The 66114-nt window shown below is 55.6% G+C and overlaps 6 protein-coding genes across 10 annotated transcripts; 2 read left to right on the top strand and 4 right to left on the bottom strand.

Annotated features, from left to right (window-relative positions):
* The first annotated feature begins 2117 nt into the window (after positions 1-2117).
* SRC (SRC proto-oncogene, non-receptor tyrosine kinase) lies at positions 2118-18506 on the top strand. 2 transcript variants are annotated; one of them, XM_017822831.1, is made up of 13 exons: positions 2118-2192; positions 5772-6021; positions 6262-6361; positions 6825-6842; positions 10147-10245; positions 11291-11394; positions 12729-12878; positions 13140-13295; positions 13453-13632; positions 13713-13789; positions 14170-14323; positions 14484-14615; positions 15041-18506. In XM_017822831.1, the coding sequence occupies exons 2-13, from the start codon at positions 5781-5783 to the stop codon at positions 15247-15249; spliced, it is 1620 nt and encodes a 539-aa protein (XP_017678320.1). In that variant the 5' UTR covers positions 2118-2192; positions 5772-5780; the 3' UTR covers positions 15250-18506. The 2 variants fall into 2 exon arrangements, with proteins under 2 accessions (XP_017678320.1, XP_017678321.1); XM_017822832.1 differs by lacking the exon at positions 6825-6842.
* Positions 18507-21394: 2888 nt separating this feature from the next.
* On the bottom strand, positions 21395-29496 carry BLCAP (bladder cancer associated protein). Its single transcript, XM_017822792.1, has 2 exons — positions 29404-29496; positions 21395-23028 (listed from the first exon to the last, which is right to left on the bottom strand). The coding sequence occupies exon 2, from the start codon at positions 22943-22945 to the stop codon at positions 22682-22684; it is 264 nt and encodes an 87-aa protein (XP_017678281.1). The 5' UTR covers positions 22946-23028; positions 29404-29496; the 3' UTR covers positions 21395-22681.
* A 3064-nt stretch (positions 29497-32560) lies between these two features.
* On the bottom strand, positions 32561-37563 carry PIGT (phosphatidylinositol glycan anchor biosynthesis class T). Its single transcript, XM_017822834.1, has 12 exons — positions 37377-37563; positions 36797-36974; positions 36160-36287; positions 35599-35699; positions 35389-35475; positions 35049-35136; positions 34865-34962; positions 34409-34574; positions 34120-34320; positions 33421-33586; positions 33220-33303; positions 32561-33105 (listed from the first exon to the last, which is right to left on the bottom strand). Exons 1-12 carry the CDS (start codon positions 37561-37563, stop codon positions 32853-32855), a joined length of 1737 nt encoding a protein of 578 aa, XP_017678323.1. The 3' UTR covers positions 32561-32852.
* A 1975-nt stretch (positions 37564-39538) lies between these two features.
* Positions 39539-46928, bottom strand: DBNDD2 (dysbindin domain containing 2). Of its 3 annotated transcripts, none has more exons than XM_017822701.1 (4): positions 46900-46928; positions 41521-41676; positions 40908-41051; positions 39539-40146 (listed from the first exon to the last, which is right to left on the bottom strand). In XM_017822701.1, the coding sequence occupies exons 2-4, from the start codon at positions 41669-41671 to the stop codon at positions 39938-39940; spliced, it is 504 nt and encodes a 167-aa protein (XP_017678190.1). In that variant the 5' UTR covers positions 41672-41676; positions 46900-46928; the 3' UTR covers positions 39539-39937. The 3 variants fall into 3 exon arrangements, with proteins under 3 accessions (XP_017678190.1, XP_017678188.1, XP_017678189.1); XM_017822699.1 differs by lacking the exon at positions 46900-46928 and adding an exon at positions 46297-46498; XM_017822700.1 differs by lacking the exon at positions 46900-46928 and adding an exon at positions 44377-44521.
* A 3876-nt stretch (positions 46929-50804) lies between these two features.
* On the top strand, positions 50805-56030 carry LOC108501040 (neuritin-like). Its single transcript, XM_017822562.1, has 3 exons — positions 50805-50847; positions 51221-51368; positions 54925-56030. Exons 1-3 carry the CDS (start codon positions 50805-50807, stop codon positions 55148-55150), a joined length of 417 nt encoding a protein of 138 aa, XP_017678051.1. The 3' UTR covers positions 55151-56030.
* A 2964-nt stretch (positions 56031-58994) lies between these two features.
* Positions 58995-61563, bottom strand: SYS1 (Sys1 golgi trafficking protein). Of its 2 annotated transcripts, XM_017822704.1 has the most exons (3): positions 61367-61563; positions 60630-60697; positions 58995-60050 (listed from the first exon to the last, which is right to left on the bottom strand). In XM_017822704.1, exons 1-3 carry the CDS (start codon positions 61526-61528, stop codon positions 59810-59812), a joined length of 471 nt encoding a protein of 156 aa, XP_017678193.1. In that variant the 5' UTR covers positions 61529-61563; the 3' UTR covers positions 58995-59809. The 2 variants fall into 2 exon arrangements, with proteins under 2 accessions (XP_017678193.1, XP_017678192.1); XM_017822703.1 differs by lacking the exon at positions 60630-60697 and having other exon boundaries at positions 61367-61537.
* Between the last annotated feature and the right edge of the window lie 4551 nt (positions 61564-66114).

Below are 66114 nucleotides of genomic sequence, written 5' to 3' on the forward strand. Positions count from 1 at the left end.
CGATCCAGGCGCGGCGGAAAACAGCGGGACTCGCCGGGAGGGCAGACGGTTCCCCTCGCTGTTGCCTTTGCCAGAGCATCTCTGCTGCAGGGAGGTAGGGCAGAGGATGGAGCCTTTCCTGCCACCCAACTTGCCAGTTGATTTTCGGGGGGTCTGACCCTGGAGCGCGGAGGTGTGGGAATGCTGGGCAGTCCAGGCGGCGTTCCCAGCGCCGGCGGGGGAGGATGGGGACGCCACTGTCTCGCGTGCCGTGATCTGATCCGAGCTGAGTTGTGCAGCCAAGTGTGCCTCATTTTTAATTGCTTTTGGAGAGGGGAGGGCGGGGTTGGCCTCTCCTTGCTGCAGCCTCTGCCCCAGGCAGGGTGCATGGCTGGGCTCAGCCCTGGCATTCTCCCCTCCAGCTGGGGAGGGATGGGGGGCCGGGAAGACCCTTAATGCAGAGCCAGCAGCACACAGAGATAGGTGGGGATGGCAGCACTGGCCAGTTGCCTGAGCCTGGCCATGGCTATGTCAGTGATATGCTGGTGAGGATGGCAGCACCTCTGCCAAGTGAGCAGCAGGACTGTGCTGGGCTGTGCCAGATGTGCCAGGCAGTGCCAGGCTGCTGCCACAGCAGCCACTTTCAGCCACCAAACACCCAAGCCTGGCACTGTGAAGTTGCAAGTGCATCCATCCACATGGGGACCTGTCCCTTCCCTGTTGCAGGACCTGGCACCTCAGCACCCAGTGTATGGCTGGCTCCAAGCTCAGGCCTATTTGGGTTTCCCTCATGGCTTTTTTGGCCCTATTTGGTCCGGTCATGATCATGGCCTCGCAGTGTGTGCCTGGGAGCCCATGTCACAGCATGCCTGGGTGGTGGGGACACGAGCACCACGTGTGTGCTGGCACAGCCTTATTTGTATGTGCTGCAGCCTGGAGTTGGGGCTGCGGCTTTCCCCTTCCATCCCGCTGTGCAATCATTGCCAGCGAGTATTCGTCAAGTACAAATTACAAACCATTCAACGTCTTGAAGAGCTGTCAGTCAGCTCCTGCTCATTATCCTAATCAAATGCACTAAAAATAGTGACAAAACTTATTAACAGCGGGAAGGGGAGGCCATCAAAACAAACCTGCGGTGGGGCATGGCCCCTGCATGGCAGCCACCGGGATGTTCCCCTTGGATGAGGTGTGAAACCTGGGCTCCAGCTGGGAGAGGAGCCTGTTGGGGTGGTGCTCAGGGCTGTGAAGCTGTGGGGGCTAAATCCCCTCCATCCAGGAGCAGGAGCCCCTCAGGAGCAGCTCAAGGCTCTGCTCAGCACTGGGTGAGCAGGGCTGGTTGGAGAGAGATTTTGCTTTTGGTAGGAGAGAGCGGAGCAGAGGCAGTTCCTGCAGGATCTGGGGAATGGGAAGGGGTGGCAGAGCCAGGTGAGGTGCAGCCCTGACTCTGCAGGGCCGTGTCCTGGTCTGCTTTCCACTTGAAACTCTGCCCCAAGCCACTGCTGCTAAGTGTCGCACCATTGCATGATTTTGTGACAGAAAACTGTCCTTTTAGAAAAATTTAGCTAAAATGTCCTTTTTTGGCTGAGTCAGAGCTTCAGCAGCACATGTTGCCTCCCAGACCTTGTGCATGGTTCGTACTGTAGCATCTGTCTGTGCTTTTGGGAGTGGAGAAGGTGACTCATCCCAGGGGACAAGGTCCCCAGTTGGTAGCCGACCCTCCCTGCCGCAGGTCCTGGCTGTCCAGAGATGGAGCAGCAGAGCTGAAAATGCTGGTGTGTCTGGAGGAACTGGCTTTGTTTCTCTCCTGAAAAATCACTCGTTGCGCTGGGGGTGTCCACGCTTCCCTCCCATCCTGGGACATCGCCCGGGGCGGCTGCAGCCACCTCCTCTCCCGTCCCCGGTGGGTTTGATGAAGTGGAGCAGAGAATCGTCCCCTCTTCACACATGAGAGAAGATCAGAGCGGGCGGGTGTGAGCTGCCGGCCCCGCGCTGGAGGGGTGGCGAGGAGGAGGAGGAGGAGGAGGAGGAGGGCAGTGGCAGTGGCAGTGGCAGTGCTGGGCACCGGCTGTGGCGGGGGCAGAGGGCACGGTCGGGGGCGCGGGTGCTGCCGCGGGCACTGATGTTCCCTTGTCTCACAGGCTGCGGCGGGAGCTGAGCTGAGTTGGCCGGCGGCACCTCCCCACCCCGCGGCGAGGCTGTAGCCGAAAGCACTGGTAAGGCATCGCGGATGGCCCGGGGAGGGGGAACCAGGCCACTTTACCTGCCGGGGGGGCTCAGATCTGGGGCCCTGGGTGCACAGCCACAGCCGATTTGGCCTTTGAGCATCTGTGGGTGGGCTGGGGGCTGGGTGCAGGTGCCAAAGGCTGAACCCTCCCTGGGTGTTTGCCGAGGCGTGGCCGGCCCGGGGGGGGCAGAGCTGAGGCCTCGCAACTCATCACGGTGGTGGTTCACGATGTGCTGCTGGCGCTGACCCCCCGGAACGGAAAGCAGGGAGTTCCTGCAGGCTGCGACGTGCCCGGGGTGTTAATCCCCGCCGCAGGAAAGCTGCCTCGTCCGCCACCTCGCATCAGTCAGAGTGAGCACGGGAATGCTGGCCGTGCTCCAGCCTGCCACACAAGCCTTGGGAGGGGGAGTAGGGAAGCCCTGCTGGAAACCAAGGCACTGGCCGGGGTGGGGAGTGATGCTGAGCCCCCCATCCCAGCACTGTCAGCTGTGGAAAGCAAGGGAGCAGGGAAATATCCCACTGGGCGTTGGACAGGCTGCCCTGGCTGGATGCTGGCGGTGCTGAGCATCCCTGCAGCCTGCTGCGTGTGGAAATGCTGTCTTTATTAGACATAAATTTATTAGACATAAACACAGCACAGCTGCTGGCCATGGGTATTTTTTGCAGTCTGGCTGCTGTAGTGCTGTCCCACAGCCCCCAGTGATGCTGCTGGGGTGTGCTGGGAGCTGCCACATTGGGTGGTGGGTTCACCCCCTTCCTTGTCTGCCCTTTGACTCTGGGGGAGTTCATCAATGGCTCTGCTGGAAGCAGGGGGGTCTCTCCCTGGTGCCTCCCAGGACCTGAGTGCACAGCACATTCCTGCTGTCATTAATCACTCCTTTGCCAGGCTCTTGCACAACCCTGCATTCTGCCAGGGGAATGTGCACCCTTTCCTCCCTGGCTGCCAAGGGGGATGTTGGGGTCACAGGGTATTTCTCAGACCCCTCTCCTCCCTGGGGACAGGTGGAGAGCCACAGGGCTAAAGCCATATGGTCCTGTGGGCTGAGTTACCTGGGACTCAGAGTGGGGATGGTGCAAGGCTGCCAGTGCCTCTGGGCACAGTTTGGGGTTGCCAGCCTGCATTTTGCACTAGCCAAGTCGAAGCAAGAGCGTGCAGGTATTTATGTGCAAACCAACAGGAGAGCTTGGAGCAGAGCTCGCTGCTCTGCAGCCCCTTCCCCAGAGGACCATGGATTCATGCCTCCTGCTCCTCCTCCTCCTGCATTGGGCCCCGTTGGAGCATCATGTCCTGGTGACCAGCAAACCCCTTGCCCAGGAGGATCAGCACCCCAGTGCAGGGTGGGAGCTCTGATGTCCATTGGAGAGCTCTCCTGCCCAAACCACTGCACAGGAGGGATGATCTCATGGTCCATGGCATCCCTGGCCAGGACATGCCTGGGAGATACACATCCTGTGCCCACAGGCTCTCGGGTGTGAAGGCAAGGACTCGCCTGCTTTGGGGAAGTGCCTTGGGGATCCACTCTCCCATCTCTGTGGTCCTGGCTAATCTCTGGGCATACTGAGTATTTTATACTCTGATTTTCTCAGCATGTTGACAAATCCTTTGCTGACCCAGGCTGGATGTGCTCAGGGGACACTTGCGTCCCCGAAGTGCTGCTAAATCCGCTGCCCCAGCCAGGGAGTTTTCCTGCCTGGGGAAGTGCTGTTTCCAGGGGAAACTCTGAGCAGCTCTGCCCTTGCTCACGGTCGCGTGGGCAGTCACAAGCCACACGGTCACAGCCCCACTGTGCCCCCACTTTCCTCCCTGCACTGCTGCTGCCATCCCAGGAGTGCCAGTGGGTGCTGGAGCTCTGGGCAGAGGTGAGAGAGGGGCTTGCTGGGGATGGGATGGTTGGGGCTTCTTCTCTTTGCTTCTAAGGTCCTGCTTTCCCCTGCAGTTCTGCTTTAGTATCTTCGGCACCAGGCTTTTAAAGTGCATTTATTTATGGGACAGACACCCTCCCCCCTGGCTGCAGGACGTGCCTCTGAATTTGCCAGTGCAGAGCTTATATTTGACCTTTCTTTGCTTCGAGAACCCCAAAGTCCAGGACAGAGACACGTGGGCTGGGTCCCGTGGCAGATAGAGGCATTGGTCCTTCCTTGTTCCTGCATCCATAGGAGGAACGACAGCTCTTCTCCCCACTGGAGTGGCTTCTGGAGTCATACCTAGCAGTTTATTCTAATTCCTAAAAAATCAGTTTATTCCAATTCCCTGACCCTGTCAGGGTCTGATCCTGCCAGCATGGGTCACACCAGGACTCTGCTTGTGTACATTGCTTGTACAATGTGGGAGCTGGAAAAGAGTGGATGGAAGTTGTGTCTTCTGGGAAATAAGCCCCGAGCACTGTGGGGAGGGGAGCTGGGAGGGGAGCAGAGCTTGTGCCTGGCACCCCTAAGCTTCCCCATGGCAGGAACCAGGGGCTCTGCCCCACTGACACTGGGGCTGTGCAGGCTGCTGGGGCTGCCCATGGCTCTGGCCCTGCTCGTGGGGGTTTGGCCTGAATTCTCTCCAAAGCTGGGCTAGAAAAACCCCTGGCACAGCCTCACTAGTGGCTGCATCCAGGTCCCACACCCCACAGGCAGTGGCTGCCTCCTCTGCTGTTTCCCTGCTTCTGTGTTCTTATCAGAGATAGTCTCCTCCCTGGTTGTCTCCACCTCCCTTTTCCCTCCTGCCATGCGTGATCTAGCCTAAATATTTCCTTCCATAGCTTCAGGACACTGCTGGGTATCCTGCCATCTTTGGAGACTGCAAATAATTCCCTTCCTTCATTTATATCATTACCTTGAAGGTATTTATAGAGTGTGATCTTGAGTGGAAAGGAAGGCTATATATATAAACTATTTGACTATATATAAAGCTGAGATCCCTTGGTCCTTAGCTGTGAGCTGCCTGAAACTGCTCCTGATTTAAGCTTTTATCCCATTTGCTGCATGTTTTGGACTTCAAAGGTACATGTTCAGCAATTAAATCCCCATCCTGAGCCAGCAGTGATGCAGCTGTGGGTTCTCCAAATTTCTGTTGTCACAGTAATCCAAGCACGTGGATATTTGTCTGTGTCTTGTTTTCTCCTGTCCACGCCCTGGTACAAACTCCCATGCACGAGGAAACGCGTCTGGGTGGGACTGAGCTGCATCCCACAGCGGGTGCCTGGCCCTGGAGCTGCTGCACTCTCAACCACAGGTCAGGCTCCATGCTCAGCATCCTCGCTCCACATTCCCAGGGCTCAGTGTGCTTCCCTCTGCTCCCAAAGTGTGTCCTGAAAACTCCACTCCTGGTGTTTCGCTGGCTGCTGTGGCCACGCAGGAGGTGGCTCAGTGTTATGGAGGGGCGATGCTGTCCCAGGGCAAGGGCAGGGTGGCCAGACTTCCCGGCAGCTGATGCTTGAACAGACTCCAGAGGTTGTTTCGTTTCCTGGTGGGCAGGCATCTGTCACCCAGGCCCTGGAGAGCGACTTCTGCTTACTAATTGTAATAATAATAATTACAGCGATAATAACAGAGGCCCTCTGCGTGTCTGTGTCTCCTCCAGCCCGGGACCATGGGGAGCAGCAAGAGCAAGCCCAAAGACCCCAGCCAGCGCCGGCGCAGCCTGGAGCCCGCCGACAACACCCACCATGGGGGTTACCCAGCCTCGCAGACGCCCAGCAAAGCGGCAGCCCCCGATGCCCACCGCACCCCCAGCCGCGCCTTCGGGACCATGGCTGCTGAACCCAAGCTCTTTGGAGGCTTCAACACCTCTGACACGGTCACCTCTCCGCAGCGTGCCGGGGCACTGGCTGGTTGGTGTGGGCTGGGGCTCGGCAGGGCGGGGAGGGGCTCGGTCGGGTCTTTGTGGGCTCAGGGCCAGCTTCTTGGGGTCTTCTGCTTTTGAGGGACTCTGTGCTTGGGGGAGAAGCAGATCTGTGTGTTGTTGGCCCGTGGGAGGATGGTGGGAGAGGGGGATCCCTGGTGAGGGGCACCCAGCGCTGTTCTGCAGCAGCACCCATGGCTGTGCCCCTGCTGAGAGCTCTGTGTCGCAGGTGGAGTCACCACCTTCGTGGCCCTCTATGACTACGAGTCCCGGACTGAAACGGACTTGTCCTTCAAGAAAGGAGAGCGCCTGCAAATTGTCAACAACACGTGAGTGTCCCCGTCCCTGTCCCTGCAGCCATGCCCATGTGGTGAGCTGCCATCTCTGTCCCTCCTGCAGAGCCCCCAGCCCAGCCCAGCAGGACCAGCTCTCCCAGGGATGGGGGCTCAGAGAGAGAGCCCCCAAATGTGCACGGACACAGTGACTTGTCCAAGGACACTGATGCTAGAAGCAATCATTTGCCTGCTTCCTCATCCTCCCAGCCCTGCTGCTGGTCACTGTGGCCTGGCAGCCTTGTCACCAAGCTGCCTCCTCAGCTTGCTGGCCAGTCTGTGCCCTCCAACACAGGGCCATGTCCCCACTGGTCCCCCGTCCCTGTCCGTGCTCAGCTCCCTCTCATTTACCTGGACACATTCCTCAACTTCACGGGTGCTTTCCCCTGTGCTTGCAAGCTGTCTCTGGTCTCACCTTCTCTCTTGACTCTTCTTTCTCTCCCTCCATGCTGTCACTTAGGAGGAAAGTGGATGTCAGGTGTGTATGGCACATTATTACTGTTATTATTAATGATCTACATGATCAAAACCCATCTGCTGCCCACATTAGAGCAGGTTGGTTGGAGCAGGGCTGGGAGGAGATGGTTTACCAATGGTTTTGTGGTCAGTTGGGTTTGTTTTCCTTGAGGAACTGGGACAGAGCAGGGAGTCTCTTCCCATGCTGGGGAACTGTTCCACCCAGAGCTGTGTCTGCACCTGGGAGCTCTGAACCTGGCCCCTTTCTTTTTCTGTGCCTGGCTCCCCTCTGCAGTTCCTTTCCAGTTGGCTCTTCACTTCCTCCTGGCCTTTTTTGCCCTTTTTTTTTTCATTTTTTAGTTATACTTTTATTTTTCATGAGTGACTCTGGGGACTCAAGCATGTCCTTAGGGGTCTGACCCCCTGATTTGCTCCCCGTCCTGGTCACCACAGCACACACATCACGTGCTGTTGTAGAGCAGGGCAGCGTGGCCAGCTGGAAGATGCTCCTAAACATGATCCTGTGTTATTAAATCCATGGGTGGTCTGTCCTAACATGGCACACATGGTCTGGAGCCTGGCTGGCAGAGCCAGTGTCCCCAGGCATGGAGCTGTCACAGGGTCCTGAGGGTCTCCAGCTCCCATTCCCCTCCACTGCTGCCTTCCAACCTGGGCACCCAAAACAGCTTTGCAAGGTCAAAGAGTGGAAAGATGAGGAAACACCCTGGGAGTGAGATTTCTCCTGCAATGCTCGGGCAGTGTTGCACAAACATGTTTTCAATCTGATCCTTGTTCTCATTGTTCCAGTGCTGTTTATTAAGGGTGATTTGTTTCATCCATGAAGTCCAGGATGCTCAGGGCTTCAATGCTACAGGAAAAGCCTGAATTTGGGGGTTTGGGGGCTTCTTACTTTCAGCCTCAGCAGTGTAAGTGCCCTATGCTTGAGTTTGGGCTGTTGCAAAGTGAGCTCTGCTCGTGGAGGTCCAGACCAGGACCATATATGTGGGTTTTTTCTTTACACCTCATATCACTTCTGAGGTTTCCACACTTTTTTTTTCCTCTGCTTCTATTTATCGTTCAGAGGGAAGGGTCGAGCTGTGATGGGCTCTGCAGCATCCTGGGGGGCAAAAGGGCTTCATTTGGTGACACAGCCCTTTGGTGGAGGGTGCAGGATGTAGCTGCTGACCTTCCCAGTGTCTGTGTGGGTGGGATGTCCACAGGGAGAGAGGCAGTGGAGGAAGCTGGGCAGTTTGTGCAGTGCTCAGGGCGTGAATCACTCTTCTCATTGAGTTCCCAGAGATGCTTGGACCGTCTGGGAACAGCTCAGGCTGCTGCACTTTGGGGACAGCAACAGGCAGGCGTGTGATGTCCCCTTCCTCTAGGCTCCCTGGCAGGGCATCCCTGGAGCTGTGGGGAGGGTCAGTCTGGGAAGGGCTGGCAGGTCCTGGGCACAGCAGGAGCCCATGGCCGTAGTGGCTTTGCAGGGTGGTGGCAGGTTTTGGCTGCTCTGACTTAACCAGGGTTGTGCAGGACAGAAGGAGAAGCTTCCACATCACTGAGATCCCTGCTCCACGTCAGCCTCCCAGTCCCCCCCAGTGCAGAAAGGCTCTCGTGGTCCCATTTCCAGTGGGAGGAGGTCTCCTCCCAGCCAGCTGGCAGCCAGCAGGGATGTGGTGGGATATTTTGGGTAAGATTGTGCAGGGAATTGTTGAAATGCTTTGTTTTGATGATGATGATTATTATTATTTTTTTCCCCACTGAGATATTTTTGGAATAGTTTGTTTTTGCTGAATTCCCAGCTTGCAGCCTTGCAGCCCAAGCTGGAATGAAGCCACGAGTCAAAAGCTGGGCATTTTTCAAGCAGATGTTTACTCTGGCCCTGTGGGAAAGAGCCCAACCAGCTTTCAGAGCCCCCTCAGTAAAGGTGACTGGGGCAGCAGCCCTGGCTGGGGAGCCCAAGCTGCCTGCCATGCACTGTGCTGGGGCTGGGAGAGGCTGAAGTGCCATCCAGGGCTGCTGCCAGGCTGGTCCAGGGGCAAAGCCCAGCTCTGTGGGTGGGAGGAGAGGCCTGGAAGGTCCCTGCTGTCCCCTGCCCCACTGACACCACTGTGGGGAGCTGGGGGCCGTGTCTGGGTTCTCCTGACCACTTGGAAGCATTGCTGGTTTAGCTGCTGGTGTGTCTGGAGTGAGGATGGAGGTTTACACATCTGCAGGGTCAGGGATGGGTCTGGATGTGGTCTGATGAGCCCTGCAGTGGTGACTGAGGTTATTAGTGTTTTTCTGTAACGTTTGTGGAGGTTGTCCTGCCAAGTTCCTGCATCCTTACGGGGCTGTTCCCACGAATCTGCAGTTTTCCTGTAGCCTCGTCTCCCTTGTGGTCAGGATGAGTTTGGTGACTCTGTCTTTGATGGGCAAGAAGATGCAGGTGGTGGGAGGAAGAGCCCTGCTGTCTGCAGGAAGGGGAAGCCGCCTCCTGCTGTCCTCTTGTTCCTCTCTATTCATTCCTCTCCAGCCCTGTCTGGAGCAGGAGCCTGGTGGGCAGGAGGGCAGAGTGGGGAAGAGACTCCTGCTCCTGGGGACGTGCCTGGGGCTGCTGATCCTAGGGCTGGAGGGATGGATGGTGGCTAAGCCCCAGGTTTTTGGGGACAAGTCACACTCACGGTTGTGCAGGCAGAGCCCACCCTTTGTGGGGCTGCACGAAGCTCAGGTCAGGGCTGCAGCCACGTGGGGTGCCCATCCTGGGGCTGTGAGCAGGGCACCCAGGCTAGACAGATCCCACTGCATCCAGGCTGGGCATCACTGCTGGGCAGGGCTCACCCCCTGCCCAAACCTCAGCCCCTTCCTGTTGCTTTTCTGCAGCCTGTATTTAACTAACTCTCCTGGGTTTTCCTGGTGCCTTTGTTAATTGCTGCCATCCTTCTGTTGCTTCTCCCCGTCTCCCCTCCCTCCCCTCGCCTGCTGCTCCCCCCTGTCCTGCTGCTGGGACCCCCAATGCCTCACAACCTCCAGCCAGACCCCGTTCCCGTTCAGGTGGCTCTGAAGGTATTCTGGCTCAGGACTGCCCTGCTCAGTTTAAGTTTAAAGTTCATCCCATATGCAAATGGGTGGCCCCACTAATAAGAGCTCACCCAGATGGAGCCATGGGCAGGGGCTGGCAGCAGGAGCACTCCTGGCTGGGGTCTGGCTGTGGGGCTGGGGCTGCAGGGCTGTCCCCCTTCCCGGCAGGGCTCTGCGCTGGCTCGTCCTCCCCCGGTGCCTGTGGGCGGGCGAGGGGCTGGCTGGGGGGCTCCTGGCTTCACACTGAGTGTGTTTTGGTTCTCTTGCAGGGAAGGTGACTGGTGGCTGGCTCATTCCCTCACTACAGGACAGACGGGCTACATCCCCAGTAACTATGTCGCGCCCTCAGACTCCATCCAGGCTGAAGAGTAATTGCCATCTTTTAGACAGTTCAAAAAAGAGCGATAGCAAACTCACCCCAAGTGTTCCTCCCTGCCCCTGCCCCATCCTGGGGGAAGCCTTCCTCTTTGCTGTTTTCCCCTTTGAGTGTGCAAACCCCAAAAATGTTTTCCAGCCTTCCTTTAAGGCCCACGAGTGCAGTGGTGCAGCGTGCTTGCGTGGTGGAGGGGGAGCAGTGGCACAGTGGGGCCGTGGATGCTTTTGGTCTGTTTTTTATGGAGAGCCTGGGGAAGAGAAAGCTCCATTGCACCCTTACAGGACTTAAAGGGGGCTCATAAAAGAGAGAGAGAGTGACTTTTTGCGTGGGCAGAGGGGCCTGTGAGAGGACAAGGGGAAATGGTTTTAAACGAGAAGAGGAGAGATTTAGATTAGATGTTAGGAAGAAATTCTTCCCTGTGAGGGTGGTGAGGCCCTGGCACAGGTTGCCCAGAGAAGCTGTGGCTGCCCCATCCCTGGAAGTCTTCGTGGCCAGATTGGATGGGGCTTTGAACAACATGGTCTAATAGAAGGTGTGGCAGGAAGGCAGTTTGGAACGAGGTGATCTTTAAGGTCCCTTCCAACCCAAATCTATGTTTCTATGATTTTACTCCTCCACATGGACGCACTGCTGGCTCCACCTGTGCAGATCAGGCTGAGTGTGGAGGGAGCTGTCACACAGGGAGAGCAGGCAGGGGAAAAGCCAAATGTCTCAGAGCAGGAGGTGCCAGCTATGTCCCTTTCCCAGCCAGCAGCGTGGTATCCCTCAGCAAGAGCTTGGGGGGCTTCAGGCATCCCATTTGGGAAGGCTTTCAGAGTGAAGGTGTTCCAGGGCCTGTGGAGCAGGGTTGCTCCTTGGGCGATGCCCAGCCTGGGCTGGACGGGGACAAGGCACACCCTGAGGCACCCAAGCCCAGAGGTGCAGCCCCTGGTCTCCAAAACCTGGGATGTGGAGGCTGGGGCTGAGGCCCCTGCTTGGGCAGGCAGTGGAGGGGGTGGGGATGTGCCGGGTGCTGAGCTGCTGCCTTGCTCCTGCAGGTGGTATTTTGGGAAGATCACTCGCCGGGAGTCCGAGCGGCTGCTGCTCAACCCCGAAAACCCCCGAGGGACCTTCCTGGTCCGGGAGAGTGAGACCACGAAAGGTGAGCGGGTTTGGGGGGGACTGGCCTCAGAGAGACCCTCTCTAAAGGGTGTGGGGGTACCTTGAGTCCCCTCAGTCACTCTGTGGGATCCAAGTTCCCCAGCTTAGGCATGGGGGGAGGGAGGAGGAGAAAAAGGTTATACCATATAGACAGGAGACGATGTTTGGCATTGCTGAACGATGCCCCTCAGCATGGGCAGCCTCCTGGGATCTCCCCTGCCAGTGCTGATCTCCAGGGAGCCAGTGCTGCTGCCCCCATCACATCCCCAGTGACTGTGCTGAACACACCATTACACCACTGAGCCCATGGTTTGGGGGGACGTGGCCACTTCTCTCCCAGCCCCATGGCACCCTTCAGAGAGATGGTTCAGCTCATGGCAGGGTGGGAGCTGGGAGCCTCTCCATCCCCAGCAGAACCACCTGGCAGGATGCTCTTTTTTCCTGTTTTTTTTTCTTTACCCCCAAGTAGATGTTTTTTTGGTTTTCCCTGGTCCCTGTATAGTGGCAATATCTTGAACATGTGCTTCCTGGGCACGCAGGCCGAGGGAGCGATGAACTTTAATCCTTCTTTCAAGTCTGACGACTCTTTATACTTGTTTTATATCTCCCAAAAGTGTGAGTTGTGATCTTTGAGGTTTGACTGCCTGAGGATGCTGTTTCTTACCTGAAAACGTGGCTCCAAATGCACCTTTGGGAAAAGCCCCTTGATGTGCCTCTCTGTTTTTATGCCTTGAACTTATCACTAGTTATTTTATTCTGGTGGAAGCAGCTCATTCAAGCAGCAGCATAAATCTTCATCTCTGCTCTCTGTGGCCCCAGCAGCACTGTGTTGTTCTTGTATGGGCAGAGCAGAGCCAAGATCCCAAAGGGGTGTTTTTGGACCAGGGAATTAGGCCCACCAGCCCTTGGCTCCCCTCTGAGATGCTGAGATGTAGAGGTGGTGGGTCAGGAGCCTGCCCCAGCCTGCCTCCCATCTGGTCCTATCTCCTGCTGCAGAGAAGGACCTGACAGGTCTGGGGGAGCTGGGGGACAATGCCCCTGGTTAGTACATCCCATAGGATGGCTGGTGGCAAGGCTTGGCAGAGCTGCTGTGCAAGCAGGGGGCAGCTGGAGGTTGTGACTGCATGTTGTGGCTGTAGCCAGGGGTACGTGCCATCCCTCCCTGGCACCAGGTGCCAGCTGGGGCATCCAGGAGCTGCTCCCCATCCTCTTCTTTGGGTGACAGAGGGAGCCTGCATGCCCAGTCCTGCCTCCTCCATGCCCCCCCTCCGTGGGACCCCATGGGGAGCTCCTGCCTGCAGCACGTCTCCCCCAGCCCCTCGCTCCTGCCCACAGGTGCCTACTGCCTCTCTGTCTCCGACTTCGACAACGCCAAGGGGCTCAACGTGAAGCACTACAAGATCCGCAAGCTGGACAGCGGCGGCTTCTACATCACCTCCCGCACCCAGTTCAACAGCCTGCAGCAGCTGGTGGCCTACTACTCCAGTGGGTAGCCATGCAGGGTCCCCTTGGGGTCTGGTGGCACCCGGGGTGCTGTGCCTGCTCTCGCTGCAGGGCGGGTGCTGTTGGGAAGCCAGCACAGGGCTGGGGAACCCCAAACCAGTTGTGTGGGATCCTGGTGAAAAGCTGCCTGGGTTTTAGGGCACAGGGTTGGGTACTGGTCCCCGAGGTGTTTGCTGGGAGGATGTGGGGTAAAGACATCACGTGCCTAAAAGCCCAAGTGTCACCTTGCCGTTCCTTTACTAGAACACGCCGATGGCTTGTGCCACCGTCTCACCAACGTCTGCCCCACATCCAAGCCCCAGACCCAAGGCCTTGCCAAGGATGCCTGGGAAATCCCCCGGGAATCGCTGCGGCTGGAGGTCAAGCTGGGACAGGGCTGCTTCGGAGAGGTGTGGATGGGTAAGGAGCATTCCCTCCCTGCTGTCCCCTCCCTGTCACCACCTGCATCCTGTCCCCAGCCATCTGCAGGTGCCCGGAGCCTGCAGTGGGGTGGGGGAGCAGGTGAGGGACACGACCCCCTGCCCCTGTGTCCTGAGCCGCGTGTCCTGTGCCACAGGGACCTGGAATGGCACCACCCGGGTGGCCATCAAGACACTGAAGCCTGGCACCATGTCCCCGGAGGCCTTCCTGCAGGAAGCCCAGGTCATGAAGAAGCTCCGGCACGAGAAGCTGGTTCAGCTCTACGCCGTGGTTTCAGAGGAGCCCATTTACATTGTCACCGAGTACATGAGCAAGGGTGAGCACAGGAGGGACACCAAGGGTGTGGCTGAGGGACACTGCTCCTCCCCATTGCTCTGACCATGGTCTTCCTCACAGGGAGCCTCCTGGACTTCCTGAAGGGTGAGATGGGCAAGTACCTGCGGCTGCCCCAGCTCGTGGATATGGCGGCTCAGGTGGGTTTGTGCATCCCTGGGTGTCCTGCATCCCCCTCCAAGGGCACTGGCTGCCTGAGCCCCTCGCTGGGCTGTCACAGCTGTCACTGGTCAGGTAGTGGGGTGCTGTGCAGCCTTGCTCGGGTGGGTGCTGTGGTCCCCCTGGGTCTCAGCCTGGAGCTGGGTTGCAGTCTGGGACCGTCGTTTTGCCCATTCCTGTTGCCACTGGCTCTCCCTGGCCAGCAAAGCCGTGTCTTCATGGGGTTGTTTGAGCACCTGGTTGTTCCCACACCCCAGCTGGGTGCCACTGCAGAGCTGTTCCCCTCTTTGCTGCTGGGCACTCCCCGGGAACCCTTGTGTCACCCTGTCAGCCTCAATGCCCCATGTGCTGGTCCCCACAGATCGCATCTGGCATGGCCTATGTGGAGAGGATGAACTACGTGCACCGGGATCTGCGGGCAGCCAACATCCTCGTGGGGGAGAACCTGGTCTGCAAAGTGGCTGACTTCGGCTTGGCACGTCTCATCGAGGACAACGAGTACACTGCTCGTCAAGGTGCGTGTCCCTCGAGGTGCCCAGGCAGGTGGCACCAGAGCAATGGCCACTGGTCCCTGGTCCCCAGAGGTGTGTGTTGTGTCTGGAGCCGACACGTGGCTCTGACTGCACAGAGACACTCGTGGCCCCACACAGCCCCTCACGCTACCTCTCCATCCAGGTGCAAAGTTCCCCATCAAGTGGACGGCCCCTGAAGCAGCTCTCTATGGAAGGTTTACCATCAAGTCAGATGTCTGGTCCTTTGGCATCCTCTTGACCGAACTGACCACCAAGGGCAGAGTGCCGTACCCAGGTGAGGGCTGGCACCCACCAGCAGAAGCCCTGTCCCTATTGCAGTGCCCAATGCCAGCTGCTCATGCCCAGAGTTTACTCCTGGCACTCCGTGGCCCTCAGAGTGGAGTAACAAACTGATGCAAAGTTTCTCCTGCCCTTTGGGGCTGAGCTGCCCCTTCCCAGGTCGGATCCTCCCCACTGGGGTGAGCAGAGATTGGCCAGGATGCAAGGTCCCAGCCACCCCGTCTCGCTCTAGCCCAGAGCAAGGTGACAGGCTGGCAGGGAAAAGATGCTCTTGGGCTGGGGGCATTTCTCTCTCCGTGGGTCACTGGGGTTGCCCCTGAGGGGTGTCCCAGCACGGCACCCTTGGTGTGTCCCCTGGGACAGGCACAGTGCAGGACCTGGCCCGGCTCTGATCAATGCCATGTCTCCTCTGGCACGCAGGGATGGTGAACCGGGAGGTGCTGGATCAGGTGGAGCGAGGGTACCGCATGCCCTGCCCGCCCGAGTGCCCAGAGTCCCTGCACGACCTCATGTGCCAGTGCTGGCGGAAGGACCCGGAGGAGCGACCCACCTTCGAGTACCTGCAGGCTTTCCTGGAGGACTACTTCACCTCGACAGAGCCCCAGTACCAGCCCGGCGAGAACCTATAGACCCGGAGTTCCTCCTGGCACCAGGGACGCTGCCGTCCTCGCCGCAGGGCACAGAGGGCTGGCCTCCCCACAGAGGGGCTGTTTTTGTGGAGCAGCCCTGGAGCAGGACGGGGCGTTGTCTGCGGATGCAGCCCGGGGAGGTGCTGGGTCCCCCCATTGCTCATTGAGACTTGTGGCCCGTGCGTAGAGCAGCGCTGTCCCGCTGGCAAGAGGAGCCCGCGGGCGCCGGCGGAGCTGGCTCGGGAGGGCGAGCAGAGCATCTCCTGCCAAGAGACTTGGCTTTTGGGAGACTTTTCCCCCCTACAGCTCTGGGATGAGCCTGGAGGGATTGGGGGACAGCATCACTCCACCTCAGACACATGGCCCCAGTCTCCTGCACCCCCTTTCTAAATCAGCACAAATTTCCCTGCCTCTTCAGCCTCTCCACTGTCTCCCCCTTGGCTCCGGTTCCCCTGAGGATGCTGGCAGAGACATTTCACCACAGATTCAGAATCACAGAATGCTGAGTTGGAAGGGACCCATAAGGACCATCAAGTCCAGCTCTTAAGTGAATGGCCCACACGGAGATCAAACCCACGACCTTGGTGTTATTAGCTCCATGCTCTAACCAACTGAGCTAAGCTCAGTGTCATGATGGCACAATCCCTGGCTGGTTCAAAGGGGGTGATGCACTGGATGGTGGTGCCAGCGTGGGATGGCAGCAGAACTCTGGTGGTCCCTCTGGCCTTGCCATGACCTCAATGGCTAGTGGGTTCTAGAACCATGAAATGTGACTGCTCGTGGCTCTGGTGATGGACACTGTCCCATAGGAGCACCTGGGCACACGATGAAATCTTCCAGCTGTGTCTGTTCCCCCAGGGGACTTGTCTCCCCTCCTGGGAGTGGCACAGGGGATGCTGACAGAGCCCTTGCCCTGTCTGCAGCCAGCCCTGCTGCCCTGCTGTGTTTTCTCCCACCACACACTCCAGGTCTTCCAGCCACCTCCTTGTAAAGTGCCCCTCAGCCTCCACCCCTGGTTCTACCACCAGCTGTCCCACCAGCAGAGTCCCCCGGGCTGGCCCTGCCACCAAATCCACTGCCACTGTGGGGGTTGGGTGCACGGCCCATGTAGCTGTTCAGGGTGTTGGGAGTGTTTTGGGGGAAATACTCATCTTTCACAGATGCTTTTGTTCACCTGGTACGTTTTTAGCTGGCTTCCCTTTGCCCCTCATGTCTCAGCTGCCAGGTTGCAGCCCCCATGCAGCATCCCAAGCCACATGCCACCATCCCAGAGAAGAATCCTGGGAAGTGCTGTGCCACATCTGCATCCTCATCTCCCCCCTGCTTGCTCCCAAAGTCCTCAGCCATGTTTCAGAGGTGGGTGGCTATCCCTGCCCAGCTTTGCCCCACACATATCCCGTGGGGCTGATTCCCAGACTCTGTGTGGCAAACCCCAGTCCCTTCCCTCTTCCACTCAGCGCCTGCTTGTACATAACCCTTGAGTGGTCCCCACACCCTCCCAGACCTAGATTTCATTGCATGGGTTGGTTTTCCCCTCCTGTGGCTGTATCCAGCTGGAAACCCTTCACTGTGGTGGTTCACAAAGCTTCTCTCCCTCACCTCTCGGGTGCCAGCCCCACTCGCTCAGAAAAACCTGGGGGGTCTTCAGATGCTCTCCTGGGCCATGGTGGGATGGGGGCTTGGGGAGTGCTGCAGGGCAGGAGTGCTGGGGGGAAGGACACAGAGAGGGGAGCCAGTGGCTTCACCCACCTCTCAGTCCTCAGGCAGGGGGCTTTCTGTGCCTCCCCATCACCTGTGGGATGGGCTGTCCCTCCAGCACAGCCTCGTCACGGGCAGCAGACCCAACCCTCCTCTTACCAGTCCCTGCCATGGTACCAGTGTCCCAGGAAAGCTGGGTGGGAGCCCAGTGTGGGCAGGGGTGGCCAAAAGCCCCACCCCAAATCTCCACCAGAGCAGGGTTCAGGCACAACACTGCTTCCCGTTCACTCCCACAGCTCCCTGCACGCTTATTTATGAACCAAGGACTTGGTTGGTTGGTTGGTTGGTTAATGGCTCCTTTTTTGAGTAAAACCCTCAAAATCAGCTTGATCAGGCTCTTCAGCTGGATGGAGAGATCCTGCTGGCTTGAAGAACAGCGACTGGATTAATGGATTTGTTTTTAAATCATTTCGAAAGTTGGAACCTTTTCTCCCCCACTCCCTTCCTTACAGGTTTCTGTGTTTGGGTAGGGTCTCCCCAAACCTCCATGTTCTGGGTCTTCCCCTGTTTGCAGCCCTTTGGGATGGGCAGCTGCCATGTCCCCATTGGCACTACCAGGGACACCCTGTCCCTTGGCAGCCCTTCCGAGGGGTGGATGGTGCCTGTGGCCTGTGCCACAGCTCTGCCTGAATTCCACAAAATCCCCATCCCTGGGAGAAGCCAGATTTGGTCTGGAAGCTGGGGAGAGAGAAGGCAGGCCCACGAGTTCAGTTTGGCCTTTGGGTGTCTGCGGCACGTGCAGGCTCTCCTGTGGGCACAGGGGGTCAGGAGCAGCCTGGACCTGCTCACCCGGCAGCTCCAGCTCTGGCTCTCCCTGGAAGCAGCAGGCACAAGGAGCGCCCCGGGCTGGCTTAATGCCCCATGGATTTCGGGAAGCTTTGCCAGAGGAGACGTGCTGGGGACATTTCAGGGCAGAAGACAGTAAGGCAATGCCAGAGGAGCCCTCCTGCACAGGGCTGTGTGTCCTCGTGTCCGTGTGTCCCTCGTGGTTCTGTGCAGCAGCTCTGCTGGGACTCAGCATCTCCAGACTCGCCACCACAACCAGCAGGGCCCGGAGGTCCCGGGGATTCAGAGCCTCCCCTCCACCCCCAGTGTTGGCTGGCAGTTTATTTGTTAAGCCAATAAATTCCAGAGGGGAGCCCCCACTTAAGGATGCTTTTTGGCTTCCTGGACCCCATCAAATCCTGTAAGTCATTCTCCTCTGCTGTTATAATTTTTTTACACAGTCTTTTGTAAAAGATCTCCAACCGACTATGCAGAGAACATGTGGATCTGTGTCTCTCCCCAGCTTCCCTCACCTGCCTTTTTTGATGTCTAAGTAAAATATTTAGCTTTTCTTTTTTTTTTTTTTTTTTTGTTTGGGTCTTTTTTTTTTGGATAATAATAAAACTGGGGAAAAAACCTAAAAAAGGTCCAGCTTTGTGGGTGGTGGGGGGGTGGAGATGCTTTGAAACTCTAACGTGGATGTAAATACTTTGCAATTTGATAATTAAATACAAACAGACCTCACAAAACAAAAGTGTAGCTCATGTGTGAGGGACCTCGTGAGCTCCTTAGCACCTGTGATGGAGGAGCTGCTGGATCCTGGAGCTTGTGCAGGGCCAATGGGAAGGCTGGAGGGGACAGGGCAGGGGCAGTGCCCCATCAGCAGAATCTGCTTCAGCAGCACTCACAAGAAGCAGACCTGCTCTCTCTGGGTGATTAGTGGGTGCTGACTGGGATGATTAAGTAATTGATAACATTTGGGAGCAGTAGGCCCTTTGAGAGCAGGATGGTTGATGTTCCTCCTTCACCACTACCTTTATCATCCACGTGGTCTGTAGTGGCTTTAGTGCCCCAAGTCCCCGCTCTGGCTGCTCCCTCCATCTTGGACTGGTAAGTGACTCGGTCTTATCACCTTCAATGTTTATTGCTTTATGTGTTGTTTGTCTTTAAAAGAATTAAGCGATGGTGCTGGTCCCTTGGTCCCCCTGCAGTGTGTGGGCTCAGGGTGGGCTGGTCACCACAGGCAGCAGCCCTGAACAGCAAATCCTGAGTTGTGCTGAGGGTCTGGGGTCTCTCCCACAGGCCAGACCCAGCAGAAGGTCTCCTGAGGCAGGAGTGGGGTGGTGTTCATTAAAGGGTTGGCTCATGGCAGGGCTGTGCCCCCATGTCAGGCTCTCAGGTCTTGCTGCCAGTGTCACCACAGCCCCTGGTGCTCACTGGTAGCAAGGGGTGAACAGGAGGCTGCCAGCATGTGTTGACTCAAGAGGACACAGCCTGTCTCTGCCCTGTGACAAGATTTGCCTTTGCTTGAGGAGCAGCAAAACCCTCTCATCAGGGGTTAATCTCTAGGCTTGGGAGGGAAGGGCTAAAGTCCTTACCTGACTTCAGCTTAGATCCCACGGCTGGGAAACCAGCTGGTGCCAAAGGGCAATGGCAGGGCTCTGTGCCACTGAGTGATGTTTGTGGCTTTCCAGGGGTTTGGCTGGACCATTCCCAGGGTGACAGTGTGAGGGGAAGAGGCTGGAGGCCATGGAAGGCTGGTGCTATTGGGAGCAGGACTGTGCCTCTGGACTTGGTTGCCATCTCTGTTTCTAGGGATTGGAGCCTGGGCTTTTTTCTGTATTTGTTTTTTCCCTTTACTGACCCTGCTGTGTCACTGATCTGTTATGTGACCTAGAAAAGAAAATGATCTCTCCTTCATATGGAAAGACAAAGAAACAGCTTAAGGCTCCTGCTCCCTGTATCTAGGGAGCATCAGGCAGATGGACACTGTAATTCAGCAAGGTGATGAGACTTGCTCTGTGCCAAAGTGTCAAGTGACACTTGCGGGCAGTGTCCAGGTTCAGTGGGGCCTGGCACAGCACAGCGGCTGTGTTTGAAATCCCACTGCTTTGAGTCCCCGGTGTAGCTGCCTGCCGGTGCAGTCCCCACACATCCCTGGGGACAGAGCCACCCCCCTGCTCTTCTGGCAGAGAAACTCCTCGAGAGCAGGGCCAAAGCTCCGAGCGTCCCTGGGTGCAGCCAGCACAGGCTGTGTCTGCACGGGCTCGGCCCAATCTGCGGTGCACAGGCAGGGAAGCTGTGATGATGCTCTTCAGAAGCCATCGGGTCTGACCTGTTCTGCAGTCACAGGCTGGTTTTTCAATCTCTTTATAGAGGACAAGCCAGGCATTAGCATGGGATGTGAGACCTGGTTGGGTTCCTCACTCTGCCTGAGGCTTTCTGTCTGACCATGACGAAGTTGCTTTAATTTTCTATCTTTAAAATGAAGATGGTATCTCAGGGCCCTAAAGAGGGTAAGACAGTGTGTTGTGGAGGGCTATGTGCACATCAAAGAGTGCTCCTTCTCTGCATTTGGTGTGGGAGGCTTCTAACCCCATCAGTCTACCGAGAGCTCTCCTGCAGACTCCCTCTTTTGAAGTGCTTTTTACTCTGCACTGGGTCTCACAGAAGGGAAGGCCTGAAGCTGCACCTTGTCTTGAACCCCATGTACAAAGCCAGGGCTTGCTCTCACAAAAAGGGCTGTCTGGCTTCGTGGCTAGGATTTATTTAAATTGCTGCAAAGTGCAACTTGGCTAGTGAGCAACAAAAAAGGACTCTTGAAAGAACTGACTGCATTAGCTTAAGTACATTGAAACTTAAAAGTCGCTCAGAGAACAGGCAAGAGTGAGTGCCCTCCCCTCTCCATTTATTTATGCTGATGTGACAGTTACTGGGATTTCCCTCGGCCTGACAGGTGACAGAGCTGTCACATCTATTTTTGATGTGGCACACGCTTTTTTTAATCGTGTAAACACTAATATGCCCTGAACTCTTTCCAACTTGGACCTGGGCTTCACAGCAAGGGTAGAGCAAGCCAGTGTCAGCTCCAGCAGCTCCCACACCCTGTGCCATTCTCAGGTGCTCCTTCTCCCCCAGTCCTACAGCCCAGGCTGGGAAGGGCTCACAGCACCACAGCTCAGCTGGGCTGCAGGCAGGTCTCTGCCCCGAGCAGAGGGACAGTTGGGCTTATGTGGTGTCGTGGGATGGGCTTACATGGCGTGAGCTCCCGGCAGACACTTTTACTGTCGGCACCAGGGATTAGTGGCTTCCAGGGCACAGCTCTGGGGGTTTATTTCATAAGCAGTAAGAGAAGGGGGAATCTGTCACGTAAGTGCAGAGATACACAGGAGGTGCTTCTGGCTGTGAGATGAGCCTGTTTAGGAATTGCCAGTCTGGTTCCCACTCTGCCCATGGTCAGGTTAACCAGTCAAGGAGAAGAATCAGTACTGGGAGCTACAGGGCAAACAGGCTCTCCCTCTTGCTGGAGACTCAGCTCCGGGGTTACTGTGCTGGGAACAGAACAATGCAGAAACACATGATTGCTGGGCTAAGGCATCCACAATGAGCAGCCAACACATCATGCTGGGCAGGAGGCCATAGACCAAAGTTTATAAAGCTTTATTAAACATTTTGAACAGCTGTGCAATGAACAAACAATACTCTGGAAGTTTCACAACCTCATAGCTTGAACTGCCTCAGGACAGCAACAGCCACTTCTGCTGTTCTCCAGCAGGAGACTGAAGGAAAGACGAACAGAGGGCAAAGGGGAGGGACACCTTTAAAGTTTAGAGACGAGTGTTTTGTGTCAACCTCTAAGGCTTCTCACAAACCAACCTCTGCCCCAAGCTTTAGGCTTGACCCACCACCACCTCAGCTGCTTGACATCCTTCTGCCAGAGAAGCTGGAGATATCAGGTGTTTTTCCAGCCTCAGCACTTCTCCAGTCAGTAGCACCAGCACCTTCTGTCACCACTAGCCCAAAAACGCTAACACTGAAAATGGTTGAAGCACTTACTGCTTCAAGCCATGCCTCTACCTCAGGACCCTCTCCTGCCCTGCCCACACCCGGACTCCTGGGCTAGCACAGGTTTTGTAGGGTGAAGTTCACAGTGGCTTCTAAAACCCTGTGTCTTGCAGCACGCCAGTTCTTTATCCCAACAGTCAATACCTTGGTAAACCCTGGACATCTAGGAGGAGGGGAAGAGAGAGTCTCTGCTGCCTGTGAGGCTTTATAAAAGCAGCAGCATAACTGAGGCTTTCAGGCTGGGATCATCTCGGAGCATATGGAGTTCAGAAAGCACTTGGGCACTGCACACATCTCTTTGGCAGGCTGAGCAGGAGGAGGTGACTCAACTGCCTCTGGCCCCAGCAGCTTTTGGCCAAGTGCATCTGTGAGCTGTAGCATTTGCCCTTGATCAGCAAAGTGGAAAGGTGGCTCCCCACAAAGAGAGACTGAGAGAATCTTGTAGCTACTCGAGCAGGATCAGAGGGCCGAGAGCCCTGAGTTAGACCACCGTGGCCTAATGCAGACCAGTGACACAACTCCACCACTGCCACCAGGGGCCAGTGGCTCAGGCCTTCAGCAGTTCTCGGTTGGGAGGGCTGGTGTCTGTTCCCGGTGATACGGGAAGGAAAAAAAAAAGACTTCTGCTTCTAAAAAAGCAGGTGGTGCTGCCAGAGTTCACACAGTAAACGAGTCGAATTTCACAGGCAGAGTGGGAGGAACTTGCCACTCTAGTCCACGCACAGTTACAGGAAACAGGCAGTCCTTATTCCAGTCCCATACCTAACACCCCCCTCCTCCCCAGCCCCATCCCCTATTTAAAAGCCAAACAAGAGCCCTCAGCAGACTGGAAGGTTATGGTTTTCTAGGTGCCCACTATGCTGGGATCGTGAGCTGATTCCGGCAACTGGGATCCTGTGCAGTGATACAAGAAGCAGTTCCCCCAGCAACTGTAGCAGATGAGGAATAGAGCTGCCAGGAAGACCAAGGCACAAATCGTGCAAGGTTTCCGTTCCAGGAGAAAACTGAGCAGGTAGAATCCCATGAACATTGAGTGACTGAACCACAAGGCCGGGTTGAGGGGCTTGGGTATGAGCAGGACAGGGAGCAACCACTGCAGGCAGTACATTGTGGCTGGCTGGGGTCTCGTGGCAGCAGCAGTCGGATGTGCTCCAGAACAGTCTCCAGCAACTCCTCCGGCAGGCAGGCTGTCTGTAGGGAGGGCAAAATGTCAGACTGTCAGAGAAACACAGCAAAAAAAATCAACTGACATTCTCATACAGCTTCGTTTACTCCCAGGCATCATACGCTGATGTTTGACCTCCCAGTACTAAATTCTGGTGTGTCTTGGAGCTGGTGGAAAGTTTCCTGCTTTCTGAACCACTCAGCTGGGGACAGGATTAGCTATTGCTGGTGTAGAAGCGTTTCCTGTGTGCTCTGTTTTTCAGGCTTTCACCCAGGCTAACAATCGTGAGACCCTTTTAGCACAGTGCAGGAACAGAAAGGGAGAAGGGGAAATGAAAAGGCAAACAAGCTGCCACAGCCTTCCTATGCATGTATTTACCCAAGGCCACCCAAAGACCTGAGTGACAGTAAAAAGAAAGGCAATTGAGGGGTAAAGGACTGGGTGCCACAGAGAAGTGTTAAGGGAGCATTGGTGTAGGAAGTGTCTAGGAATTGTTCAGCACACAGACTGCTTCCTCCCAGGCACAGACAATATTCTTCCAGCAGGACAGCAGAGCAGTCCAGCTACACATGTAGCCACCCAGGAAAGCCCTGGCAGTGTCCAGGCTGTGAAACAAAGGGGGGGACAGTCCCTGCTTAAGGATTTATAATCCCTGCCTAACAGCTGAAGTCAGATAAGACAAAGAACGTGAATAGATCAAAGAGGGGATAGGCTCAAAATGGCAATTTCCATAAGTGCTGTAAACACAGGATTTCCTCACTTGGATTATTATAAAACCCTGTGGAAAAAGTGAGCTTTAAGGGCTTTCCTAAGCAGGGATAGCAGCACACTACAAGTCCAGAAAACCTGCTCCTACCTTTAGCAATCACCTCAGCTACACTAAACATGTGGTTCTGTTTTGCCTTTCGAAGCAGTACAAACATCTTCAAGAATTTCAGATGGCTTTAAAAACAATAAATGCTTTACATGTGTGTTTACAGGTCCTGAACTGTAGGAAGGGGGCAGTAGAGTGGAGTTCAGCAGTCTGGGATAGCAATAGCAGGGCAGGCTAGAAGGTATCAGTATGGTTGGGAGGGACTAACTGGAAACTATCCTTCAGTTTGTGCACTAAACCCGTGAGAAGAGGGTACTCCTACATTATTGCCCCAAAAAGGGGAAAAACCATGCAGGAGAATGGTGGAAAAGGGAAGAGCCTTGGAAGCATGTTCTTCCCTGCTATCCTATAGCACTTTATGATGACAGGCAGCAACATTGAAGGAAGCAGCTGCCAGCCAGGGCAGAGAAAGTCAGGCAAGAGGACAGCCTTGCAGGATGACATGGTCTCACCCCCACTAAGGAGAGTCTGGTCAGGACAGCTCCTGGCAGCAATCCTTTTATCTGCAAATACTCAGTGGGGCACTGCTCTGTCAGAAGGATGAAGGGCTGAGCCCAGCCAGTCAGGATTACAGCTTGGGGGTGGGAAGGTTAGTAGGATGAAGGAGTGAGAAGGTAAACAAACAGCACATTCCACTGGCTCCTGTTGGCAGGAGAAGGGATTTCCTGGCAAAGGGAGGGAGAATGAGGGATTGCACAGAAAAGCCAAGAGAAAACCACACATGGTTCTCTTCCAGAAGAACACTGAGGTCAGACTGGGCTCTGCTGTCAGCAGCAGTAAGGACTTTGCCATCACTGTGTGCTGAGCACCAGGAACTATTTTATTTTAATGGCAGTAAGAGAATACAGGCCAACACCCCCACCAGCACAGATTATTTGGGGGAGATATGTTGTGCTGCTGCTCCTGCAGGAGAGTGTTCTCCAGCAAAAAAAGGCAGCTAAAATTCAGTTAGTAAAACCAAACTGCAGCTCAGCAACCAGAGTTACTTTACATTGCAATATGGATAAAGCAAATCACAGGAATAAAGCTGCCCATTTTAGTCCTGTTTTATGCAGGTCATTCACTTGCATCTTTAAGGGCAAGTCTAGTCCCAAGCCTTTTTCCCCATCTATAAGCTGGAAATAGCAATTACTTATACCAAAACATGCTGTCTGCTGGCCTTTGTGAATTGCTCCCACATTTCTGGAGTAAACACATTGCAGAAGGATTGGAGAACTTTTTTTTTTCCAAGGGCAAGAATGGACAGAAAAGATTTAACAACAAATATTTGAATGGGAAGGTAATTAAACCCCACCACTTGACTTTTTAGTTCAGATTGCACTGAATGCAACAAAGTTGTACCAAATCATTGATCTGCAGCCACCTTAATCCTCCTGAAATGTTCCCTCCTTGAAGTTTCCTGCAGTCTTTTCCTCCCAAGTGCTCCAAATATTGAGCATCAAAAATCACTGCATAAACATCATGTCATGTTTTTGCTAGATCCAGCCCTAAGTTGCCTCAGCTTGACTTCCATGGTGGTCTGTGTCACCTCCTCTTGAAGCTCTAGTTTCCAGTGCCTACAGGCAGTTGCTTTAGGCTTTCTGTCTCTAGAGCAAAGAAATGGGTAAAAAAACCCTAAGACAATGTTTCTGTCGGAGTAGCACAAAGCTGGAACGAAGCTCTAGAATCTTTTAGAACTAATGGCATAAATCTCTCCGCTTAGAAAGGGTCATGTGTCACTATTGAGCCTTTAGCCCCCAAACTGTACAAATGATCACAGCCTGAAAATAATTATAATTCATTTCATGGTCTGGTGTCCTTGCTCCTACAATGCTCTTCACAATAACACTCTAAACAGCAAGTTGGTTTTAAGCATCTAAGCTTTACCTAAGCACTTCCTACAAACACAAAGCCATCTCAGAACAAGTTACCCATTTTTAAATATTAGTGTTTCCTGCAAGAGCTAGTTGCTTGTAGCAATAAATGCAGCCACTCTGCAGAATAAAGAACCATTTAACAGGGGTTATTTTTACTATGAAGTTTCAGTGCCAATGCCCTTCAACCTGGGAACCTCCTGGATTTTTGACAAATGCAGATATCTGAACAGTTGCTCTTTGTATCTGTATTCAGTTTGCTTGTATTTTCACATGCCCCTTCGCTATCCACCAGTTAAAGGCTGAGGACCCTTTGCTCTATCCCACAGTTGATCCTAGATAAATTACCCATTATTGGAGACTTCTGTAGCTCTGTTTTCCTCAAGGGACTTTCCACTAGTAAGATACGTGCTCTTCACTAGAGATTTCTTTGTACAGCTGGCAATGAGACTGAGTTTTCTTTCCACACTATTGATCAAAGAGAAACAGTGTCTCTGGTTATCAACCCTTTACTGAGCAGGGAACTCTCTCCTTGGTGCCCAGGACAGGCAAATCCTTCTGGAAGCCAAAACAATGTTCAGTTTTGCCTGGATTCTCAAGCAAGGTGAAACCTGCAAATGAAAGATTCCTACCTTATTGTCTTTGTCCCCTCCTCACGATCTAAGCCAAAGATAACCACGTCTCAGAGCAAATAATCACCTGTCACCCAAAGCACTGGTTTCACAACCGCATCCTGCTTTTACTCAACCAGTTGCTCTTGTTCTCCCCTGCCTGACTCACCTCCCTCCTCAGCCTGCCCCGTGTCCTGCTCTCCTCTTGCCCTCAAATCATCTGACTTGGTGCCCACTCATGTTTACCCGAGGGCTCCTTTCCACCACACCACCTTTGCCTCCTCTCGCCCCTCTGCAGCTCTTGGAGCCACTTGAACTCACTTCAGCCCCCTGGGCAGCAGAGCCGGCGATGCTCCCGCTGCTCCTCCCACAGCCATCGGCTCCGTCCGATCTGCACGTGCTGCCGGAGCCTCTTCCCTGCCAGTTCCTGCAGGCAGAGGAGCAGCCTGGGGAGGTTCCCTGTGCACCTCGCTACTAGTCAGACACCAATACTTTTCCACACGCTTATTAATTGGCTTCCATCGCGTTCCCAGCCCTTCCCTCTGTCATCTTCCTTCCCAAGACTATTCAAAACCAGCTGGTCCTACTGGCGCATGTTTGCTGGGAGGATTTTGGAATTCCAGTGAGAGGGCAGTGGCACACCTTTCCCAGCCAGAAACAAACCTTCAGTTCTGGCAAGCCTAGAGTGAGTAGCACAGTTCAAGCCTGTACTGCCTTCAAATCGATCAGTCACATTCTGGAATAAATCCATCTGAGGAGCGAGTGAGCTGTTCCTCCACATTGTACAAGTTAATTCACCAATTAGGATGTCAAGAGGTGTTCCTACACCACAGGTTTGACACATCAGTATGCCAATACCAAGTCTGTACCTTTCTCAAGAATGTTTTAATTCCTTAACAGTCCATTTACCCTGACAGGGGAGAATAATCAGCTGGCTTTCCTTAAGCACTTCAAAGGGAAGCTGGTTCAGACCTTACTAAGGCAGCCTTTAAGCCAGTACTGCCTGGATGGAACCTCCCCAGCAGATGCTACAGAGTCATCCAGACTGGCAGCTGAAAGGTTTGCAATAAAACATTGAGCAACCTTATTATTGGGGCATGCTGGTGCCATTCTCCCCCTTTCCCAAAAGCTGAAGTTTCTGCTGGGGAATGAAAAGATACATTGGTTAGATAAAAATCTGTCAGGTTATACAGTGCACGTAAACTTAAGTATAAGCCTCAGGTACCTGAACTGTTTCTTACCTATGAGGCTCACCTGTAGTACAGATCTCTTAAAATTCTTTTGATCCAAACCCCTGTCACAGCCATTACTGTGCTTCTCACTGTCAGCACGTGTTCAAAACCAACTCCAGTACCACAGAGCACCCAAAGCAGCTGCTAAAAAATACACAACTCCCAGAGCACCAGGGCCATAAGAGAGGTGAAGAGCTATCAAGTGGCGAGTTTGAGGAGTTCAGCTAAGAACAGTAACAGGAGAGCAGCGTCCCAGATGCCAACCCTCTGTCGTAAACCCAAGAACCACGACTGTTTGAACTCTCAGACCTATTTGCAGTATCAGGGATTAACTTCTTCGGGGCTTTTTTTAGCCTTGCCGCTATTTTTTCAATTTTTATTTAAAGCTTTATCTGCTGGTATGACTCAGCTGGAAAGAGTGAGTCTAAAATTTTTGGCAAAGGCCTTACCCCAGTCTTGGATAAGTTCATGCCTTGAACACTTGATGCAGACTAAGAAGTGGTGCAATATAATTGCAAGCAGTTTCCAAAAGAGCAACAAATCCTTGACTAACCAAGCCTCGGGCTTACAGAGTGCTCTGACTTCTCAAGGTAGAGACAAGCCAAAGCAACTCATGTTGTGAAAAATGAGGGTCTCTGCTGAGCCACTCTTTTCATCGCTTCCATAGCTGCCCTCTGAAGTTTGTTACTCGGGGGGGTGGATGAGGATGTGTCCAGAGGCAGTGCCCACTCCATCTGGACTGCAGTGCCTTCACAGCACCAGGGTGAACAAACCTCCATCTGTGAGCAGGAAGGCAGCAGTATGATGTGTGCTTCTCTCCACAAAAGGTAGAGAAGTGATCCAAACTAAAACTAATTGTTTTTTGGAGAACTTGGACTGAGCCTGGAATTCACCAGGAATCACCGAAGCAGAAGCTTAAGTCAGTCAGCTCTGTGGTGGGATGTCAACATTCATAGTTGTCATCTGAAGTACTGCTAGTTTCATTTGTACTAATTTATTAATTCTCATGGTCCTCATTCCTGCCTTTTGCCCTTGTCTAACATCCAGAGATCAGGAATTCCAGGCCCATTCCCTAAAAAAAAAAGTTTTCATTAGGATCCCTTCTCTAAGTTTTGTGCCTTCAATAGGCTTCAGAGGCCTGAATTTCGCCCGATAAAGGTCAGTTTTTTGTGTCTCCTGTAGAGAGGCAAAAATGCAGTTTGGGCAAGGGGTTATGAGAAGTTATCACATATAGGTTGGAAAGACAAAAGTTATTCAACTATAACAGTATTTGCAAGATCCATTGTAATGTTTCAGTACCAGGGAAATATGGAAGAGTTCAGTGTGTTGTTGGACTGCATTTAAGAGCTTGTTTTCCCTCTTCTCTTGCACTTGCACGTTTGGGATGTCATGAGCAATGTTCGCATGACAGAACAGGCTGTAAACCCGCCCTGCAACTGGCTCCGAGCATGTGTAGGGTCTGCAGTGCTGTGCTCAAAGCACATCGCAGAACATCCCGCGTTAGGAGGGACCCACCAGGACCACCCAAGCCCAGCTGCTGCCTCCGCTGTCCGAGCGTTGTGTTACCCCGGGGAGGAACGGGCCCGGCGCTAACGAGAGCTCCGAGCCGTAACCGCCCGAGAGCGGAGGGACAGCGGGGCGGGCGCAGGCAACGCTGTTCTGTCCGTGCTGGCACCAACCTCGCGGTCGGCTGGAGCCTTCTCCGCACCCCACAGCAGGGAAACCTTCCCCCGTTCTCCCCCGGCCCCCGCCGTTCCCGCGGTCACCCCCGCTCCGGCACGGCCCGCCGGGGTCCCGCCCGCCGCCCCGCGCCCCCCCGGCCCGTACTCACGGCGCGGAGCCGCCGCCTCACGCCGCCATCCCGGGGCCGCCCCGAGCAGGGAGGGAGAGGCCGCCCGGGAGCCGGGGACACCGCCGCCCGCGCCGGCAGGCCCCGCAGGCCCCGGCCGGCCGCCCGCCTGTGCCCGGGCCCGCTGCGGCCCGTGCCGGCCCCGGGCGCGGAGCTGCTCGGCGGAGGGAGCGCACGGAGCGGGGCCGGCGGCGCCTCGGGCGGGTCCGGGAGCCCCGCGCGGCGGGGCCGGGCCGGGTGCGCCTGCGCGGGGCGCGCGGCACTGCGCCTGCGCGGGGTCCGGCGGGCGGTGCTGCCGGAGCGGAGGTTTGCGGGTGTTCGTTGGGTGTTTTCTTCTTTACTAAAAGGTTTATTGTGTGTACGGGGGTTATAGTGAGCCGTGCGAGGGGCGCCTGAGGCCGCTTGGTCTATTCAACCTTGGAGAGAGGAGAATGAGGGGAGACCTCGTTGCGCTCGTCAACACCCTCAGGAGGGCCAGCACCGATCTGGTCTCTGGTGACCGGTCACAGGACCCCAGGGAATGGTCTGGAGTTGTGTCAGGGCAGGTTTAAGTTCGATATTAGAAAAAGGTTCTTCCCCTAGACAGTGGTGGGGCACTGAAGAGGCTCCCCAGGGCAGTGGTCACGGTCCCGAGGCTGCCAGAGCTCCAGGAGCGTTTGGACAACACTGAGGGACAGGATGGGATTGGGGTGTCTGTGCAGGGCCAGGAGTTGGACTGGGTGATCTTTGTGGGTCCAGGAAGTGCCTGGCTCCATCCTCTGGACACCCTCCCTGCAGCTGCTCACAGATAAGATTCCCTCTCAGTCATCTCCAGCTGAACAGCCCCAGCTCCCTCAGCTTTTCCTCACAAGAGAGATGCCCCAGTCCCCTCATCATCCTCACAGCCCTGCCCTGGACTGCCCTCTGAGAGCTCCATGTCTCTCCTCTGGATCCCTTTCCCCCCATGGCGTGGGGCGGCCCAGTTCTAGTTCCATTTCCATCTGAGGAACCATTCCGACGTCTTGAAGGATAGGGAAAGGGAACTCCAGCATCAGGGGTTTCTTCAGGCCCTGAGCCTGGAGGGGAGAGGTGCCCTCCCCTCCTTCCACCCACGTGGTCTCATGGCAGGCACAGAGGGAGTGGAGAGGAGGCAAGAGAGCGTTTATTGTTGGGGGGGTTACATTTATAGGGTTTAGGAGGATTCACAAAGTAACCAATTAGAAGTCTCAAGGGGCTTACAGGAACACCCAATCACAGGAAGGGGTTAACAAGGTCCAATGAGAACACCTTAGGACATCTTCCCAGGACATTCCTGCATGGGATGGGAGATAACAGTTGCTGTGGGGGGTGTTGGGAAGAAGAAGCATGTGTTTGCAAAGAGACCACAAAAAGCCATTTTAAGACATGTTTAAACAGCAGTTTTCCCATATAATGCAGGTTCAGTGCCACACTCTCCTGTACTGAGGAGCCCAAGGGGCCATGCAGGGAAGGGAGCAAAATAGTCCAGGAAAAAAAAAACCACCAAAAACCGAAGACTAAGATTTTAAGATTGGCATTTTCACAGCCATTTAAACCCACCCAGCCGTGTTTGCAGAGCCACCGTTTCCCGCAGGGTTTTGCACTTGGCTGGCCCGTGCATTGATGGGTGTGATAAGACCTGCTCCCCAAGGGCCCAGTGGGGGTGGATCCAGTTTCCCCCTGCTCTGCCATTATTCTGGGCTGACCTCTTTACAGGGTGTTTAAATTCCCTGTTTATGGCACCGCATGGGAGTGGCCCTAAAGCCTTTGGCTGATGCCAGCTCTGATGGTAGATGCCAGCTGATGATTCCCACGGCAGTCCATGGCCCTGGCACTCAGGGCCCTTTCTGGATCCCACCTAACATCTGCAGCAAGCAGGCTACAGCCCGGGAGCTGGGCTGCTCCAAGCTGCTCCCCCACGTGCTGCTGGTTGCAGTCTGCAGGATTTATACTGGACCCAACCTGAAACAATTTGAGGTCTCCAAATCCTTTTGCAAACTGCCATGTGGACCCTCCTGGTTGCATCCCCCTGCCCTGCTGTGGGAGCTGTGTGCTCGCTGAGGTTTTGTTCAGTTGTAGTTCCACCTTTCTATAAAGAAATTCCGTTTTGCACTTGAAGCTTGGCTGGCAGAGCTGTGGCTGGAAGCAGCGTGAGCTCCTGGCCCCGTGGCATCCTTTTGAGCAAGCAGGAACAGAGAGGGATCATCCAAAAGTCATGTGTTTCAGCAGCTCTGCAGGCTGCATGGAGCCATCCAGTGGAGTGGATCTGTAAGGAGCTGCAGAGAAAAGGGCATCTCTGGCAGGGAAGGGAAAGGTAATCCCAGGCCAGTGGGAACAGATTGTTCAGTGCAGGACAGGAGGCAATGGGGTTCTTATGGTTTTTCTGTTCGAAATGGAAGTTTTTAAAGGACTTCTGGCTGTGTTCTGCTTTGGTCCTAGGGAATATTTCTTCTAGTGGTTTCCCTGTGCTTTATTTAGCTGCTTTTGAGCAGTTTCTGTTCTGATCCCTGAAAACAAGACTGTCAGAGGCCAAGCAGCACCACCAGCCTCCTCCCACTGCTTTGTGTGAATCAGAAAGTGGTAATTTCTATTTTGTGAAAATAAGTGTAGAGCAGAGTGGTGCTGGTGTTCCTGCATTCCCAGCCCAGGGCTGGCCACAGCTCAGCACTTGGGGTCTGCTGAGCCAAGGCTCCCCAAAGCTTTGGGGACACCATGGGTGCAAGGGAGCCCCTGGGCAGACATGCAGAAATTATACTGAGGAGAATCTTGTGATGCAGCAAAGGGGTGAGTAGGTGGAGTGGTTTCAAAATGTTGCAAATAGAAGTTCCTGAGAAAAAAAATAAATCCTTGCCATGGCTGAGGGGACAGACATACACTGTGGCCAGCAATTACTTTACAAATTGGCTCAAATGTGGTCAAGTGTGACAGGAGGGAGCTGTGAAACACAGCAGTTGTGGAAGGCGAGGTGTCAGAGCAGATGAATCCTTCTCTTTGCAGCAGATCACAGCCCTTCCCCTGGTCATGCCTGCATCTCCTCCCAGCTCACCCAGGCAGTGTGATAGAGAGCTGGCAGCTCACAGTCTTACAGGGTCAACTCTGCCTGTGGGGCTGAGAAAGTAAAACCAACCAGGAGCAGCACAAATGTACAAAACACTCAAGTTTACTTCCAGCATCATTCCCAGCATGTTACACCTCTCCCAAACAGAAGTCTTGTACCTTTCCCAATCCCATAGCACTGCAGTTCAGTAGTCAATGGGCTTAGAGCCATTTTCCATCTTCAGGATGGAAGCGATCTCTCAGCTTGTTGGATCCCAAAGAGATCCAGGCAGCAAAATGGAGCAGGATGCTTCCAGCCAAGACAAGTGGCATCGGTGCTCTGCTCCCTGGGTCTCCCCACGGAGCCCCACAGCCAGTGCTGGCTGCCCTGGTTCCTCTCAGAGCAGGGGCACCCCCCTGAGCTTTCGGATGACGTTGGCCAGCCGCTTGGCCAGCCCGCCCCGGCTCGGCTCCTCCACGTGGAACGTTCTGGTCAGCAGGTTGTAGAAGGAGCCGTAGCACACGGCCACCACGGTGCAGGTGAGGCAGATGACGTTGTAGGGCATGCTGAAGTCTGGTGTTGGCAGGTTCACCAGCAGCGGCTCCGTGTACAGGCGCACAAAATAGCTGGAGCCATCAGAGGAAGGAAACCTGGGGAGTGGAAACAGGAAGAGGAACGTCAGCCCACACAGGGCCACTGCTTTGTGCTCACCAGATGGGATGACAGTGGCCACAGGCCCCAGGCTGCAGCACAGGCACACGCACAGTGAGGTGAAGAGAGGGCTCTGCTCCACGTCCACGTCCTTCATCGCAATCACACTGGGCACCAGGGCACTGAGCACAGATGAACTGAGGAGACAAAAACATGCCAGTGTCAGTCCTGCCAGCAAAGACATCCCCAGAGACCTGGGCAGCAAGTCCTGCGTCAGGCCCAGGAGGGGCTGAGGAGCTGAGGAATGTCATTACCCAACATAAAAGCCATGATTAGGGTCAGGTGGGTACTCTGTCCACTTCAACAAGGCCCTCTCAAACTGGATTGTGATCTTGGTGACGGAGTTGGCTGGCAGCTGGATCAGCATTTCCAAGAGGTGAGGCCGTCTCCGGTCCTGGGCTGGCTGGTAATGGATGTAACCTAACCCCAAAGAGATGCTGTCAATGGCACCAGGGGGACCTTGTGCAATCTCACATGGCCAGGGCATCTCCCATGGGGTGGGGGCTCCTGATTCCACTGTCCTGAGAGAGTTTTTCTGGGCAAGCGAAGATGTAACCGTAGCAAAAAGCACGTGTTAGAGCTAAATCTAGCTGGTCTTTAGAGCTGATGACCCATAAAAGTCAGGTGTTCATAAGGAAAGTTACAAATGCAAAATAAAACCCACTCATCAGTTTTAAATTGAGCCTCCTGTACTACAAAAATTAATTCACTTTGGTTTACACCCTTGTTGGATTATGAAACACCATCCACGTGCCTCTTATAAAACAGACTTAGTAGTCTCATCTGCTGTGAGCACTGAACTCAAGGACAGGAAAACATCCTAAGATGTTTTATTTCACAATCCAGATTCTCAGTGATCACTGGGGCCCGAGGGAGGGGCTAAACCCTCTCTGGAATGAGCCGCTCATGCCAAGGAAATCGGGTGGCACGTGCTCCCAGGAGGGTTCACTTACTTGGCTTGTTTTCCTTGCCCTTGGTGATGATAGTGAGGGTGTGCACGTAGAGCCGCAGGTACCAGGGCACAGTCTCCAGCAGGATCACGGGGAAGGCCCGGTAGGGGTGGGTGTTGTAGATGAGAGTGCAGATCTCGCCGGTCTGCAGCCCGTACCCACCCACGTACCGCTGGGCGTGGAGCACGGGGATGGGCATCTCCGCTGCGGGGCACAGAGGAACACCAATGGGGGGCTTTAGGCCTGGAGCCCTGGCCAGCAGTGCAGATGGAGTGAAGTTCTGCTCACTCACAGCTGTCTTGGGGCCGCTTCCACTTCAGCTGCACGTTAAGGCTGCGAGATGTGTTGAAGAGCGAGGGGCTCAGCAGGTCATAGACAGCGTAGGTTTTCTTGTCTCCCTGGACAACAGCTTCGTGTACGGATGTTGGAGGGGGTGTCACTTCCAGTAGCTCCTTTTCCTGAGAAAGCAAATGGGCTATGAAAGGAAAAGTGCCCCTTGAAGTAACTGGCAGTGCTGGGCAAAGCCCCTCCAGCTGGCCCCCAGCTTTCCCACCCACCTGAGGTGGCAGCTCAGTGCTCTCATTAACACCAGCAGGCTCATCCCCACTGCCATGGGCAGAGCAAGGAAACTGCCTCCCATTGTTAGCCCTGCAGGGCTCCCAGGGGCTGGGCCGTGCAGGGGGTGCAGGTGGGGATGTTTCAGAGCCACACGAGGGAGCAGGGGGTGCTCTCTGGTCCGTGAGCTTACCTTGTTCTTGGGGGAGATGTCAACGTAGACTTTGCTCTGCGACGCCAGAGGACAGGCATCGGTCAGTGTGCGAGAGAACATCTTGAAGAGGGACCAGTCTGTGGGAAGCAAAGTCAGTGGCAGGCAGTGAAGTGCTGCAGGCTGGGGGCACTCGAGCACCACAGTGCACAACCCCCAGGCTTACCTTTCTTTCCTTGACCGCTGGAAAAGACATCAAAGACCACAGTGAGGGTCTGTCTGAGCTCCCAGGACACAGCCATGCAGGAGGCATCCTGGAAAACAAAGAGACAAGTGGCTCTGATCACGCCTTCTGGAGGGTCACAACACCAGGACAGAGCTGAAACTCCACCAGGACCACCACTGGGATGCAGGTGAGCCCAGAGCAGCAGGACAACAGCTGTGTTAGACACAGTGAACCCACGGCAGCAGAGCTGGGCAAACCAGTGTGTCACCTTACAGCGTGACAAGGAGGCTGTGGATTCTCTGTTGGGATGTTCAGGGAGGGAGCTGAGCCTGCAGCTTACCCTGCAGACGGGGCGGATGTGCACTGCCTGTGAGTGGTAGCTGCTGTGGAACAAGCGCTCGGCCTTCAGCAGCACAGCGAGCCCGGCCTGCAGGGAGCAGAGGAGAGACTCAGCCCCTGCCCTGCCCTCTGCTCCCATGGGAGAAAGGCCTGGCTGAGACTTCATGTTTCATTGGGAGTGACCCAAGGAGGCAGCAGGACTTGCTGTTACCTTTGAGCCACAGGGGAGCAGCTTCTTCCAAGGCGTGAGGTTCTCTGTGCAGACGACTTCCCGGGGCAGCACGGCGTATCGCAGGAGATGGTGGTCTGTCCCTGGGAGGGAGCTGGAGGGTCAAGAGCCTGGTACTGCCACAGGCTGTTCCACCCCACACCCACCACCCTCTCAATGTGCCCCAAATGCCATGAGCTCCATCGGGAATACCTCCCACTCTGTTCAGAGTGATTTGGAAAGAGTAAGGATGTGCGTGTAAGGATGTATCCTAGCAATTTTTTTTCACGAGGGCCTTAAATCCTGTAGTTCTCATTGTTTCATAAAATACTTTTCAGAGAGACAGACAAGGGCCTGGGAGCACCTGCCATGTACTGCTTGTGAGCTTCCTCTGTTCAAATGCAAGGCCTGTTTGCAGGGAGAGGAAACACTTCGAGGAGGAGGTTAACAGACCCTATTGTACCCAGACCCAGAGTCACTGCAGGACCTGCACCAGAATCCTGGCAGTGGCACAGGGAAGAACGAGAGCAAGAGGCAAGAGTGAGAGGGCAGAGCAGGGCTCACCGTTGGCTAAGCCCAGGGGTTTGAAGGATGCTGTTGGAATAACTGTGTTGGTTGAGTCAATGAAGTTGAGGGAAGCACAGAATATTCCCGAGAGGATGTTGCTCAGTTCTTTCCAGGCTTTGTCAACACTGTGTGAGAACAGATACCAGAGTTTGCTGAGCAGCTCAAATCCTTGGAACAACAAGCATTAAGTCAGTAACATTCAATAAACAGGACACTTGTAGGGAAGAGAGAGCTCTGTGAGTCCCCACAGAGCTGCTGCAGCTTGAAAAGGGGCTGAGTGCTACGGGACATGGTGACAGATACTGGATGGGAGTGAAAGGAAGTGAGTCATGGATGAGAGGTCAAGACATAACCCCATCCCATTAGTGCAGTGAGGGGTTTGTCAACACAGAGCCCACAAAGGAATTACTTTAGTGCCCTCAGCACCACATCCTGCCCTGTGCACTGAGTGGGATAAGTTCTGCTTTTTTTTAGAGCTACTCCTGGCATTCCGGGCCCTTTATTCCAGCAGACATTTTCCACCCAGGAGACCAATTCACACAAGGCAGCTGCCTCCTTAGAGATGAGCCACAGCTCCTGGGATCGGTGGCCATGGAAGGACCCGGGGGAACAGATCCACGGCCAGGGTACCTACTCGGTGACTGTGGGCTGGAACCAGACCCAGAGCTCGGCGCCGGCGGGTGCCTGGAGGGGCGGCTGCCCCCAGAACCGCGTGCGCCAGAAGCCCTGGGTGAGGGCGAGGTGGAGTTCCCGCACACCCAGCGCCGCCACCAGCCGCCCCAGCGCCTTCGGGAACAGCCTGTAGTGAGAGACTGTGTGGGCAGCATTAGTCCCTGCCTGCGTCATCCCCCATCCCTGCCCCTGACGTAACACCAGGGCCTGGCCAAGCATGACGTCATCCCCTGACACTGCCCCTGCTTTCACTATCACGTGGAACCCACTTGCACCCCCCATCCCAAGCCCCCTGGGGGTGTGACGTCACCGCAACTCTCGGCCTCCCGCAGCCCTACTGTGCCCTGCCCTGCTCGCCTCTGACGTCACTCGCCCCTGACGTCATAACCCAACGCAAACCATCACACCGCCGTGGCCCCGCCCCTGCTCCGCGCCCCAGCCAATAGCGGCCCGGTCCGCCCCACCGCCAGCCAATAATAGCCCGGTCCGCCCCCCAGGTCAGCCAATAGAGGCCCGGTCCGCCCCGGCGCGGCACGCCCTACCTGCGCCCCGCTGCAGGTCCGCGTCCCACCGCGTGCGGAACTGGAAGGTGGCGGCCACGTCCCCGGTGGGCAGCGGGCTCAGCAGCAGCTCCTCCCGCAGCTCGTCCCGCCGCTCCCGCCCCGTGCCCGCCCGCCCGGGGCCGGGACACGCCGCCAGCAGCAGCAGCAGCACCGCCGCCGCCGCCATCCCGCGGCCCGCCCGCCCCGCGCCGCTTCCGCTTCCGCCCGCCAATGGCGCGGCTTCCGGGGGCCCGTTGAGACGTGGGCTATGGAGGCCATCCATCCGTCCGTTCTCCTTCCCCCCCTCCCTCCGGGCCGCGGCGGCTGCCCCTGCCTGGGGCCGAGACCGGGGACCCGCCGAGGGGCTGCTGCACGGAGCTGGAGCCTCCGCGGGGGAAGCGCCTGCCTGGCTGTGCCTGCGCCCGCCCCCCGCCCGGCAGCGAGCGCCGCTGTTTGCACGGAATAGTCGGAGCTGGAGGGACCACAAGGATCACCGAGTCCATCTCTGCTGGTCTAGGGGGTGCGAGGGGCTCCCGGGGGCTCCCTCCCCCCCGCCTGTGACGTTGGTGCTGCAGGGGCAGCCCCTGAGTTTGGGGTTCCCTGCGGGGGCTGTGCCTGTCCCGGCTCCCTTGCTCGTCCCAGCCCTTCCCGCTGCTGGCGGCTCTCCCCCGCTCCGTGACGGCTCCTTTCCGGAGGGCAGCGTCTATCTGCAGGTGCAGAGCCATCCGGGAGCCCCCCCCTCCGAGCCCGGGGCCACCCCTGGGGGAGGAAAAGGGCAGCCACAGCAAGGCAGTGACAGTCCCGTGGAGCTCACACCGACTCCCGTTCTGGCTGGTTATTCCCCGTGATGATTTGAGAGTACTAATGGTTTGCTCCAGTAGGAAATAAGCATAAAAATTGTGACAACATGGGGTTGTCGCTTACCAGGTGCTACACCTATTCAATTACCCACTTACTTGCTTAGATCTAAGGTCTTCATGCAACATTAACTTGGAATCAAATCCCATTGACTCAGTGTTTGTAAAGGATAAGGAGTTCCTTTATAGCTCTTTTTTTTCCCTCTTGCTTATTTTACAGCTTTTTTTTTCCCCTCTTGCTTATTAGGGGCATCACATGAAACCAAAAAGGTAGCATGCCCAGAAAAAAAAAAAAAACAAACAGGTCAAATTTCTTTACATGTTGCTTGTTGGGTTTCTTTTGTTTCTTTTTTTCAAGCTGGGCAACTCCTTGCAACAAGATACTGGTAAGTAATAAAGGTTTAGATGCATTTTGGTAGGTAATTGAAGGTAAAAACATCCAGCCAGAGCTATTAATTACCCTGTACCTACTTTGGGAGTCCGTGTGGCAGGACCCGAGAAGTCTTGAAGCCTGGCCCTTGCTTCTCTTCTCAACCAATTTCCCATCTAATAAACAGCTGAAGGCAGAACATGCAACATATTCATGCTGCAATATAGACATGGAGCACTCCAGCTGGTGTCAGGTGGGTTGGCTGACAGGAGTGCAGGGGTGTCTGAACACACTGCAGGAAGCAGCCAGGATGAGGAGCATTCCCTGGCTCCTCTTGCTCACCCCTCAGGCTCCTTTCCCGGTAACCACGGCTGTGCTGACACAGCCAGAGCAGGGACAGCCCTTTCCTGGGCTGCAGCCACTGATAGTGGCAGTGCCAGCTTTGTGCCCAACTCCTCTTGGCCTGGCCTGCAGGGACCAAGCTGCAAAGTGGCTTCATGTTGATGCTGTTCCTTCACTCCTCCAGAGCAGCCTCCAGCCAGGGCTGCTGTGCTGGGGGAGCAGCAGCGTCTGGTGCTTCATGTGCTGGTGTTCTCCACTCATCCCACCTGTGTGGGAGATCCCCAGTGTGCTCCTGGCGGGTGGTTCCAGGTCACCATCCCACCAGCCTGCTCAGGTTGTGTCTGTGCTGGCTCCCTCCCTCCTGGAGGCACAGCCCGGGTTCCTCAGCAGGGTGACCTGCTGCACTTACAGCCCTTCTCTGCCAAGGTCTGTGCTGTCTGCTCAGGAACCATCCCTGGGCTGTGCAACAGGAGGTTTTGTTTGCTCCTGTGTGGCACCCTTGGCACGCTGGCTTTGCACTGCTCTCCCCCCTCTGATCCCCTCCAAACCCTCACCCGGCGCTGTTCTCTCCCAAAGACACACACACCCACTGCTTGGTTAGATCAGTGTTATTTCTCCGTGTGCAGTGTTATTTCTCTGTTGTTAAGTGCTTGTCTGGGAAAAACCTTTGTCAGTAGAACAGGGGGAACTGGGGTCCCAAGGGATGGCTTTCTGGGAATGGTGGGGCTGTGGGATGCTCAGCATTTTTTGGGGGGGTGAAGCAAGGAATGTTAGCAGCAAAGCCTGAAGAGTTAATTTTGGGAGCTTACAATACCCCTTTCCTTCTCCTTTTGGCTGCCAGGAGAACCCGTGGAGGGAGAGGAGGGGAAAACCATCTCTCCCCTCTGGCAGGGCAGCAGTCCAGGAAGGGGTTTGCTGAGCACCAGCAGCTTTCCTTCCTCTGGGCTGGCAAGTCCGTGTGGAGGAGGCTGGGAGCCGGGCAGAGCTGCCTGCTAGCTTCTTGCCACCTGCTCTTTGGAACTGTCCTCCTGCAGGTCCTCCTCATCCGACTGCACCACGGGGGTCTCAGCCCCCTCCTCACTGGTGTCCAGGCTGTTCAGATCCGTGGAGGCCGAGGACGTGGAGGAAATGCGAGACTTGCTCTCGGCTGCGTCGGGCACTTGCAGGGTGATCTCCTCTGGGCACTGGCTGGCATCTGCCCCTGGAGGAGAGAGCAGTGTGAGAAATAAAAAGCCTTCTGGAGGTTTATTGCTCCCAAGGCTTCATGGACAGCCCCTCCAAAACGCATGTTTTATTCCTCGGCAGGCTGTGCATTCCTGGCTGCTCCCCGTGCGGCCGCTGTGGCCGTTCCCCACCTCACACCCCCGGCTTGGCTCGGGCAGTTGCTGCACATTCCTTCCCCGGTTTTGGCAGCGGAGCTGTTTCCGTCTCACATGAAGCACAGCTCAGAGCCGTGCTGTGTGAGGCTGCAGCAGGCCAGGAGATGTTTGGCCTGACCTCACTGACCTGTGTGCGTGGAGGAAGGTGTGGCCACCCTGGGCTCTCCCTGCCCTCTCTGGGATCTGGCTGGGGGTTGGAGGGGTTCTGCAGCTTTCCCACTCAGCACAGTGAGCTGCAGCACAGTGGGGGCCTGGGGACTCATGACTAAACACTGGCTGCTCCAGAGGCACTTCAGGACAAGGGAATTTGACCCATGGACAAGGGAGGTGCCTGAGCTCTCCTGTTTCTGCAGCACAAGGTTTTTACAGAGGTCTGTATGTCTGGGCTGTGGAGCTGGATACTGACGTGGAGCAGCCCGGGGTGAGATCCCTCCAACCTCACAGACCCCAGCACCAAGTGTCTCCCTTTGGGTGGGTGTGGATCTGCCTGCAGGGTGGCCAGGGCTGAGGAACCAGCCAGTGTGGGCACTGGGGGCAGGAAGGGCTTCCAGCCTGGCCCACAAAAGGCCAGGACTGCACATACCTGGCAGGGATCCAACAATGCTGCTCTCCTCTGTCCCACAGCCCAGAAACACATCCACTGTGTCCTGGTCTGACAGGTCCATCATGTCCATCTGCTCCAGCATGTCCACATTCACCTCCATGGAGGAAATGCTGCCTAAGGGAGCTGCAAGAGATAGAGCCCAGTGAAAAGGTGGGTGCTAGTGCCAGGTAAAGGGCACCATCAGCACTGTGTAGGTAGGACCCTGAGGAGGGAGACCAGCCTTACCACGGGGAACTGAATTCTACTTGCTGGTAAGGGACCCCCAGGAAAATCATGTTTCCTTAAAACATCCCTCCTGAAGCCCCTGCTGTCTCGCTGCAGTCCTTGTCCCTGCTCCAAACTGCTGTCTGGAGGAGCCTGCCCGAAGCCAGTGACTCTGCAGGGCGCCAGCTTGGGTACCCGTGTGCAAGTGCCTTCAGTTAAGTGGTGTGAGTAATGCACAGCACAGCACACCCACACACAGCCTGTGTGGTCCTGTCTCGGTGCAGGACATGCGTGTCCCCACTGCCTGGGGATGTCCCACCCATCTCTAACCCCTGTGTCATTGTTCCCTGAAACCCCCCAGCCCCGTGCTGGTGCCCACAGCACTTACGTCTCCGATGCTCTATCTGCAGGTGAGACATCGGGAAGAAGAAATCCACGTCATGCTGGAAAACCTCCTCAAAGAACTTCTGCCGGTCCCGTAGTTTGAGCTGCTGCTGCTGCATTTGCTCCGCATCCAGGCTCCGCTGGGCCTGCTCCATGTCGGCTGGGAAGAAAGGGGAGGAGAGTCAGGCCAGACAGGGCTGTCTGAGCCCTTCTGTGCCAGCTCACACCGTACAGCTGTGCTGGGGGGCTGGTGAGTCCCCTCTGCTCTGCTTTACCAGCACACACTGAGTTAGTCACCGTGGGTAGATGTTACACACCGGCACGGCAGCGTCACCAGCACATGCTGTGTGGAGCCTCACTCAGATCCTGCTCCTGAGGTGCAAGGCAGCCAGGAATAGGGAGCTCATATGCTCACGACTGCTGGAGGGAATTATCAGAGGGGAAAGGGTGCTGGTGTGAGATGAGCGCACGTTCGAGTTTCAGTTTCCTTGTTACCAAACCAAGGGCTGTCTGTGAATGCTAACAAGCAGGGGAGCTCTGAGGGACGAGAACTGGCGTTAGTACTCCAGGGTTTCTGGGCTGAGGGATGCATAAGGAACAAAAGCCGCTCGCAACCCTGTCACCCCTGCCCGTGCACACCCCCGCCGCCACCGCTGCTATAAATACGCTGCACCCACGCTCGCAGGCTCCCACTCACATCCCTGCTCACAGCCAGCTTGGCTTCTGCCTGCACAAACATTTTCATTCCTGCAATTCCTCACGCAGTTCACCTCCGGTGCCTGTGTCCCTGGCTCACTGGAGGGACTGGTGGGAGCCCTGGGGCTGTTGCTGAAGGAGCTCGTTGCTCATCCCTGAGCCTGGTAACTCCCTTTTGGGTTGAGTACCAACAACAGCAAGGACCCAAGTGGCACAGAGGGTTGTGGCTGGTGGCCCCGGCTGTTCCCAGGCTGGTGTTTGACCTCAGCCATTCCATATTTCCTCTCTGCTGCTCTTGGCCCAGCCGGCACAAGGAAAATGTGATTACTGGAGCAGGCGGTGCAGTAACCAAGGAAACCAAACAAACATCCTCTGCTCTGCCTGAGCACGGCCCAAACCCTCTGCTCCCCCAGGCTGGGGAGCAGCATCCCCACCCCGTCTGGCAGGAGCAGGGGCGAGCACAGCAGAGGGGCTGGCTTTCAGCAGCATGGAGCAGCACAGGACCCAAATGGGAGAGAGGTGGTGAGCCTGGTGAGGTGTCCTGGAGATCAATGTCACATCTTCCTGAGAGCCCTTCCAGGGTTTCTCTGCACTCCGTTTCTGGGGCATCCTTCAGTGAAACCCCATCATCTGCAGGTGGCTGCCCCTGCGGGCTGGGTTGTGCTGGCAGCACTGCGTGGGGATGCACCATGACTCAGTGCCAGTCACCATCCGCTTTCTGGAAGAGGCTCTGGTCCTCCTCTGGCTGCTCAGCGTCTTCCTGCACCGCCTGGGGCAGCACTCCTGGCTGCCTGAAGGGATCTCTGCCTTGGTATGTCTGACCAAAGCAGTGGTGCCGAGGCTCGGTGTGCTGTGCAGGACCCGGGGTAAGAGCTGTGGTGCCAGGGAAGCTTTCCTGCCGGGAAAGCTGCCTCACCATCATCAGCAGCCCAGTGCCACTGGGGTACAGCAAACACCTCTGGCCACCCTGTGCCATCTGCAGAGCAGAGTGGGGGACAAGAGGGGCTGATCAAGGCACCGATTACAAAGCTGACTCCCTTCAGCAGCTGGAGCCAGCCCTGTGCTGACTGTCCCAGGCAGAGCTGTGTCCCCAAGGCCAGCTGTGCTGAATCCATGGCAAACTTCCACAGTTCACCACACTGAGGAGAGCCCTAGGGAGGCTGGGCTCAGGGCACAGGGTGTGCTGGCTCCTGGATTCAGGGTGACAGACCAACTCTTCGTGGGACACCTTGCCAAAGGGACCCCAGTGTGAGGTAAGGAAAAGTCTCTAAATCCTCCTGCAGTGCAAAGACAAAATAAACCCAAATGCTCTCAGGTGCTGTCCCAGGTGTCATAAGTGTGTGCTATTAATGTTCTCACTGCCCGTATCTCCCCAGCACGTGACCGATACTCGTAAAGGTGCTTGGGGAGAGGGAGGACAGGCAGCTGGAGGCAGCATTCCTGTGGGCGCCAGGGTTTCTCTAGAGGGAGAAATTAGCAGGACCTGTTTATGAACTTGTTTTCGAGCTGTCGCCGGGGAGTTGGGCACGAGCACTGAGATCCCATTATGTAAGGAAGGCCGGCAGCGGGAGGCAGCAGCTGGGGCTGTGCTTGGCCCTGCCTGACCCGTGACCGCGGTAAGAGCCGGGGACGGAGCCTTCCCCCCCTCCCGGGGCTCTTCCGGGCCCCGGGGGAGCGAACAGCCCTGCCAGTGTCGCTGCCTCTCAGCAACCCTTGCCGGGGAAATAAAGGAGCACGGCATTCCCTGCCGCGGCCCTTGCCCATGTGACGGCCGGTCACCAGCCGTGGGGATTGTCTCATCCGGCTGGCATGTTCCCACCGCGGGACACGTTCGCACACACAATGCGGCCCCTGTGCACCGTGGGGGATCTGTCGGTACCTGCTGGTGGCCTGGCTTTTTTGCTATTGTCATGGTTATTACCACAGCCCGCTCGGCCGGGGGGCTGGAGGCTGATCAGCATTCAGAGCCAGGCTCTGCCCCGCTGGCTGAACCGCCCAGCGCGGGCACCGAGAGCCCCGCTGCCTTCGGAGCCTTCCGGCTCTCACGGCTTGTTAGCCAGTGCAGCTTGGAGAGGAACCGGGGCCAAACACTGCTGCAGAGTTTGGGTGGGTAGGGCAGGGCAGGATCCCCACCAGGAAGTGCAGGCAGGGATTTCCTTCTCACCTGCTCCGAGGACGATGGTCCCGCTGGCCCCTCTGCCCTGCCAGGGCCACCCCTCACGCAGTGTGGGCTCGTGGCTACGCTGTGGTGGGGAAAGGTGTGGGAGGGCTGGCTGAGAAGCAAAGCTCTGCAAGCTGTCCCATCCACACCCTCGCCCGAGTGGGCTGGGAGAGGAGCAACTCCAAGGTGCAGTTAGCACGGGGCAAGGGTCAGGCAGGGCTGGAGGGTGCAGGGAGCACCAGCTCAGGGTGCTTCTGACCCTGCATCCGGGCCGGGAGTGGGGCACGTTTCAATCATCTGGCTGTGTTTCCACTGGGAGTGGATGCACTTTTCATTCCTCCTTGGCCCATGGGATCCCCCCTCTGTGCTGGTAGATAGGAGGGGTGTATTTGGTGTGGGAGAAAGCTTGTCAGTGAAGGCACAAGGCCAAGAGAGGATGGGGATGGCCTTTTCCTGAGGCCACAGCTCTGCAATACCTCACAGAGATTTCAAAGGATTTAAAAATAATCTGGGCTGTGAAAGGGACAGCGGGGTGCTGGGGAGGTGAGCAGAGTTTAAGTATGGGTTGCTCCAAGCATGGGCCAGTTCCCTGGTGAATGAAAGAGCTAGAGTAGGCTGGCTTTTGCTCTTCTCCCTGAGCTTTCCTGGAGCCCAAACCTTTGACTCTGCTCCTCCAGAGAAGCCTAGAATGTCCCACTGCTGCCCAGCTTGGCAGAGTGCACCTTGCCCTCCTGATCCCTACGTGCAGGGCTGTGAGGAGATGGCTGGGGGACGATGCAGCTCCTCAGCTGCCACAGCATCCTCTGGGAGGCTCTGCAGAGATGGCTTTTCCCTGTCACCCTGCCCCAGCACAACCCCCGTGGGACAAGGGTAATTCCCAAGGGCTTTCAGCTCCTTCAGTCTTGGAAGAAGTGGATGGTGTGGAGAGCTGGGAATGCCCCAGAGAATCACTCGGGGGCAGGCCGTGCAGAGACGGGATTCTGGACGCGCCGGCTGCCTGAGCGTTAATTCCCTGCACGGTTCTCCATCGGCACGTCTGACCTCGTGCTGCAGCACAGCAAAAAATAACCGTAGCCCTGGTGAGAGGAAATGCACCAGGCGAGTGCGAGGGAGGCAGTGGTTTTGGCAGAGCTGCTTGCCGGGAGAAGTGGGAAGGGGGAAGAACTGGAGAGGGAGGACATGACACCTCGTAACCCCTGTGTGTGCCGCGGTTTCATTGCCTGCACTCCTCCGAGCGATCTCCAAATCCCCTGCATCTCTGCACTAAAAATATCCCTCCCTGCCGCCCGGAGCTCCTTCCCCGGCAGAGGCTGTGTCATAAGACCCTGCTATTTGCGGGGCGCTGCTTCCTTTCATGCGAGAGAAGCGTGAGAACGGGGCAGCCAGGCGGGCAGCGCGGTGCCCGAGGCACGGCGGGCATGACCCGGGCACCGTCCCTGGCTGGCTGCCCCCCAGCAAGCCCCGGTCCCCCGGCTGCCGCTCGCCCCGCCACTCGCTGATGGCTTTGCTCTGCTCAGCATCCTCATACCCTCAGCCCCGTGGGTGCGGGGGGACTCGCTCCTGCCGGGAGCCCCCGGCACTCCGAGGGGTGCCGATGCCACTCCGCAACAGGTCCCCGATCTCAGGCCCTTCCCAAGGAAGGTGTCCCCCAAATCCCCCCGTTCCCCGAGCATCCCCGTCCCGGGCACGGCGCTCCCCGGGCAGCAGCCCCCGGTTCGAGCCTCCCGGGCAGCAGGTTGGTTCAGCGGCGGCTCGGGGCGGCCGGGCCGGAGGCTGCGGGGACGGCAGGGGGGTCACAGCGGCTTTGCGGGGCCTCAGGTGGGAGCTGCGGGGTGGTGGAGGGGATGTGGCACCCGAGCCCTGCCCGCCCGGTTCGGAGCCCCGCTCCCGCCCCGCCGAGCCCACCCCGCGGCCGGCACTTACCGGGCAGCCGCCGGCTGCGGCTCTGCGCGCCGGGCCCCGACATGCGGCTGCTGCGCCCGGGCCGTGCCGGGGACGGGGCTGGGCGCGGGGCTCGGCCGGGCCCCCCCGCCCCAGCGGCGCTGCGGGGCGGCGCTCGGCGCTGCGGGGCGGGCCCGGCGCGCCCATCACCGCGGCACCCGCTCCGCTCCTCCCGGCCGCTGCCCCGCCGCTGCCGGAGCCCCCCGGGAGTCCTGCGGCGGGGATGGGGTCTCCGGTCCCCATTTAGGATCACAGGCGCCCCGTGCGCGGCCCCTGGCCCCCGCGGAGAGCAGGGGCCCCCGTGCGCGGTACCCGCTCCTCACGGAGGGTCTCCACGTTCGCCGGGACGCACGGAGAGTCCCCGGCAGGGTCCCTGGCCCCCAGGGAGGGTCGCTGCAGCGGGGTCACCCCTCCACAGCCCCCTCGGGCAGAGCTCGGTACCCGCAGTGTCGGGCTGCGGTCTGGCAGGGGCTGTGCCACGGGTGGCAGGAGGTTGGTGGGGAGAAGGCGGGGGGAGGCAGGGGCTCTGCCTGGGCAGGGAGCACAGTTACCATTCATGCTTGTTTTTCCTTTGCTTTTCTTTACTTTTCTTCTCTGAACGCCCAACTCACGCGTTCACACGGGAGAGGACAGCACACTGCACGGATGGGTAAGGGGCTCCCTCCCCAGCTCACTCCTGGCCTTGTGAGACCCTCATCCCCAGCAGACCCCACTCTGGGGTGTTTTCTCCCACGTTCAGCCCTGCACATCAGGGCTGCTCCTTGGCAGAGGAGCGGACTTGGCCGCCCGCCTCCTTCCTGTGTCTCAGCAGGGTGAGTCAGTGCCTCGCAGTGCCCAGCGCCAGCTCTGCCCACTGCCTGGTCACTGCCAAGCCGGAGGGGGGGGCATCCACTGTGCCCTTTTACTCTGGCTGGAAGGGAGTTTCCAGTGTCTGTGGCGTGTCCCGCCTGTCCTGTTCTGAGTGTGTTCCTCTAACTGTCTGCATAACAAAAGATAACTCGGTATTGTTTGTGTCCCAGCTCTATTTTGGCTACTGTTGCTTTGCTGTCCCCCTCTACACCCCCTGGGACCTCCTGCTGCCAAAAACCGGCTTTGAGCTGGGGACCCGGAGCCTGCACCCTGTGCGCTTGCCCGTAGCTGCTGCCTTCAGCAGGTGGTTTTGTCCACCTAAATGTTGATCCCTATCTATAAGCACCCTCAGATCTGCCTGATGGTTTCCACCACAGTGTGGGATGCCAGCACTGTGGCTGGCAGGGACCAGGCTGGTGTAGCAAGAGTGGGGATTTATGGTCTCTGAGGAGCTGCAGCAGCAAATCTCTGCTGGGTACCTGCCAGCGCTGGCTTGCTCACAGCTCCCTGTGGCCTCCGGCTTCCCCACCGTCCCTGCTGCCCCCCTGCCCTGCCCTGCCTTGCCTTGCCAGCAGGGAGGCGAGCAGGCAGGGCCGCGGGATTAGCTCAGGTCTCTGCTATGTGACATGTCTGTGTCGATTGGCACCAGTTACTGCTGCGAGGCGTGGGGGCTGTTTGTGCACACACGAGTTTCCGGAGCACCCAGAGTTCCCTCGGGCTCACTGCATCCCAAATCCCCGCTGTGGGGACAGCACATGAGGGTGCTGCCCGTGCAGAGTGACACGTTCCCAGGCCCCTCACTGCTGTGGCCCCTCCGTCCTGCCTTCCTGGGAGGGTGTTGGAAAAGCAGTGATATCATCTGCACGGAGCCTGACTCATCCTGGCTCTCCAGCACAAGCCGTGCCGCTCAGCGGGGCACACATTTTATTGCAATTAAACCATTGCAGGCAAGCCAGCTCCACGTAATGATTTTTTTTCCCCTCATAGCAAAGCGTGCCTGCCCCCGGCCAAAAGGTGAGAGGGGACAGAGGTGACGCTGGAGTCAGTGGAGAGTCTCCACTTCTGGTAGGGAGCCCTAAGAATAAGCCTTGCCAGGTACCTGCAGGGTCTGTCTCAGCTGCTGCAGCATCCCTGCCTCCCTTGTGCCTCCAGTGCAGGCTCACAGCACTGTCTTGTGTCAACAACCCTCACCCTAACCACAAGTGTTCAGGTCCCTGGGTCACCAGCCTGGGTTGGAATGACACCTATTGTCTCCACGACACAGAGCCCAGCTCCTGCCCATATCCCCAGGGGACCAGCATCGAAGTGCACCTGTCATCAGGAGAAAATGTAAGGTGACATGTTCCTCCTGACCTTCCCACTCAGGTTTTTCCCGTCTCTTAGAGGTTTGGGAGGTGAGTCAGGAGTTGTGGGGTGAGGATGGAGCTGGGGAGAAATTGGCTGCTCAGGGAAAGGCAAACCAGTTCCCGGTGCAGGTGAATCATTTGCTGGTGAAAATAGATCTTATTCTCTAGGAGGCGTGCGTGGATGGGGCTGGGAGTGAGCTGCAGCTTGACTCCACCAGGAAATTGTGGAGTCAAGAGAAAAACAAGGGGCAAGGCAAGGCAAGGCTGCTTTCCCAGTAAATGAGGCGATACATCTCAGGGAAGCAGCCTGCAGCAGGCAAGGCTCCAGCAACTCATGGCCCTGTGGCTCCCTTAAAAGGGGCGATTTCAGCCTGAGATGGTGGGGAGACAGAAGAGCCGTAAACACCCTCGAAGGAATGTGGCTGCTGAGAAACGGAGCATCTCCGCGGGTGAGGAGCGGTGGGGGGAGCCTGGATGGCGTTCACAGCACCGCCCTGTGCCAGGAGCCAGCCGGCTCCTTGGCCATGCCCTGTCCCAGGGGAAGGATCCCAGTCCCAGTGCTAAAGGTCTGGAGCCTGGGGGAGGCTCCTGCGAAGCCCTGGGATTTCGTGTCCCCACATCCTGGGGCCCCAACCCATGGTTGCTGCTGGCATGGGAGCTGCTAGAGCTGGGAGGGGGTGTGCAGGCAGCAGAACATCCAGCTCCAGCTCTGGGTGAAGAAGGGGCATTCCTGGAGCACTTGGGCAGACACCTGAACAGAGTGAGGGGAAGTCCTGCATCAGGCTGGGCTGAGGGAAGCCCCCTTGCCCTGCACTCTTGCCTTCTTGCCCCATAGTTTGGGCAGGCTGGATCCTTCCCAGCCATGCTGCAAGCCATGTTCAGCAGTGATGTGTTTGCCCCCAGTAAATGCACCAACTTCACTGGGCCAGGCAGCTTTTTTTAATCCTCCTGCATCAACAGAGGTGATAAAGGCCTTGCAGCATGTCAATGGCAGAGCTGGGGTTCACCTGTTCCAACCCTTCCCAGCCATTGAACCCCTTTGTTGAAGAAGTCAGGTACTGATCCAGCCCTCAGGAATCCAGGAGCCACTCAGGGCTGGCCAGTTCTGCTCTGCAGGAACATTTCCAGGGCTCTGGAGTTGCTTTGGGTAACAGGGGCTGTGGTAGTGCAGAGGATGGTGGCTTGTGTTGGGGACTGCCACATACCCTGCGTGTGGGGATGCAGTGGCACCTCTGGGTCAGACACTCCCCTGCATATCCCAGGCTGGTGGCACATGGAATGTGCATCAACAGCCTGACTGAAATAACTGTGCCACTTGCTTGTCTTCCAAGACCAATGGAGATGGGGCACGTGGTGCTTGTCTGTAAATAAATTTTTGCCAGAGTGACACGGATGCTGTGTCCCCATTCCCAGGGTTTGCTTTGGAGCCTGTGCTTGTTGGAGCACAGGGATCTCTGAACTGAGATGGGGGATGGCCCCTTGGCCTGGCCCAGGCACCCCATGGAGCAGCTCCAGGGTGGGTGACCAGCCCCTGCAGCAAAGCCCCCAAAGCAGGCAGGAAACCTCCTGCTTCCCTTCCTGTGGGAGCAAAGGGGACTCCTGGGGTGAGAGCCGGGATCAGGCCGAGGGGATGCAAAATCCCAGTGGATGCCCTGAAGGCCATGGCAGCCTTGGGAATGGCTGGAGGCAGGATCTGGACAGAAGGTTTTGGAGCTGTAGGTGCTGATGTTTAAGGCTTTGAACCTCCAAGCTCTCCGGGCTTTGCTTCCCACCCTGCATTGACTTAACCTGTGCCAGTCCAGAGCCCAAAGCCCAGTGAGGAATCCTTGCCCTGCCTGGATTCCTGCTGCTGGCAGCGGGCACAGGCCCATGTCCCCCACTCGGGGGGACACGTGGGGTGGGCAGTGCAGGCTGTGATGGGGAGGGGCTGGGGGGCTTTGGTGTGAGGGTGCTGGTGCCGGGGTGCCATGGGCCCCATGGGTGCAGGGTCCTGGAGGGGGTGCAGGGGGTGGGAGCCGTGGGTGCTGCAGAGAGCGCCGGGGGATGCGATGCTGGGAGGGGCAGGGGTGCGGGATCCCGGAGGTGCGGGGGCTGGGCCCGGGGATGCCCCCGAGCGCTCGTTAGCCTCGGCCCAGCCTCCTCCTTAATTAGCCGCGGCCGAAGCCGCTTATTAGCGGCGACCGGGGTCGGGTGCCCTCCCCGCGGAGGCGGGAGAGAGGGGAGCGCTGCCGGCCCCGGGGGTGCGGGCACCGGCAGCGGGGCTGGAGCCCGAGCCCGGGCGGAGCCGGCGGCGGGATGGGCCAGCGGAGGGGTCCGGCCGTGCTGCTCCTCGCCCTGGGTGAGGGGGTGTCTGGGCTGTCTGGGAGGGGGTCGATGCCATGAGGGCTCCCTTCCTTTTCTCCCTCCTTCTCTTCTTCCCTCCCTCCCTCCTTCTCTCCCTCCATCCCGGGCCGGGTCCTTGCGGCTCTCCCCGGCCGTGCCCCCCGCCGGTCCCTGCCCGCCGCCTCGGGCCGGGAGCTCATCCCGGGCAGATTGGGCGGGGGTCACCCCGTGCCCACCGGGCTCTCGGCGAACACCGGCAGCGCCGGGCTCGGGCGGGGGCCGGCGGGGGCTCGGGGCCGTCCGCCGTGGCAGGGGCCGGGACACCCCAGGGCGGAGGTGGGCTCCATCCCCAGAGATGCCCTGCTCACTTGGCCCCCCGGTGCTGGCAGGGCACCTGGCCGGGCTGCTGGCAGCGGGACCCGCCTGCGCCGACGCTTACCGGGGCCTCTCGGACTGCGTCCTCAAGCTGGGGGACAGCATGGCCACCTACGAGGAGGAGGAGGGCATCGAGCTGCAGGGGCTGCACCGAGTCTGCAGGTGAGTACAGTGCATGGCCAGCGTGGCTTTTGGTATTGCCCTTGTGTGAAGTCTTCTCCTCCAGCCCTCCCGGGTCCTGTCGTGCCTGCACATACCCATGTGTTCCACACCTTACTCTGCTTTCAGATAGACCTGGTGAGCTCCCTTCCTTTGTCTGTCCATCTGTCCATCTCCTGCTTATCTCCCACTGGAGTTTGTCTCCCTGGTCAAGGAGCTCCAGCCCCTAGAACTTGTCCTGCCAGCCTCTGCACTCCTGCAGCAGGGAGGAGCAGGGCTGGTGGGACCTGACCCGCTCTGCTCCCCAGGAAAGTCTCCCCTGGACCCCGGGTCTCAGGCAGCGATGTGCAGGTGGCTGCTCTGCCCCAGGGCCCAGCGCTACCAGGAGCAGCCTGCACCCAGCCCCTGGTGGGTCCTGCTGCCAAAGCCAGCCTTGTCCCTCCCGGCCCTGACCCTTTGTCTTTCAGGCTTGGATTTGCCCAGACCTGGTTTTCCTAAGTTTGTAGCGATGCCCTGAGATGATGGTGTCAGGAGAGTGTTAACTTGAGCAGAACTGAAGAAGGGCTGGGTAAGGAGGGGTGGTGGTGGGCAGGTTTGGGGAAAGAAGCAGCAAGGTGGAAGTGTTTGCAGAGATGGAGGCAGCCCTGTGTCCCCAGCAGTGAGCTGTGGGGAGTGAACAGGAGTTACAAGGAAATGCAGACAGCAGTGAAGGGAAAACCCACATGCCTGGGGGCAGTGGAAACCTGGCAGGGCCAGGCAGAGGACTGAGTGCCCTGGGATCAGGTTTTCCAAGCTGCTGGAAACCATCCTCTGGGCTGTGACCTGCTCTGTATTCCCCCTTCTCCAGGAGACAGCCTGGCTCAGGATGAACAGTGTCTCTGGGACGTGCCTAAGGCTGGGTTGAAATGGGGCCTGCTCTGGTTTGGACAGCAATTGATACCTTTTTTGTTTTGTTAAATGAGGCTTCTTGGTATGAAAACACACCTGAGCAGGCAGCCCAGCCCGTGCTGCTGTTGACTGCTGGAGGAGCAGCAGTGTGAAGCTCCTGTGAAATGTGCAAATTGAGGTTTTCTGACAGCTCTGGGGCACAAACCACTGAAGAACAGGTCCTGGGATCTTCCTTGCTCTGCACCTTCAGGGACATGCCAGCTTCTTCTCCTGGTCCTAATGCACTGCTAGCCAGGCTTGCTGTGCCTGGAGGAGCAAGCTGATGATGTCCCTGCTCCCTGCCAGGTACTTCTGAATTATTTGCCTTTGACCCTCAGTCTTATCCACCACTGTTTGCATTCCTGGTGCTGTGGTCCCCTCTCCAGGAGTGTGGGTGAGGAATGGACACGGAACCAGGAGCTGCCGTGGGAGCTGGTGGTGTCTCAGCTCTGTGTGGTGCTGCCCTAGAGCAGCAACTCGCTTACCAACAGTCTGCCTGAGCAGATGGGGGCTGTGAAGGGTGAAGCACTGGGAATTGCCATCCTGCTGAAAGCCGATCCAGGCAGGAGCTGCCATCCCCCTTCACCTTCCTCCAACCTTCTCTTGCCTGAAGACATGGGCCAGGTTTAACTCTCACCTGGCAGAGCTGCCTTCTGCTGCTGCAGCTCAGGAGTGCCAGAGTTTGCCTGGGTTGGCACCAGGTTTTCCCATTATCTGGGAACATTTATTCTGCCACAGTGACTCGGTTTAATGAACTCTCCCACAGCTGGTGTTCCGATGTGAGCCCCCGTAGGACAGCTAAGCAAGCAGAGTGTTCGTGTTTGCCTGTGTGCACAGGGTGTCATCTCCAGCACAGGGCACCCACACAACCCCGAGCTGTGCCCTTCCAGTGTGCAGGGTCCCCACTCATCCAGCTGGGCTGCAGCCCCTTCCCCAGGGGTGGGACATGTGCCTGGTGTCCTGGCACACACAGGGAAGGTGACAGAGCAATTGCTCCTGTCCTCTGGGCAGTCCCAGCTTGCTGGGGGCTGGAGATGGTGCCAAGCCCCAGCCCATGTGGACAGGACAGCAGAGCTGAGGTGCAGGGGAGGGCAGGGGTGTCTGGGGGTGCAGCTTGCTCTGGGCTGGGGGCTGGCACAGCCTGGGAAGCCCCCTGGGAGTCAGGGGGTGCTGCCTGTGGCTGGTGCCTGCCTTGTCCCAGTGTTGGGTGTCAGGGCATGCACTCCTTTGAAGATTTACTTTTCAGGTATAAGAAACTCTCTCTGAAAGAAATCATGGGGGAAGGTCAGTGGCAAGTGTGTCATAGAGCATTATCTGTCCTATGAGGAAGTTTTAACTTCGGAGAGGAACCACTTCCAGAGGTTCCCGTGGCATTTCCTAAGACTTGGGCTCCTGCTGTTTTATTTCCTGAGTGCATACCTACAAAACAGAGATCCCGACTGTGAATTCAGCTGGGTTGGGACTTACAGACGTGCTCGGGAGGACACAGAACCTGCCAGGCCACGGGTGCCCTCCCTGTCACAAAGCAGCACCAAGAGCAGCCTTGGGGAGTCTGGTACAGAGTCTGGTTGTCCCATATGCAGCAGCCAAAAAAACCGAGGAGGGTGCTTGTTCTGGTCCTCCCTCACACCATATAGGGGGGACATGGCCCAGCCTGGTCCCTGCTGTCCTTGTCCCAGACAGCTGGAACCCACCCCACCCTGCTCAGCCTGGCACTGGTGGGCAGGGAGCTCACTGGAAAGGGCTCAAAACCAGCTGCTATAGAGCCCCCACGGGGCTTCACCAAAGGTAAGGAAGGAGCTCAAGGAAGGGATAAAGCCTTGGCTGGCTGGATACTGCTCTGGGTGAATGCATCATGGGGTCACCCCGTGTGGCACCGGCCCCTGTGTGTTGGGATGGGTGGGGTGGTGTCATTGTGTCCCTCCTATGAGAGTTTTCCTGGGGGCTGTGGTTTTCAGCCCTGTTTCTGCTGGGGCTTTTCCCTGCCTGGTTCTAGTCTGGAAGAGAAAATAAAACCCAAGTAGCTGTCCACAGGAGAAGCAGGCAAAGGGGTCTTCAGTGAGCAGCTCCCAGTTTATTCCTGCAGGACTATGGGTTATCTTTGCCTGTCTTGGTTTTTTCCTCCCAGAAGCCTCTGTACACTGAACATCTACTCACACAGGCAATACCCAGCAGATAAACAGAGATGATTCTAATGAGAACACAGTGAATAACTCCTCCTGCCCCTGCTCATACCTCAGTTAATGCTGCAATGCTCTGTGGGAGCTGTGCTTTGTGCTCCCATTTGCCCTTGACTCCTCTTGGAGAAAGCTTGGAGAAAGCAATGAATGAGATGCACTGGGCCTTTGTTTGCAGCCTGTGTGAGATACTCAGGGTGCTTGGTGCTGAAGGGAAACATTTGTTGATGGAAAATAATGAATTTTATTGACTTCCCAAGATGGGGGGGGGAAGATTAAATAATTTCAGTGTTTTGAGGTTTGGAGTTTTAGCCAAGATACTCTGGCAGATGATGGAGGGGATGAATAGTCTGGGCAACTTGCACAAAACACAGGGGTTGTTGCTGCTCAGAGGGCAGATTGGGGCAGAGAGGCTCTGCCTGGGACTGACAGTGTGGTGTCTCCCCTGGCTGCAGGTACTGGGATGAATTCCACACCTGTGCCCTGACGGCACTCTGGGAATGCCAGAAGGAAGCAGCAGCTGTCTGGGAGACACTGAGAAGGGAGTCCCGAAAAAACAGATTTCAAGGCAGCTTGTTCGACCTCTGCAGCCCCAGCATGGCCCAAAGCTCTGCCTGGACCCACGTTCCCAACGTTTCCATCCTCAGTATCCCCCTCATCGTCACTTGGGTGAACTTATAAACTGCAGCTCCGTGAGTATCCCATCAAAGGCAGTGGCAGTTTGTGCCCTGGCATCTTTCTGATCCTTTTTCCAAACCTGAGGAATATCCTGTGCAGAGCTCAGAGACACTCGGCTCCATCCTGTGCCTGTGGGACATGGGAGAGCTTGGCAGAATCTCCTGGGTGTTCCTGTTGGTCTGTAATTTGGAATAATGCCTGTCCACTTCTGCTTCAAGACACAGAGACAGATCTGGCTGTCTGGAGAATTTGGGAGCTTATAGGTATGGGGCAGAGGATTTAGGGAAAAGTGATAAATTCTGGAAAAATGGCAAATGTTGGACTCTTCCCACTCTTCTATGGCTACTGGAAGGAAACCTGTTTACTTTGCTGACTCTTTCCACCAGATCAACTCTCCAAGTTTTTGATTTGGGCACTGAGAACAAGATGGGCATTTTTACCACTGTTCTGTGAGGTGCAGGGGGGTGGTGTCTGTCCTGTCACAGGCATAAGGGAGACCTGCCCTGTACTGGCCCTTTTGCTTTAAGGACACGGTGAAACCCCTGCTGAAGAATAATCACAGTTGCATGACTTGTCTTGCACACATCTGGATTCCTGAGTAACTCCTGTGTTATGTGTAAATCCCTTTTCTAAGGACACAGAGAGCAAAAATATTTTGATTGAGGGAGAGTGTCAAGGCAGGACAAAAGGGATTTATAGCAACTCCTGCTTTGAAGCTTTCCCCAAGGTACCTGTAAGCAGCTCTGTGGGTAGAAGTGTGTAATTCCAGAGTATTAAAGTGTGTTGTAGAGCTTACAGCATGGTAGAAGTTGTTTGTCCTGGCTTTTGCTTGACAGCACAATTTCTTCTTTTGTGGTTCAGAATGTTAGTTTTGCAGTTTCAGTACAAGCCTGCAAGTATTTGGAACAGAGGGGTGTTTGCAAGTGATTTCTGAATATGTCAGAGAAACACAGCAATATTCTTGGGCAGTCCAAGGCAGTCTGTGTTTTAAGGATGCTGCTGGAGCTCTGTGCCCTCCTGGCTGCAGAGGGACATGGGAGCTGTAACTAGTGGGGGATGTGCTCTACAATGTGAGCAGGGGACCCAGGGCCCTGCCAGCCCCACAGATCCCACTGGATGGATTCCAGGTGGTGGGCAAGCTTCTACAGCAAAGGATGTAGACCCAGTGGTGCTGGGTCATACTGCTCTCCTTTGGCAGTCAGGTGTTCTTCCTCTTACCTTCACTACCATCAACACTCTGCTCCTGCAGCAGCAGGAGGGAACAAATCCATTGAGGCAAATTCCAAGAAACAAGTCAGGGAGGAGCAGCTGGTGTTCAGAAGGGGCAACTTGACTTCCTGCAAACAGAGTTGTTACTTATGTACTCAGTACTGAGCATCTGGGGCACAAAGCCTTAGGGTGAGCAGTGGAGACAGGGGAAACCAGAGCACGGCAAAACCTGGAGTGAACCACTCAGGTGCTTCATTCTTTAATTCTTCTTCCACTCCAACAGCAGTGTTTGTTGTTTGATCCTGTTCCCCCTGCCCTGTTATCTCTTGTCCTGCCTGTGGCTTGTAGCTGGGGAAAGCTGAAGCAGGTGGGCATCATGTACAACCAAGGCTGGAGTACTTTGGATCCAAATCCTGCACTTGCTCGTTGTTTAGAACAGCTGTTTAATGCCTTTAGGAAAAAAAATAAGCACAACCCCCCCAGTATCCCACAACTCTTACCTTCTCTTTGAATTTGGAGTTCCTCTCTGTTAAAAATTTCTACTCTAAAACAGCTTTGAGGAAAGGGAAGGTAAAATTCTTTTTTTGCAAAATCATGGATGCCAATGGCTGGCTGACACTGCCACTGTCTTTGAGAAGAGCAGGTGTTGGGACACATCTTCCCTGGAAGCAAATCCCTCAACTATTGCACACAAAAAAACCCAAAGATTCATTAAGAAACAAAGACCATCTGTCACTGTTCTGGTATGGAGCAGCAGATTTTTTTTAAAGCCAAAGGTGCTTCTAAATCTGACTGAAAGCATGTGAGAGAAAATTAGGTCTCACAGTATGGGAGTGATGAGTTTCCTCAATCAATATTTCATTTTTAGCAGAACTTCCTCTATGACTAGGACAATTACAGTAGAATTCCTTTAAAAAAAGTAATACCCAGATACAGTCCCCCTGGGCAGTCAGCAGCCTTTCAGAAAGCATTTCTGACCCTACAGCACATTCCTGCTGATGCAGTGCAGCTCCTGGGGTGTCCTGGAGCCTCAGTGTGAAATCCACATTTGTCAAGGATTCTTCTCCTGGTTCAGAGAGACTCTCTGAGCCTCTCCGGATGCAAAGTACCCACATTTCACCCCCCAGGGAGGCTGCTGAAGCAGTTACAGCATATCTTATGCATTCAAAAAGAAAGGGTAAGTGTTCCTTGGTCCAAAGTCTTCATCTCTGTTCTTGCAGGGGAACAAAGGGAGCAGCTCTGTTAATATGGGCTCACAGCAACTCTGGGATCAGCTGGAAGAATGTGGCTTTCCCTCCTTGGTCTCATGTTCACTGTAATTAGTCTTTAGCTCCCACTTACCCTAAGAACAATCCCAAAGAACACAGAGTTCACACCATGCTTTGGTGTGGTGTTAAGCCTTGAGGTAAACCTGCAAACTTTCCCTGTCCCTGCAGGACTGGGATGTTCTTTCTCAAGAATAGCAACAAAAAGCAGGAGAGGACAAAATGACCCTGAGGGAGTCTTAAAAGATGACTAACAACACTGTCAGTGCTCATCACCCCGAGGCAGAACTGCCCTCTGCTCCGCCCTGATCCCAACCACAGGCACGCTCCTGCTCCTCTTTTCTGAGGGAGATACTGGCACCTACTGGAGACCAGTTTATATCCAGGCTGAGGTGACTGGGAGAAAGACAAGTATCCTTGTATATGAGAACTGAGCTGATTTTGAGAAGGGATGGACTGTCTTGCTGCAAGGGCAGCCCTAGGAAGTGACCTCAGGGTGGCCCTCCAGGCTGGCTCCTGCCCAGAAAAACACTTGTGTAAACTCTTCCCTTTGAAAGGCTGCTGCTGTTTGAAACTCTGCTTACAGGGGGTTTGGTCAGGAAGGGCTCCTGGTGAAATCCCAGAATATAAAAAGTGCTGGTTACATTTGTTTAGACAGAAATCCTGCTCTGAGGCAGCCCTGCCGGGTATGTAAAGCACAGGATGTTATCCTGCCTCAATTTACAGTGTCTGAGTGTGAGAGCAGGGACTGAAATACAGCTCATTCCCCAAGAACAAAGTCAAAAGAGCAGCTTTAAAGAGTTTATCAACTTCTGTATCTCCATATCATCCCACCACTTTTCAACAAGTTGAATTAGCAAATAACTTATGCAAGTTAACATTACAAATATTAATGTACAAAGGGAAGTTACTGCAGCAAGATGCTGCACAGGAGAAAATCTGTCTTTAGACCTGGCTTGGTCCTTGTTTGGGATTGCACGAACTGGTCATCCCTCAGCAGAATCCAGGCAGGATGTGAATCTCCTTGCTTGGGCTGTGGGGTCTGGAGGAACCACCGAGCCCTGGCCCCTCAGCAGTAAGGGGGTGTCACTGCCTGGTGAAGTTTCTTTGAAGTGTCTCTAAATAGAGGCACATCCTGTTATTTCGAGAAATAACAGCAGTCTCTTATTTAACATCACCTCTACCCAAACCAGATCTGTTGCTAGAATTCTGAAGCCGGGCAGGAACACCCAGACAAGTGGGAAGAGCAGCAGGTGGCTCCAGGATACCTCCAGCCTCAGGTTGAACATGGAGAGACCCTGGACTGCTGGCACTGCTCCCGAAGTGGGATTATGCCAGCTGACTTCCCAAGACAGCACTCACTGATGCCTTCCTTTCAGAGCAGAGGTATGCAATGTTTATTGTAGGAAATGTTATGTGCCCCAGACAGCGGGCATCTCACAGCCAGGTGTTCTCTGGCTGCATCCTTCTGTTGCCATGATACAGACACTCGTGGTACTCCTTGAAGGGCTCAGCTTCCCAGGAGAGCCATAACACACTCACAGCAACATAATGTTTTTATTATTACAAAAGGTTTCTTCAGCAAACTGCCGTCTGTCACCTCTATGTATCAAACATGGAAACAGCAAACAAACCCATCTAACGTTATAGGTTATTTAGTGACTCAGCTGGTGATTCAGGTAAGTACAACTATTTTCCTTTTCCCCATCCATTCACTTCTTTGACTCCTTTCCCAAACAAAGCCCAAATCAGTCACAGATTGGAAGCAGCAGCTCCCAGCCCCACTGCTCAACGTCCCAGCTCCCACAAGAAGAGCGAGCTGACCATCGTGTTCCCCACACAGGGCACTCCCATATCGTTAGATTCCAAATGCTCCTCACGCACCAAGTTTTGCTACCTGGCTTTTAACAGTCTCTTGAGCGAAGAGTTTAAGGGCACACTCTCCACACAGTCACATTAATGCTTCGTGTTAACAAAATAAACATCTGCTCCTCCCCCGCTGCCAGCTGATGCCAGAGGAGATGCTCACACTCATGCAGCCACCGAGGCCCGGGGGGAAAAAAAAGAAAATTAATAACAAAGTCTCAACAGACCTGCTGTGCTTCTTCAGGGATGATTCTGAGGCATGTCGGACGCACTTGTGCTGGAGACAACGGCGTTAACGCAGCGTGTTTGTCGCCAGGGGAGTCTATACGTTGGACTTGGGGGCGGAGTTGAGGGGGATCTCCCGCAGCTCTATCCGCATGCACAGGTACTCCCCGATGGCCGCCATCAGCGCCGTGCACACCACGTGCACCAGCCACCACGTCAGCGTCGACGGGAAGCGCGAGTTGTAGATCCAGCAGCCCAGGAGGTGGAAGAAGTGCACCGTGACCGTGAAATCCAGGCACTGCTTCCCGCGGCGGATGAAGTACAGCAAGGCCAGGGCGCTGCAAAGGTAAAGGCAGGAGGTGAATGAGATGCGCCGGGCCCGTGGAAAAGGGGGTGCAGTAAGAGCTGTCAGCAGTGCTGGTTATTTAGCGGTTTTAAATCTTCTTCAAATGTTTTAAGAATAGGTTGGGTTTTGCCTCTCTCCCGGCCACTGCAGCAAGACTTATATTCTTACAGCTTTTTAATTACGTGACGGCAGGGAAAAGAGATTTTAGTGCAATGAACAGGCAGGAATTTTTAAACTATCTCCCCCAGTAATCTCTGTGCAGTGGCAAAATTCATAAATCTTTACAGATCAGTGTTTGCTGAGATCCATTAATTCTAACTTTCAGTAAAATCTCTCACAGAAGCAAACCTCATTCCCAGCTGGGAAATTGAGGCAGTGAAGTTAAATGACTTTTCCAGGTTCTAGAAAGCCAGGAGTCAGCAGTTCCCAACTGCCCTCAGCAGACATGCTCGACCAGGCACAGGGATTTTGGGAGATGCTTTCAGAGAGGCAGGACATCACACTGAATTCTCTTATGGTTCAACGTTAAGGAAGGACAAGACGCAGGTGCTCCAGCTGGCTGCAGACTTACCAGGTGAGTGCATTGAGGATGAAAGCCATCATGGAGAGCCTCCCCGGCGGGGTTGAGAAGCCTAAAATCTACATGGGACTATTAGTAGGAACCCGCGGCACAAATCGCAGCCCAAAATCTGCTCCCGTGGCCCAGCCACATCAGCACGGCCCCACACGGATCAGGAACTACACCAGGAGCCTGGGCAGCTCTGTCTGAATGTCTGGGGGAACCTATGGGAAAGGGAAAGGTCTAGTTCTATGCTGAGGGGAACCTCTTAAACCGGGGAAGGGGGGTCCATACTGGGGTTACCTATATGGGCAGGGGCAGTTGCCTTTATACTGGGGTTCCTATACAGGGTGTTTGTCTCTATAAGGGGGTATCCCCTATACAGCGAGGTGGTGTTTCTACACAGGGGTACCAACCTATACAGGGAGTCTGTCTCTATATGGGGGCACTGTCTCTAACCCAGGGTACCATCTGCACATCGAGGTGCTGCCTCTACCCCGGGGCACCCTCTATTCAAAGGGAGAGCTCTATTCTGGGGGCACCCACACAGACAGCGGGTCTGTGTGCTGGGGGGCAGCTACACGGGGTTGGGGGACCTCTGCCCCAACACCGGGGTGCTCCGTGGGTGGGGGGCTCTCCCTAACACCGGGAACACCCACACCGGGAGCGGGGTCTGACTCCCTCAGCACACCCCCACCCCGCTCCAGAGGCCTGTGTGCCCACGGCGGCTTCCCGGGGCGCGCCCTCACCTCGTCGCTGAAGACCTGCTGGAGGGAGGGCCCGGTGCTGCCCAGGGTGCCGAGGAGGGCGAGCCAGAGCCCGAGCGAGCTGTAGTAGCCCGCCTGCAGCAGCACCATCTGCGCCACGATCAGCGCGGGGTCCCACACGTAGCTGCGGAACTGCGCCGCCATGGCCGGCCCGCCGCGCGCCGCGCCGCCGCCGCAGCGCCCCCTGGCGGGCGGGAGGACCCGGCGCCGGCCCCGCCCGCAGCCCCCCGGGCACGGGGAAAGGCGGGGTCGTTTGTGTGTTCGCCGAGGGTTTTGTTGTTTTCGGAAAGGCTGCTTGTACTTAAGGGCTGTTATAATGAGCCACTTTGAGGGCACTTTGCCTGTTCAGCCTGGAGAAGAGGAGGCTGTGGTCTCCGACATCTTCACGCGGGGCAGCGGAGGGGCAGGGACTGATCGCTGCTCTCTGCTCGGGGGGGGAACGGCCTGAAGTCGTGTCAGGGAAGGTTTAGGTTGATGTTAGAAAAAGGTTCTTCTCCCGGAGGGTGGTTGGCACTGACCAGGCTCCCCAGGGCAGTGGTCACGGCCCCAAGGCTGCCAGAGCTCCAGGAGCGCTTGGACAGCACTCTCAGGCACATTGTGGGGTTGTTGGGGTGTCTGTGCAGGGCCAGGAGTTGGGCTGGATGATCCTTGTGGGTCCTTCCCAGTTCAGACTATTGTGCGTTTCTGTGTTTGTGAGCACTGGGGCTCACTGGGGGCTGGGGCATTGCCCCGACCCCTCGAGTGCTGCCCGGGTAGCTGTGGTGGGGAGGGGATCCCGGGAGTCCCAGCACTGTTTGGTTTGTGACACGGAGAGGTTTGTCAGCAGTGGGTGGTGCCCGTGTGCTCTGTGCCTGGTGACCAACACCGGCTCTCTCACATCCACCTGCCCTGGGCATCCCCTGCCCTGAGCCAGTGCATTCAGTAACTTGGCTGGCCAGCCCTTGCTAAAAAGACAGAGTCCCTGATGCCCTGCCATACCCCTTGTGTGATCAACCCTTGGCCGATGGGTCTTCTTCTGGTAGCCTCAGTGAGCTGTCCTGCTTGCTTGGCTTCAGATATGAGAATTATCAATGTCTGAATAGTAAAATCCCCAAGGCTTCGTGGGACAGTGGAGCATTTTGGAGATAAGGCTTCCCCAGACCCCGCTCCCTGCCCATCTGCGCTGGTGTCAGTGCGTTCAATAACTTGGCAGAGCAGCCCTTGCTAAAAAGACACAAATACCAAACATACAAGAAATTATTGTCCTGGGGTATTTCCTTTCATCTCTAGGGCAGTTCCTGTAGGCACCAAGGCTATTTGGCAGCTGCTGCCCAGCTGTGCTCATTTTTTAGCTTTAGGCCACTGGGCACCAGGATGTTGTTTTGAGTCCTGGTATGCCCTGGCGGCACCTTTCCGTTACAGGGCTGTGTTGTGTGCAGGGCTTGGTTTCTTTTGGGAGGTTTCTTCTGCAACACTGTGGCTTCTTCTCTTTAGCCTCATGAAATGGCCGGGTGCCAGAATCCCTCATGCTCTACTGTACCCCTTCTGTGGTCAGCTCTCGGCTGCCGGAGCTCATTTTGGTGGCCTCAGTGAGGCATCCCGCTTGTTTGGCTTCAGGTATGAGAATTGTGACTGAATAGCAAAATCCCCAAGGCTGTTTGAGACAATGGAGCATTTTGAAGATAAGTTCTTTGCTGGAAAAGGGAGAGGAGGCAGCCCGGGGTGTTTCGGTGGATGGGGGAGTTGCCACAAGAGCCATTGTCACCTGGAAAAGAGAGGAGGAGGACCAAAGGGGATTCCAGCTTCTCTGGGAGGTGATAGGCTCACATCAGTCGTGGGTGTGGAATATTCTGGCTACGGGAACTCAGATTATGATCTCTGACAGTCTCTCATGACTTTTTTTCCATGCCTCATATGGGAAGTTCCCTAAGCGGCTTTGCTGCATGTTTTCCTTTCCTCATGCTGTGAATTTCACGGTGCCGAGGCAGTTTTGACACATTTTGTTCCTTGTTCCCGGACCTGCTCCTGGAAAGGATTGTGCAAGGCAGAGGCAGTGTGTTGTGGATGTGAGCCACTGCTGCTGAGTTCTCACTTGGGCCTTCAGAGAATTTATCTTTGCAGAAGCTCCAGCTCAGCCAGTGCAGAAATGAACACAGGAAAATCCCGGCCCTGTCAGGGCTGTCTGCTGACAGCACATTGCTGAGCATAAATTGTGATACTCGACACTTCCTCTGTTAATTCTAGGTAGAAAATTGGTTTCCTTTCCTGAAATCTGCTGTGCTTGGCTCTCATAGATGTGCAAGCCAGCACTTAGATATTAATTCTCACTTACTTCTTTCTTTTATAGTCCCTTATAGGACTGACTTTCCTATGCCAGCAAAAATTTTGGTTGTTTAGTCATAGCTGACTAAAACTCCAAGCTAGTGCGAAGTAGGACTGTTGGTATTAATTGCTGTGTGTCTTTCCACAGCCAAATAACTGATTTATCCAAAGGTCCCTGGGATCACAAGATGTGAGCTGGTGTTTTAGGAGGGGTTGACTTGAATTCCTTCTGAATTTGAGGCTCCTCCCTGTTTGGTTGCTGGCCTGTAACTGAAGGCATCGCATGGGCACAGCAGCAGCTGAGCCTGAGGTGTGATTTGAGGGTCCTTCCTGCCCTGGGCAGGCAGAGAACTCCTATGATGTGGTGAAGTGCTGTGGCACAAAGACATTTGTACTGAGTCTCGGCTGCAGCCCAGTTTGTGAATTTGTTTCCTGGCTGACCTTCGTGAGGGCATGGTCATGTTTGTTTGTCTGTGCTCCTGATTCAGCTGTCCCTCCTCTCCAGGCTGCTCCAGCTTAGGGAACCATGCCCTTCTCCTGGAAAAGAGGGTGTTCTTCCCATGAGGAGCCTTGCCCCACACCCCTGCTCTGTGGAAGAAGGTTTAAAGTGGACCTGGAAAGTAAACTGTATTGGGGGATTCTCAATTTTCCTTTTCTTCCTCTTTAGTTCAAACAGAAGTCGGAGACAGCTGTGAAGAGAACATGTGTTAAAGGGGAAAAGGAAATACTGAGATCATGATTTCTAGGGTGCTGCTCGCTTGGCTTTTGGTTAGAACATCCTTTTTTAACCAGTGACTGTTTCGTGTGTGACACCTGCGTGTTGCAAAGAGCAGCAGGGGAAGGAGAAGTGGCAACGTGCCCAGGACACAGCAGATGCCCCCGGAGGGTGTACCCGGATCACGTGCAACTGTTGTGGTCACTTCTTTATCAGGAGCCTGGAAAAAGAATGCCCTATTTAGCCAGGAATTCTTTCAGTAAGAAATAGCTGTCTAGGAGGGTATTGTTTTTCCTCCTCAGAAATCATGGCCTAAAAAAGGAAGCTGTTTATTTAGGTGCTCCATATTTTAGTAGCTGGTGTACAAAGGGTGGTGCTGTCTGAATGATCCTTGCTGGGGTTGTTTCCCTCTTGCCAGGCAGGTAGGATTTGTGCTAAGGTGACCTTTGCCGAAGGGACAGTAAGGCTAAGAGCACACATTTCCAGAATAAGTCGGCATGAAGTGGCTCAAAGTGCGGGATGAGAGTTTTCAGTCACTCCTCTTCCTCCACCCATGTGGTGTGCAGGTGTGTTTTTCCAAAGAGTACAGAACGGGCTTTGGGAGCTGAGATTTTTTTAAAACTCTACTTAAGGTTTCTTTGTGCTCAAGAGTCCTGCTCCAAGCTCGGTCTAAAATCTGCTTGTAGGAGCTGTGCTGAGCTTGGCTGGAGAATCTCTGTTCCTGGCTACTACAGCAGGATTTATGATCTAGAATTGTCTAAAGGGCCCTGTGTGTGGCCTTCTCAAGATTATCTAGACGTTTCTTGATGTGTCATGTAAAAATGTGATTCCCTCACCTTCCAAATGTGTTGTATTCTGACACTCCCTTCCACTTCCAGGATGTTTGCATTGTGTTGGTAACTGACAGCTGTTTATTTTTTATTTTCAACACAAGAGTTAGGTAACCCTTCATATTGAGCACTGGGTTAGGAACAATGGTGGCCAGCCTGTGTTATTTCTCTGCCAACTGCAATTTTTAAAGGGAGAAGGGAACTGACACACCTTGAATGTTAGAATTCGTTGCCCAGAACAAATGTGTTTCTCAACATGCATTTTATTTTTCTTCTGCTTCTCTCCCTTGTAGTTTAGTAGTTAGTCATTTCAGGAAATGACATTTCAGTGGTGCCTTTTTGCTTGCTGGGCCCATTTGTCCTGTTGCTCTCCGTGAATGTGATATACCCACGGATTTTCTGCATTAATCCAGGCAGGAGAATGTCGGCATTTTGAGACTGAACATTTGAAGGGCAAAATGAAGGAAGCTATTCTATGGCCATGGGTTTACAGAACCATACTATGATTTTTGTGACTGCATTTCCTCTGATTCTCTTGAGATACAGTCACAGAATGTTTCCACAGAACGTGGGGAAGGGAGGTGGATCTACACAACGCACTTTGAAAATGTCATTAGTAAAGCTACATACATTTGTTCTCAAGGTTGGAAAGTACATTAGGGTCGAGTTTAATTTTCTTTTCTGTTTCCAGAAGCCCAAGATCAGTTTGCTTGAGGGACTGTGCATGCAGGTGTGACTTGGATGGACAATGTGTGGTCCCTGGGCCAGGCAGACTGACTCCTCTCCATTCTATCAAAGCAGAACTTCCCCAGGAGGGAAAATGCTGTGCCATGCAGGGGAAATTTTTGGTGGAGTGGGTGTGTGTTGAGGGGAATGACAACCAG

This window comes from Lepidothrix coronata, unplaced genomic scaffold (assembly GCF_001604755.1).
Source record: "Lepidothrix coronata isolate B3197 unplaced genomic scaffold, Lepidothrix_coronata-1.0 Scaffold99, whole genome shotgun sequence".
Classification (NCBI taxonomy): Eukaryota; Metazoa; Chordata; class Aves; order Passeriformes; family Pipridae; genus Lepidothrix; species Lepidothrix coronata.

Coding starts and splice junctions, on each gene's coding strand:
- DBNDD2 (XM_017822699.1), bottom strand. CDS start 46,339: ATGTCGGGGCCCGGCGCGCAGAGCCGCAGCCGGCGGCTGCCCG. Junction 41,052..41,520: donor GCAGATAGAGCATCGGAGAC/GTAAGTGCTGTG, acceptor TATCTCTTGCAG/CTCCCTTAGGCAGCATTTCC. Junction 40,147..40,907: donor CATTGTTGGATCCCTGCCAG/GTATGTGCAGTC, acceptor TCTCTCCTCCAG/GGGCAGATGCCAGCCAGTGC.
- BLCAP (XM_017822792.1), bottom strand. CDS start 22,945: ATGTACTGCCTGCAGTGGTTGCTCCCTGTCCTGCTCATACCCAAGCCC.
- SRC (XM_017822831.1), top strand. CDS start 5,781: ATGGGGAGCAGCAAGAGCAAGCCCAAAGACCCCAGCCAGCGCCGGCGC. Junction 11,395..12,728: donor GGAGAGTGAGACCACGAAAG/GTGAGCGGGTTT, acceptor TCCTGCCCACAG/GTGCCTACTGCCTCTCTGTC. Junction 13,296..13,452: donor CTTCGGAGAGGTGTGGATGG/GTAAGGAGCATT, acceptor CCTGTGCCACAG/GGACCTGGAATGGCACCACC.
- PIGT (XM_017822834.1), bottom strand. CDS start 37,563: ATGGCGGCGGCGGCGGTGCTGCTGCTGCTGCTGGCGGCGTGTCCCGGC. Junction 34,321..34,408: donor GAAGCGGCCCCAAGACAGCT/GTGAGTGAGCAG, acceptor TGTGCCCCGCAG/CGGAGATGCCCATCCCCGTG. Junction 33,304..33,420: donor AATCATGGCTTTTATGTTGG/GTAATGACATTC, acceptor TTGTCTCCTCAG/TTCATCTGTGCTCAGTGCCC.
- SYS1 (XM_017822703.1), bottom strand. CDS start 61,528: ATGGCGGCGCAGTTCCGCAGCTACGTGTGGGACCCCGCGCTGATCGTG. Junction 60,051..61,366: donor AGCAGGTCTTCAGCGACGAG/GTGAGGGCGCGC, acceptor TTACCTTTGCAG/CGCCCTGGCCTTGCTGTACT.
- LOC108501040 (XM_017822562.1), top strand. CDS start 50,805: ATGGGCCAGCGGAGGGGTCCGGCCGTGCTGCTCCTCGCCCTGG. Junction 50,848..51,220: donor CGTGCTGCTCCTCGCCCTGG/GTGAGGGGGTGT, acceptor CGGTGCTGGCAG/GGCACCTGGCCGGGCTGCTG. Junction 51,369..54,924: donor GGGCTGCACCGAGTCTGCAG/GTGAGTACAGTG, acceptor CCCTGGCTGCAG/GTACTGGGATGAATTCCACA.